The following is a 71,411-nucleotide window of genomic DNA, read 5'->3' as shown; positions in this document are numbered from 1 at the left end:
GCCAGGCTAAGCATGAGGCGTGTTGGGGAGAGGTGCTCTCTCCATAGGGCACATGGGTAGGGCTAGGCTTACCATGGCACGTATGAGAAGGGGGGCACTACAGGATACATGGGAGAGGTTAGGCTAAGCATGACACGGGTTGAGGAATAGTACTCCACAGGGGGGAGGTCTTGGCTGGAAACATGGGGAAGATATTCTGTTGGACGTACATGAGGTAGAGCTCAGTATGTCAAACGGGGATGAGGGGTTTGATGTGACACAGGGTGGAGGAGCCTTTTCTCTGTGGCACACAGGAAGGCAGTGTTTCATGTGATAAATGGATGGAAGAGGGGCGTGATACCTGGATCTAAATGCAGGGGAGGAATTGGTGTGAAACCCTGCTGGAAGGGGGGTGGGGGGCTGTGTAGTTCACAGGCACGAGGTCAGCATGGGCCATGGACAGAAGAAGGCCTCAGGACAGGGTGTGGACTGTGCTTTGGGTAACACGTACAGGATGGGATTCAGCATGTGTAGAAGAACAAGAAAGAAGCTCAATGTGAACACTGGGGACTCAGTGTGACAGGGGACGGGGGGAAGGACCTGGCATAGTACATGGGTTGAGAAGGAGCTCCATGCAACTGAGTCCACAACTCGGTGGGTGTGTAACTGAGGAGAGGGGACTCCAGCTAACACAGGTGGAGGCAGGATTCATGTCACGTAAGAGTGGGGGCTGTGGAATGATACATCACAGGCGTGGGAGTTTGATTTGACACACAGGGGGCTTGTGTGACACATGGATGGAGGAATTTGACGTGACGCATGTTCCTTGCTGATAGGGAGGTGGGATGCAGTCTGTGCATAGCCTGTCAGGAGTTTGCATTAGAAGCGCAGATAGAAGGGCTACCGGGAACTTGGGAGAGGGTGCGACAAGAGTCAAGGGGGAGGTGTGTGTGCCACGTCAGTGGAAAGACTGTGACCACAGCAATGGAGGCAGGGAGTCTGATTGGCATGAGATGGGGAGGAGCCCAGATGGGGAGGGCCGCATGAGCCTAGGTGGGACACTTTGGAGGGGAGGGGGTCTTGGTATGACATCAGCAGGCTCAGCGTGAACCACTAATAAAAACAGAAGTTGCAGAAGACAGAGCTTTTACTGGGTCACTTACGTGATTGGAGTGGGGGAGAGAGCTCTGTGTGACCTATGGATGCAGGAGGATCTCTATGTGACATTCAAGTGGGGAGCAACTTGGGGTGACATGGGGGTGACAGCAGGACTCAATGTAACACATTGACAGGAGGGGAGGGAGGAGCTCGAGGTGCTATCAGGAGGGGGGGTGGGCCCATGTCACACACAGTGGGGCAAACCTTTGTGATACGTGACTAGGGAGAGCCTCACAGGTGACCAGATGGCTCTGTGGAATATTCGAAGAGGGATATAGTCAGTGTGACACAAGAATGAGGGTAGGGAACCCAAATGGTAATGCAATGGAAGAGGGGCGTAGTAGGACATAAAGGGGGAGGGTTACTATGACGTAACTAGAAGAGGACCTCAGGAAGGACTTAGTTTGACATACAGGTGTAAGATTAGAGTGGCCATATGGTAACTGGAGGGGACTCCATGACACACCCCAGTGGAGGAGGGGCTCAGTCTAACACCCACAGCTGACACAGTAGTTAGTAGAGATGGTGTGGCATGAATGAGAGGCCCAGGAGAGACAGTCAGCACATGAAGTGGGCGTGCTATGAGACACAGAGGCATGTAGTGTAGTGAGTGGGTGTGGAAGGATTCATTGTGGTAAGAGGAGGCAGGTGATGTGGGATGAGCTACTGGACCTAGTGTAACATGGAGGTGACGAAGGCTAAGTGTGACACAGAGAGGTGAGCATCACACATGGGTAGAAGGAGGGACTGAATGTGACCCACGCATGGGAAAACTTTTCAGGGGACAATTGTGGGACAATTAAGCAGGTGAGGAGGTCAGTGAGACACATGGGTGGGAAATGGGGATGTGGGACACATGAGGAGAGGTGGGGGCTTAGATTGGCACACTGGTGGGGTTCCATATGACTTATGAGCTGAAGAGTGGGTTCCCTTTCATGAGCACCTAGATATTGCCCTCCCCAGAGTAACTATAAGTGTCCTGGGTTGAAGGGGGCCTCAGAAACCACCTCAGCCCCCCTAGGTCCCAAGGCATCAACATATCCAACCCAATTCCAGTTCAGAGTCTAAGGAAACATTCAAGGGAACAATCTGCAAAGTATACACAAGTTCACCCCCAGCAGTACAATCCTGGGAAAGCTGGAACAGGCCCTGAAGACCACCCCAGTACCCCAATGATAAGCACATGCCAAACCTTACAGAAAATTTTAAGACATGTAAGCCCACCCTCTTAAGAAAATCAACAGGTTTCTCAGACCTATGAACTTCCAAAATAGATGTTTAACAACATGTGACCAAGTTTAAAAAAAAATTCATAGCAACAGAGCAATTCCTATCCCCCCCCCAACATTTTGGAGCCCCAAAGTGCATAGAAAATAGCCAAGAGCCCAACCACCAACCAAGCAAACACCCAGCGCTGCTGACTCAAAGACAAAGGTGTAGACTAGAAGGAAATAAGGCTGCTAGGGGACAGGAACCTGGGAGTGAGCCATCTGGGAGGGTCTCAGCACTAATGGCCTGAGCACCTGGTACCACTTCTGGGACAGGCCACCCACAGCAAGCAAAGAAGGGACATATGGCCTCTCTTTGCAGATTTTTTTTCGGCAATACCTGAGTAGAGCCTGCACCCACAACCCCTCTCTGCACCCACGTCCCCAAGCAGCCATGACACAGGCTCTCCTGCCATCCAGCGGCTTGCGTGTGTCTCCCCGGAGGTGTGGACTCCCAAGGGCAACGTCCATCTACACGATACCTGGCACAGGGCCTGGCACACAGTAGACCTTCACCGAATGTGCAAACGAATGAATGAAAGCCTACCATGTACAAGGCCCTGGCGGCCAGAATGAGCCCAGAAGCGAGGATGACGGAGATGAGGTAGGTGATGGAGGCCAGGCTGGCCAGAGATGAGATGCTGTGCCCAGGATGATGACAGAGGCCAGGTAGAGGTGATGAAAGTCATGATGATGAAGTCCGTGGTGATAGACATGCATGAGATGGACCCCCAAAACAAAGCATGCAGGAGGAAAAAAGCCAAGACCCAAGGCTGAGCTCAGAGACCCTCCCGGAAGGTCAGTGTGTGCCATCTGTCCAGCTCCATCCCACACCCTGCCCAGTTAAAACAGCAGATCATTAACCCTCCATGATGGTCGGAGACTTTCTGAGCCTGGGAATCATACCAGGTAGGAACAGCAGATGCCCTGAGCAGGGCCTGGTAAACAGATTCTGTTTACAGGTCCCCATGTGGAATTCCAGAGAGCCACATCTCTCCTCCCCCCCACCCCAAGTCCATTTTAAAAATTATTATTGTGTATGGGAGAATGGGTACCCAGTATGGAGGTCAGAAGGCCTTCTCTTTCCTTCTCCAGTGGGTTCTGGGGATGGAACTCAGGTCAGCAAACTTGCACAGCAAGCCCTTTTGCTTGCCGAGCCTTCTCATTAATCTAATCGATCTTATTTACTTTTCTTTTAAAAGTTTCCACTTCTAAATTGGCCACCAAACTTTCATGGCAAGTTGAAAAGTGAGCAAGAATGTAGCCTCCAGAATATTGTCCAATAAACTTGTGACTGGTTTGCCAGAACTTTCCAGCTACATCTGAGTTTGTTTGTCCATGCCAAACCTTACTGGCATATCACCCAGCAAAATGCTTTCTCAGAAAATCTCCGATGTCATCAGTGACCTTCAGTTCAAATTACTGTGTTCACAGTCATCAGGAAAACAAGCATGTTGCCCTGTGGATTCTGAATCTCATTACCTACACCATGAAGGGTGCAGGGAACTTACCTGGAGCCCAGTTGATGATGTCACATCTTGGTGGACCTTCAGGGTAAGGCTGCAGGTGGCCGAGACTCTGTTGAAGATGTGGTGCCAGCAGTGCAATCGGGATGCCCCATCTGGTCCTGAGGTTCCCAGGCCAGCACCACAGGGTGACAGATACCCTGGGAAGTGGCTGGGGAGGCTGGTGTAAGGAGGCCCATTCTTGTCCAGCCAGCTATCCCAGAAACTGGAGAGTGGGGGTCAGGGGCTGTGGGGGCTGATTAAAACCCCGAGCAAGGGGGCAGGAGTTTGAGGGTGAATAACTTGGCCCCCTCTACGTAGGGAAGAGAAAACAATGGAAGGGGCCTTTGGAGTTCATGGGAGAAGTACCCCACTCATGCGTGCAGTAAAGGGCTGTCTCAGGCATGTGGTCAGGAAGAATGGGGGAGTGGGAGCAGGGAGGTGGTAGGAACGGGCCACCACTCTTACCCCTGGAGTGGCACTAGCCACAGATTGGCTGGTGGGCAAAACGAGGAGGTGGGGTGGGGGTACTGGGGCCAAAGTATAATTGGAGTCTTCACCTAGGGCATCTGGGATTTGGGAGAGATCCACTCAGTCTTGTCTCACTTCCAGCCACTCACCACCATCCACTGCACGCACACTCACATACACAGGCACACACTCAGGCAGGCACACAAGCTAACATGCACACCCACACACCATCTTTACAACCCACACAGACTGAGGTCCTTGATGGGAGTCCAGTGCCCACCCGAACCTAACACAAAGACTACTGGGCATGGGAGCTTATTTATGCCTTGCCAATCAGGCACTACTCACGGCTGTGGCTGCCCAAGAATGGAGTAAAGGGGTGTTAGGGATAGCCCCCAGCCAAGGCTCCTAAGTACCAAAACCCTCCAGAAGAGGCTCCTTGAGCACGGGGCTATGTGAACCAGAAGGCCCAGCCTTTTGGAGGGATCACAGTGGATTCTAAGTAGAGGGAAGCTACTTAACGGCATTATTCTGAAGTCTCAGATCAGCAGAAAGTTTGTCTCTAGCTCTTGGTGAAAAGATTCTGCTTTTACTAGAGCCATCTGGGAATGTATGGTTTTTCCCTGACATCCTCTCAGAGCCTAGGGTCTCTGTCTACGACACACACACACACACACACACACACACACACACACACGCACACTGTCTGCGATACACACACTCTGTCTACGACACACACACACACACACACACACACACACACACACACGCACCCACGCATGCACGCACGCACGCACACACACGCACGCATGCACGCGCACACACACACACAGACACGCACGCACGTGTGCACACACACAGACACGCACACATGCATACACACACACACACACACACACACACACACACACACACACCTCCATTCACACTTTCTGCCATCAGCCAGCACCATGCAAACAATAAAGTGCTTTGTAAAGTGCAGGTATATAGACAATGATCTGGAATACCATCAACTCCCTCCCCCTCCCACCAAAGCCCCTCCATGCCCAGGACCCCTGATCAGGCTTGCTAACTTCTTCCTACCCAATGGGCCCATGTTACTACCTAGCCACCCTCCAGAATGTCACCTGAACACAGACTCTGTACACAGTAGGAGTTAACTACCTGCCAGGCTGAACTAAGCTAACATCAAATTCCTACCCCCTTGCCCGGGATGAATTATGGTCTTAGGTGATCTGGGCAGTGAGAGAGTCAGCTTGGGGTATCTAAGACACTACCACCAGCACATGATCCTAACCAGTGTCTCTATGGGGCAGTCAGGGGCCTCCTTCCTTGTTGAATTCAACCTGCCTTTTACTGACTGTCCTCCCCATCCACCTGGGCAGCCTCTGTAAAGGGCTTTCTAGAAGTCTCCATCAGACTCCCACGTCACCAAACTGGACACTGTGTGGGAGAGGTGGGTGTGGAATCTGGGGCTGAGTCCAAGTACCTTGCAAGAATGGGAGGAGAGACAATTAGAAGCATCTACGGTGAGAGAAGGCATAGGAAAACTTAAGAGTACTGGGAAAGCTTTTCACAGCCTGCCTGCCCTGCTGGGCTCCAGCTCAGCCTCTGTAATGGCAGCTGCCAGAGAGGACAAGAGGAAAATTACAGTCATCTGGAGAAAATTGTGGCCCAAGCATCTCTGAGCCACAAGCCTTCCAACGGCTGAGCTGGGAGTATCGGAGAAGTTGGGACCCAGCTCAGCTCCTCCTAAGAAGGACAAAGACTATGATTTTCCACTCCTGGAGTCATCATCCGCTTCCCTGCCTCTGTCTCTTTGGTCCAGTGGCTATCATTCACGAAGCTCAGCATGCCTTGGGGCGAGGCATCTGGACCATACCACCTGACTCGAAATACTATGGGTTATAGAACCAGGTGGATGGAGAGGACACGGACAGGTGACCCTTCTGCAGCCTGGAAAAAAAAAAATGAGTAATGGGTAAACTGAGGCTAGAGGGAGTCAGAGATGAACTGGGCCTCAGCAAATAGACAGTAGTACCTAGACAGGAAGAAAAGGCACTAGTCTCTGATAGTCTCTCTCTTTCTCTGTCACCCTTTCTCTCTCATTTTGGGGATCAGAAATGGTGATGGAACCCAGAACCTCACACATGCTAGGCAAAGCCCTATCGCTGAAGCTATTCCCCTGCCCCGGCTTCTACCTCGCGTCAGAAGCTGTGCCCGGCGGTCTCGAAGTCCCCGCTGTTCTCGGCGCCACCACAGTTCCACCTGAGTCTTGCTCGCGCAGCTGAGGAGCCGCATCTCTGCAGACGCACACATTCTTCATCTCACGCGCTGGATTCCCAAGTCTTTCATTTAGCCTTCAGGTCTGTTGTAGAGACGTCTAGGAACTCAGCAGCAACCCGAAAAATCACCTCTTCTTGGAAGTCTTCTGAAATAACTTGGCCAGATGAGAGCAGGGATAGGAGACAGTCCTCGACGATGGCATTGTCCTTTCACTCCATCCCTGGTCTAGAGTTCGAGTTACTCAGTTCTTTTGTGCACAGTCCAAATTCAACTGGATGTCCAGGAAATATCATCAAATGGTGGTGGTATCATAAAGGTGCTTCTCAGGAATTCTTGATACCTGCCTCCTTTTCTCCACACTCCAGCTGAGCAAAGTGTCATGTTGGGAGATAAACTGATGGAACCATAGCCTGATGAGATCAAGTCCTCAGAAGCCCCCAGTGTATGGGCTGTACAGTTGGCCTATCCAGAAAGGCATTCAAGGCTCTCTCCCCCAAGTGGCTGTATTCTTTATCAGAGTCTAGAGCCCTCCATGATGCTCTTGCAGTGTCTGAATATCACTATTTTGTCCCTTATTTATCATCTTTCAAGCTCAGTGGTCAGCCATGTTGCTAGAGGACAAGAGATGCTACCAAGAAGCACAAAGCAAGCTTCAGCTCCAACCATAGCCTCATCTGGAAGTCAGTGTCCATGCCTCCAAGTATTTGGGGTCTCCTTTGTGAATGCTGCAGTCTTTACAGTCTTTATAGTCATCACAGTGGTTTTAACCTGTCCCCAGCCTCAGACTCAGTGAACTTCCATTGTTGGAAGGATCCAGCCCTTTTTAAACAGCCTTGAGGTCACAGCTTGATGCCAAGTTGGTGAGTGGGCGTTTAGCACCTTGCATTGGGAAAGGAGTTAAGCCGCAGAAACTAGCCTGGGTCACATTCCAGGGTCCAGCCAACTTGGCATTCCTGTGGGGATCAAGGCTGGTGTATGTCCAGCCATGAGTCCAGAACAACTAGAAGGCATAAAATGGTGCTTTGCTGTGCAATTAGATACTGTTGAGTAGGCATCATTGAAAGTTCCTTAAGATGTCAGCTGTCATGTTTAAGACACATGGTTCTGCTACTAGAGTCCCCTTTTCCTATCTCTTCTTCTGCAAACTTGGAACCATCTTTTATGCTAGAGTCACTGGTCATGAATGATCCAGACCACAGGGAAAGCACTGCCATCTGCCCTCTCCAGTCTCAAGTCAAAATTTGAACACACTCAGCCCTGTCCCAGGAAAACTCATAGTCTCCAAGTTTTCTATCCAATTCTGGTTATCTGGATTTTTCTCCAAAATTGGAACTCGATGATCAGCTCTAGAACACTGAAGAGGTCCCTCCTTCTGGACATCTAAGTTTCACTGGAGGTTGAAGCTAGCTCCTCCACTCTAGAACATCAAAAAGGTCTCTCTTTTTGGACATTTGAACTTCACCAGAGGCTAAAGATGGACTCTCCACTCTAGAAGATTATCAAAGAGGTTTCTTGGTGGACATATCTGAGCTTCATTAGAGTTCTATCTTTAGAACAATATGGAAGTCTCTCTTTCTAGACACATGAGCTCCATTAGATATTGAAAATGAAATTCTAGATCTAGAAAATCAAGTCTCTATTTCCAGATATTTATGCTTCACTGAAAATGGTCTGGATTTTTTGTTTTGGCACATGAAAAAGATCCATAGCTCTGAACCTCTGACAGTCACTGGAGTTATGTACACCTTTTTGTAGAAAACTAAGGTGGCCTCCTTCTGGATGTCGAAGTTTCAGGACCTTGAGCTGTGATTTTACCTCTAGACTGTTAAGGAGGACCCTCTTTCTAGACTTCTGGACTTCAAAGAATGGAAGTACAGTCTTTGTTTTAGAACATCATGAAGATTCTTTTTTCTGGACTATTGGACATCTTCAAAGGCTAGAGGTGGAGCCGGAACTCTGGAACATAGTGGAGGTCCCCTTTCTGGACACATCTGGGCATCATCAAAGGCTGAAAATGGAGTTCTGCTTCTGGAACATCATGTTCTCTTTTTCTGGACATCTGGGCATCATCAAAGGCTAAAGGTGGAGCCCTGGTTCTAGCACATTATGGAGGTCCCTCTTTCTGGACATCTGAACATCAAAGGCTAGAAATAGAGTCTTTGTTTAGAAAATCATGGAGGTCCCTCTTTCTGGACATCTGAACATCATTGAAGGCTAGAGGTGGAGTCGTGCTTCTAGAACATCATAGAAGACCCTCTTTCTGGACATCTAGACATCAAAGGATGGAGGTGGAGCCCTGGTTCTAGCACATCACGGAGGTCCCTCTTTCTGGACATCTGGACATCAAAAGCTGGAAATAGAGTCTTTGTTTTAGAAAATTTTGGAGGTCCCTCTTTCTGGACATCTGGACATCATTGAAGGCTAGAGGTGGAGTCATGGTTCTAGAACATCAAAAAGACTGTCTTTCTGAACATTCAAGCTTGAATGGAGACTGAGGACTGGAGTCACAAAAGGCTGGAGGTAAAGACTTGGTTCTAGAGCATCATGGAAGAACCTCTTTCTGGATATCTAGACATCATCAAAGGATGGAGGTGGAGCCCTGGTTCTAGCACATCATGGAGTTCCCTCTTTCTAGACATCTAAACATCAAAGGCTGGAAATAGAGTCTTTGTTTTAGGAAATCATGGAGGTCCCTCTTTCTGGACATCTGAATATCATTGAAGGCTAGAGGTAGAGTCATAATTCTAGAACATCATGGAAGACTCTCTTTCTGGACATTGAAGCTTGACTGGAGACTGGAGACTGGAGCCACAAAAGGCTGGAAGTGAAGACTTGGTTCTAGAGCATCATGGAAGACCCTCTTTCTGGACATCTAGACATCATCAGAGGCTGGGGGTGGAGTCCTACTTCTAGGACATCATGGAGCTTCCCCCTTTCTGAACATCTGAGTCTCAAAGACGAAAGATGAAGTTCTTCCTCTAAAAAATTAAGAGTGTCCATCTTTCTGGATACCTGTGCATCACTCAAGACTGGAGCCAGAGTCTGAGCTCCAGAGTGTCAAAAGAGTCAGTCTTTCTGGACACCTGAATTTCTTCAGAGGAGAGAGATGGAGTCTTGACTCCATAAAACCAAGGAGGCCCCTCTTTATTCACATATAAGCTTCATTGGAGACTTGAGCCAGAGTCCTAGATCTAGAATATCAATAGCTGAGCTTCTTCAAAAATTAGTTTGAGTTTTGGCTCTATATTGTCAATTATGTTCATTTCTCTGGGACATTTGGGCTTTATGAGAAACTGGAGACGGATTCCCAGCTCTAGAACATCATATCAGTCTCACTTCCAGATGTTTGTGCTTCACTGGAAGCTAGAGCAGGGCTTTAGCTCTAGAATACAAAGGAGGGCCTTTAGATATCTGAGTTTCATTAGCAGTTATAGCTGGAGCGTGGCACTAGAATGTCGAGGAAGACCTTCTTTATGGACTTCTGAGCTCTACTGAACACAAGAGCTAGAATTAGAGTCCCACCTCTAGAACATCAAGGAAGTCCCTCCGGCTGGGTCTTTGAAGTCCATCAGAGGTTAAAGCTGGGCTCCCTCCTTCTGGGTCTTTGAAGTCCATCAGAGGATAAAGCTGGGCTCTCATCTCTGAGGTACCAATCATTCTGGATGTCCAAAATCTGCCAGAGACTGGAGTTGGGGTCCTGGGACAGGGACATCAGTAGACTCCCAATTCTGGGTGTCTAAACTTGATCAGAGGCTAGAGATCAGGGCTGGCTTATCAACACGGGCTCCCACCTGGAGACTGACCAAACTTGACTGTGCCAAAATCTGGAGCTGAGGCATTTTCTCTGAAATATTAAGGAAAAGCTTTTTTTCTGGACATCTGTGTTCCATCAGAGGCTAAAGTGGAGGTTCTTTCTATGGAGCATCTTCAGGGCACTCACTCTGGAAGCCTGAGCTTCATGAGAAGGCTCTGATCACCCAGGAAGGGCTCTTCTGGACTCTTAGACTCTTTTGACTGGGAACAACTTTTGAAGGCACGTCTTCTTACTGTTGTCTGCACTGGACATCTAGATATCATCAAAGGATGGAGGTAGAGTCCTGGGTCTAGAACATCATGGAAGACTGTCTTTCTGGACAATGAAGCTTTAGTGGAGGCTGGAGCTATAAAAGGCTGGAGGTAAAGTCTTGGTTCTAGAACATCATGGAAGGCCCTTTTTCTGGACATCTGAACATCAAAGGATAGAGTCCTGAACTCATCAGCCATGCATGCCACAGTCCAGTTCTTCAGGGTTGTGCTATCAGTAAAGGGTCCATGCTCAGTCCTGGGTATTGCAGCTGCATTTGCCTGAAGAGATCAACATTCTTCTCTGAGAGAATGAGGAAGTAGAGAAAGGAGGGAAGACAAAAAGGGGAGGAAGAAAAGGAAAAGGAGCTAAAGAACAGAAGAAAAAATGGAAAGATATAGATAGGTAGATAGATAGATAGATAGATAGATAGATAGATAGATAGATAGATAGATAGATAGATAGATATAGATAGATAGATAGATAGATAGATAGATAGATAGATAGATAGATAGATAGAGAAAGAGAGAAAGAGATAGAGAGATAAATAGATGATTGAGAGAGAGAGAGAGAGAGAGATAAAAATCTATGAGACAGAGGAAGAAAAGAAGAAGTACGAATAGGAAAGGAAAAGAAAGGATTGGAAGAGGGAAGAGGAAGGGAAGATGTTGGCAGCAGTGGCAGCAGCAATGGCAGCAGTGATCATAGGAGATGTTGGTCGTGTGGCAACTGTGGTGGTGGTGGCCCTGGTGGCAACTCTGGTGGTGGTAGTCATGTGGCAGCTGTGGTGGTAATGGCCAGCTTCTTCCTCTTAGTTGGGATGATGTTCAAGTCATCTGCTCTAGAAGAGCCAGGATCTACCAGCATTCAGCTCCATCCCCCTCCCTCCCCCTTGCTCCTAACTCCCTCCTCTCAGTCCCAGACTACTCAGGCAGCCTGACAGTCCCCCCCATCCCACCCCCAAAAGGTGAGTAGGGCTCACCTCCCCAAGCTCAACCAGCATACCTGATGCCAGGCAGGGGACTGTCTGAGCACACAGAGACCCACTCAGGAAGCAGTTTTGTAGAAGCCGTGTTGGCCCAAGTCCCAGTTGGACCAATCCATCTTAGGTCATGATGACTTCTCAGCTAGGGCCCTGGCATGGCCCCGGGGAATGTGGAGGGCAAGGGGGGTGCACAGAACTCAGCCCCGGAGCAGCATTCTCTCAGGAGCTCCAAGGACCGGAGCTGTGAGCCCCTCAGGCTCCAAAGCCAGACCTCCCACACCTCCTGCTTGGCCTCCTTTCCGGAAGGAAGCTGACATCTTGAGCACACGAGAAGGGTTCTTCTAAACCCACCAAGCACAGACCCTTCATCAGGCCTGAGTGCATCCATTTCTTGAGTACACGCTGGGTGGGCAAAGGCGACTTTACAGCGTTTGAGGCAGTTCCCCTCCCCCATTACATGGCAAAAGGAAGCCCCAGCAAGACACCCACCCTCCTTGTATTAGTAGCACATCCATCACTGCTTTAGTTAAAACAAGAAACATTTATTGAAAGCACCATGAGCCACCAGGCCCCATGCTTCTAAGCACATTGCAGCTGCCTCACAACAGCCCTGTGAGGTAGGAGTCTGAGCCCATTTCACAGCTGTGGACTCAACAGTGAAGGCTCAACCGCTCCCCCCAAGTTTCAGGGTCCATAGACAGGGATCAAGTCCACATGCCTGACCCCAGGTCAGCGCAGTTCATCAGTCAGTAGGTGAGTCTCTCTACTCAAGGGGAGGCCTGGGTCCAGAGTCTTGGGTCCAGCATGTCCCACAGGAAATGTGCAAGGCGTCCCCGTGGCTGTGGAAGCTGAGAGAGACACAGCTGCAGATGAAAACCATCTGCTACCCATCCCCGTGGCTGACAAGAGTTCTCATGCACCAGGCAAGCGAGGGACTGGAGGGGACAAGCCAGTCCTGTGCTCAGAAAGCCTGAGCTATGTAGAAGACCCAACTTCTGGGCAGCCATGGGGGCGGGGCAACACCTAGCCACCAGCTCCTGCCCTCACTATTCCATTCTAGGATTTTCCATCTCGCTCACCCCACCCCAACCCACTATCTACTAAACTTGGGTGGTTTTCCAAAGACTTAGGCCTTGCCCTCTTGGAAGGTCTTCTGAATATCCTGCCTAGGCTCTCCCACTTATACCTCGATGTCCCCCAACAAAACTACTGAATCTTAAAATTCCTTCCATCTATGTCTCTCTAGAGCTGGGTAGATGCTACCCTCCAAACCTCCACTCTGCTGGAGTTTTACATGGACCCGAAGTTTTAGAAACCAGGGTACATCTGTACCCAATGCCCATGGCCACCCCACACCACCCAGTGTAGGGTGGCAGACCTGAGCACCTGCATGCCAAGCAACAAAGCACTCAGGGCTTCTGTAGACTTTGTAAAGGAGGCCCCTTGCAGAAGACCTCCCAGGCATCCACTCATCCACATCCACTGAGCCTCCCCTACTTCCTCCATCGTGGAGCAACTATTAGGCACCCACTAGTGCAAGAAGCAGGATGACATTGAGTTGGAGCATGCCCAGAGCTTGGAGTTCAAATACAGCTTAGCCAAAATTTAACCCTGTTTGACAGACCCCTGGTTTCTCTTTTGTTACCTCCAAGGGACACAAGCGACCTAAGAGAGTCACCCATAAACCTGGCCTGCAAGGATCTCAAGGCCCATCCGAGACCAGGCACCTAGACACAGACTCAAAATTACCCAAGCAAAGGTCCCTACCTACCTGTCCCTATTATGGGACCCCAGAGTGCAGAAGCAAAGTTTCCAACAAGTCGTCAAGGATGGAAATGGACAGCAATGGCCAAACTGCAGGGCCCTGAACACAGCCAAAGTGGAGCAGAATCAGGATCTTGGCAGACGGTATGATGGGGCAAAGGCATGGCAGCCAGAGGGAACAATGAAAACATGGGTCCCTGCACCCAGAGGACACAGTGGCAACACCAAGGGTATACTGGAAGCCAAGGCTAAGACTCCAGGGCTGGGAAAACCAGAAGCAAAAAGAAACTAAGAGAGGATGGGGATTCTGTGGAGTGGGGAGGAAGAGAGAATGGGAGACTAGAATACTGCTCCCCCACATTCAAAGGCCAAGGTCTGGAGGTGGAATTCAGGGGCGTGGAAAGACCCTGGTAGGAAGCGAGTCAAGATCCCAGGCCCCCGAGGAACTGTGAGATCTGGAGGGATGCGGCCTCCTCACTCCTCCCTTCAAGCCTCATCCTACATGGGATACAAGTGGAAGGGAGGCCATTGTGCGTGCATGCCAGGGTTAGGGAGGGGAGAGCCTGAGAAACTAGGTGAAGCTTTGCTTGGTGAGGTGGAAAGAGTTATTTACACAGGACTGTGTGAATATTGCCCCTGCCTCTCAGTCTGCCCATCTACAGAATGGGACCATTTTGGGAACAGCAGTGAAGGGTGTGAGGGACCTAAACTAGGCCAAAAGCAAGGCTGGATATGGTGAAAACTTTTTCCATCTCCTGGCTAGGAAAGAAAGGGGGGGTGAAGAGAAGAGACATCCAGGCCTACCAGATAAAAGTGGAGGGAGGCCATAAAAAAGAGCTCAAAGATGCCATTATTCGGGAGCCCCTCTATTGGCTCTTGGTTCTTGCCACTGGTCCAGGGGTATATACGCACACAGAGAAACACAAGCTTGCAGAAGCATCTCCCAGCAGACACCACATCTCATAGCTCCCCAAAGCACTACAGCCCAGCCAGCTTTGGCCTGCGTATACCAGCAACATCAGCCACCATGATGGAAAGGGAAGGGCGGAGGACCACAGAGGAATGTAGAAGCCCACATGCATTAACCATACAAACATGTAGCCTGGACCACACAGTCAGCCACTCACAGCCGGCTTCACACACTGGACTGATTGTTGGAAATACTCTTTCACACTGACTCTTTATTCAGTGACTACTAAAGAAGCCACCCCATCAGGCCACCATTCCTGGGGACAGCCAGCATGTACATCACACTGTTACAGCGGTTCAGCCCTGGACCCTCAACAACCCTATGAGATAGGCCTTCCAGTGACACACACCTGAGAGAAAAGAAGACTGTGGGTCAGAGGGGCAGGGAGACTCCTACAGTGCAAGGTGTCACCAGGTGACACCTGGGTGAATTCTAAAAGAACCAGACTCTCACCAGAAAGCTAAAGTTCCTTTACTTAACATGTAAAACAAACGCCCACTACAATGCAACGGTGGTTAGTTAACAAGATGGGAAGAGAGAAACACAGCAAGATGATTAGATATGGATTCCAATACATTCTTCGTTCACTCCAAACCTCTCTATGAGACCATAAACATCTGCCCTGAGATGGGTTACAGCTTGGTTAGCTGCCCATCTATCTACACAGACCAAGTAGAAGAAGAGAGGTGAGCCCCTACCCCTGGCCAGGCACTGTGGTGGGCACCAGATTTCAGGCACTTTGGCCTGTTGTTGTTGTTGTTGTTGTTGTTGTTGTTATTGGGAGAGAAGACTTTGGGAAGAGGAGAATGGTGTCTACCAGACCATGCCAAATACTCTCTTGGTAAGAGACGTTAGGAAAGGGATGAAATTAAGTGCCATATACAGGCCTGACTCAGAGGCATGGTTCTCAGTCAGAGAGCTACAAGGCACTCCCAACCATTCGAAGAGGTGGGTATGGATGTGTCCACGGGGGAAGCAAGAGCAGAGGCACCACCTGAAGAGTCCCTCAAACCATGTTGTCAAAGTCCCTAGTTTATATGAAAATAACACATAAATTTAGCATATACCCTTTGATCAGGTAAAAAAGAAAACAAAACTATTTCCCACTATACCAGACCAAGGCCACCCCACCCCCAGGGGCTAGAGCTCCCAATGCCCTGGCACACCCCCAGGGACACATACAATGCCTTCTAGAGTCATACTCAGAAGTCCAGTTACACCAATGCTCACAACAGCCCTGAGAGGTGGGCGCCACAGTCCCTAGCACAGAAGACACCCAAGCTCTCAGATAAATCGGGCCACCACACAATTTGTCCAGCTCCAGGTCCTGGCTTTGCCAACTCCCTACTCCTTCCAGGACGAAGCACAGAAGTCAGAAGTGACCTGTGCCTCTTCCCCTCCCCCGCAGAAAGCTGGAGAAAGGTTCCCCCTGGCCTGGAACCCACTCAAATGCACAGGGCTGCGATCAGGGCTTGTAAAGTGCCATGTGCCTTGCCCACCTGGGTCTGCGAATGGATTGCTCAGAAAGAGCCCCTGCCTAGGGCACAATCCTTGTCACCTGTATAAGCAATCACCTCCTGCAATTTTCTCTGAAAAGAGCCTCGCATTAGCTGAGCTCCAAAGTGGCCGGAATGACTCTCAGATCATCCCTGCAAAAGACTAAGGTGCCTCACAGTCTTGAGAGACTGCTCGCAGCCAGGACCAGCTGCCTAGTGCAGATGTCCACTCCCCATTGGGCCTCTTAAGGATATGGGCTATGATTTCTGAGCACCCAGGGAACACAGTTTGCTGATTACTAATCAACCTAGTTTTGTGAGGAACAAAGTTGAAGAACGCAATCAAGCTTGCAACAAAACGCAGACCTAAAGTTTGAATTGAAATCAAGGAGCTCACTTTATTGGACACACAAACATGGCTTCCTTGCAAATGCCCCTATCTTCTCTTGCAAAGGGCAATAGTGGAGTGAGTTCTTGTGAGCCGGCTCTAGTATAGCACTAGCTAATTTTTTAAGATGCTTGCTGACTATACGAGAATGAATGAAGGAGTGAAGAAATGCGCACATGAGTTACAACCACTGCCATCTGCTGGAGGAAGCTGCAAGGCTGAAGGCAAAGCTCATGACAGGGACCATGCACCAGGCAGGGGAAGCCTGGGGGAGCCAGCTCTGCTAATGGTGGGAAGGGTCGGCCCCAGGCCAAGCTGGGAGCCTGACCCTCCTGGATCACAGTAGAGGTGTGTAATGTGTGAGAAGCATCATGGACAAAAAGCTGTGGCAATGGGATCCAGCTGGGACGTGCTCAGAGCAGTGACCTAGTAGTTGGAGGCTACAGAATGGGGGGTTGCTTCATGACCACAGCCCATGGTGCTACACAGCTTGCTCAAGGTAAAAAGGGTTTGCTTTCAGGAGAGGGAGAGGCTCAAAGCACCAGGTCATGAAATGGAGGCCCAATGCGTGGATGGATGGATGGATGGATGGATGGATGGATGGATGGATGGATGGATGGATTGACAGATGGATGGATGGATGGATGGATGGATGGATGGATGGATGGATGGTGGCAGCTAGATGATGGATTAAAGTCATGTTGAAAATCACCACTGGCTTCTCAAGCTTTATGTCTAAGTAAGCATGGGGTGAGAGGACTGAACACAGGCAGACATGCTAAGTGCTATAATAGAGGGGTGGGAGAGTGTTCCAGAAGGCAGGGATGAGCTCTCCTTGATTGATGCCCCCTACCAAAATGGCAGAAACTGCCCTGTGAGGAAGTCATGAGGAGAAGAGCAGAGACCACAGGATGGCCTTGCTCCCAGGACTAAGCCTGAGGCAGTTCACATCAGCCCTGAACCACGTTTCCCATTCATTCCGGAAAGTTCACAACTGCCATGGAGGCACAAGTGTAGGCCAAAGCTAAAGGAAGTGTGCACACATCACAGAACACTGAGAACCCAGTTCCCAGAAGAACCGGTTCCAGGATAGGAGGCTAGGTGGGAAGGCAGTCCATCACCCGGAGGGACAAGACAGAGGACTGCTAAACTGCAAGAGGTATTCAGGACCAATCAGAGCTCCTAAGCTGGAAAGGCAAGGCATGGTGTACCCAGTTGCAAACCTAAATATGTCCCCTCCCTGATGGTGGAAGATATAAACATCCCTATCTCCCAAAGTAAATTCTAAAGTCAAACTGACCTGAAAGGTCAGCTGGGCCTCCTCACACCACTCTGTAGGTGTCTACAGAAGACCCCCTCCCAACAGGATTGCCTCCAGTGAGAAAGGCCCTCACCTAACCTAAGGATACCCCTGATGGATCTCCTTAAGAAGCCATGAACCACTGGACTTGGACAAACAGTTCACAGAAGATTAAGATACAATATGTTAACAAACATGGGTGAAAAGTATTCAGTCTTCATTAGAAATTAGAACAAGATTTAAAACACACGCGAAAGCATTTTTTAACAGAGAAAAAATTAGCAGATTTTAAATATTAATACATCACCTTAAATACTAATACATCATTGGACATGATAAAATACTATAGGCCTTCTGAAATCAATCAACACCCATACAACCACCTGTAACCTTTCATTCAGGAAGCTCAGTCACAGAGAATCCATTCACTCACTCACTCACTCACTCACTCACTCACTCACTCACTCACTCACTCATTCTCTCATTCACTCATGCATTCATCTATCCTCTCATCTGCCTGCCAACCCCTCAATCACTCTGTCACTCATACCTATCTACCCTTACACACACACCCAGCCAACATTCATACACATCCTACAAGAGATACAGAGGTCAGCTCCTCAAGATCCTTGCCCTGAGTGGGCTCACAGTCTAGCAGAAAGAAGGATGCAACAAGAAAAGATGGAAGCCATGGGAAGAGCTAGATGTAGGAAAGTACTTGAAAGGGCTGGAGAAGCTGGTCGTGCAAAGCCATTAGTTGTGATGTCATTTGTGATATAAAAAAAGAGATGATCATGCACCAGCAACAGTCAGATGGGTAGACGACCATGATGTCATAGCCATTCAGTGGACCCCCAAGCAGGGAGGTGAGAGAGACTATGGAGCAAAGAAAACATGGACAACACGATGTTCACTGCAACAGACAGGAGACAACAGCATAAAGTGAACAATGCCAATGAGGCTTTAAAAAAAATGGATGTTCATTAAATGGAAAAAAATGTTCATAAGAGAAGAATTTGGAAAGCAGAAAGAAAGATGGAGGACATGAAGGGCAGAATTTGGGGTGTGCTTCCCCCTGCTCTGAGTCACACATCTTTACAGTGACACTTTTAACTCAGAAAACACCAGGGGCTTTAGCCCATCTGCCCCAAGGATGGGCTGGAAGTTGCGGGGGAGCCGAGGAGAGTTGTAGGTCCCCATATCATCAGTGAAAGGACTCTGGGTAGTGCACATGAGCATCAATCAGAAGACAAAATTTGCCTTGTTTTATCCCATTGTAAGAAAGAAATATGTCTAAGGTAGCCCTGAACAGGCAAAGGTGCTAGGACCTCATCTTGGGAGCACATGCAGACCACCCTCCTCACTCTTATACTGTATCCTGGGGAGCTCTCAGAACCCAGAACTAGAGACACTCGGAATTCCAAATCTGATTAAGAGTCAAAGACTCCAAACAGCAGGACCCCGCCCCCTTCGTTAGTCCCAAGGTGACACAGCAGAGTCACCTACCCAAGCCCTCAGGCCCTCTAAGGCAGCAGTGGGTCCAACTGGCCTAAAGTAATCCAGGATGCCCCCTCCAAGCTCCTGGCATGAACGTTGAGGGAAGGCCCACCTAGGGACACAGCCCCATGCGGCCCCACTGTCTTCCCACCTGTAGCCTCTACATGGTCATACCCTTCTCCTCCTCCCCCCAACCCTCATGGACGCCATCTTGCACCCTTGCCTGGCTCTCTAGCGTCTACATAGGAGTCCCATGCAAAGACCCTCCCAGTCTTCTTGAGCATCTCCACCCACCCCTCTCTTCTCAAAGGGTCACTTGGGCTTGTCTGGACAATCTTCAGGAAGCCGGGTCAGCAGGTGCTCCCAGGGATGATAAACGCCGAGGCAGAGCCTGGAACCCCAGATTCGGAAAGAGGAGGCCAGCAGACCCCTGCGGCCCCAGCTCCACGTCAGGCCCACGTGGCGTTGCTCACGTGGCCCAGACACGTGGTGCTGGGGGCACAGAAGGTGCCTTCTGACACGTGAAGTGCGTGTCTTCCGCGATCGGAGGCTGTTGCCATCTATCCAGGGCCTACACTGAAAAGCTTGAAGCTAGAAGCGTAGGGAATGGCCATCTTCCTTCTTCAGCCAGCTTTCTCCAGCATACCCTGCCTGCAATCCTAAAGACCTGAGGGAAACTCTTCGCTCAGGGGCCCCTCTTCCTTGCTGGCATTTCAGACCTCCGGCAACTCAGGTGTAGCAGCCCCACCCACCCTGCCTGTCACGCCTTCTTTCTGTTGGGCCCGGACATGGCTCTCACCAGAGCCCCCTCGCCATAACCCACCAGCCCACCCTGTACCCAGGTCTGCACATGCTCCCTGGATCCAGCCAAGCTATTCTATTCCTACTTGGGCACTTGGTACGAATCAAAAAAAAAAAAAAATTTTTTTATTTAATGTCCCCAACAGAAATTGAGAAGCCAAGAGGGACTGTGACTCCTTTTTAATGGATGGACACAGGCACACTATACACAGCTGTACAAATCTTGTCCATAACAGAGAAAGAAAAATGGACAGAAGCAGAATCCCGGGGGGGATACCAGAATAAACAACTCTCCATGTCTCCCCACGCAGCCCGCCCATGGGGGCGAGTGAAAAGACAGTTTCAACACACAGTACAAACGCGCTTTTTACTGGTTACAGAACACATCTTTAAACACTCTAGAAGACAGGCCTTGAAACGGGCTCCAGGGGTGGCATGTCTAGGGGCTGGGACCCAGGATCATGTCTGAAAGCCCAGGCTGAGGTACACCTGCCTAGAACCCCGAGCTGAAATAGGCTAGTGCCCACTTGGGCACACCTCAAAGAGCTGCAAGAACATGCAGGCGTCCTAGGGCTTCTTGGGACTCAGGGCTTCCAGGTCACCTTCACTTTCCCTGCACCTCACACCCAAGATGGTATGCAACAGGCAAGGCCTCCTGCCCCCTGACCTCCTCTTGCGCCTCGGTTGGCAAAGCCCCGTCCTGGAAGGCTCACAAGAGATCCTGGCCCAGGGAGGGGTCAAGATCCCCATTGGATTTATCGTTCAATCATCTACCCAGGCCTAAAGCCTTCTCACCTACCCATGTCTGTGGATAGGGCACTGTGCAAGGATCTGTCTTTGGACTGAGGATGTGACAGACAATGAAATGACCCACACAACCAGGAAATGGCAATGGTACTCCAAGGCTAGGGTCTTCCTCAGTTAGGGGCTGCCAGCCAGTTAGGCTGCCATCCATTACCAATCTCAGTGAAGAGCACATGCACCTCCTCCCGCTCGCCCTGCCTCTCCCCTTCCCTTCTTTTCTGTCTATATTTTTATCATCTTCTCCTCATTCACAAGAGCATCCGTTAAAATGTGATTCCTTTGGGGACATCAATGTCACAGCTTTAAATGAACCATAACCATCAGATCTTGGAAACCCTTTCATTGCAAATCACTCTTCTTTTTTTTTTTTCCAGGTTGTTTTCCTTCCTTTCCTATTTTTTCCCCAGCTTTCTGCTCTTTTACTGTTCCTGGTGTTCTCACGTTTCTAAACCCGGGTGTGCAGAATGGAACAAGGCATGCCAAGCACGCCCTGAGTCCTCGCCCTGTCTCTCATAATCTCTCTTCCTTTCCTTCTCCTTCCTGCGTCTTGGATTGAAATGTTTTTTAACCTATTAATTTCCTGTGAACATAATTGCATTATTCAAAATCCCACGTGCAAAACAAACATTGGCTCCCTCATGTATCTGTGCTTGCAATCTTCTTCCCGGTGTCTGCTCACCTTTTACATTTAAGTATTTACTGTTATTTATGGCCCTCCACTGCATGTATTTTATTACAATGGAAGGTGCTTCCTTGTTTGGGGGCCATGGTGTTCCTCGATTTTTCATGCATTCTTTGAAAGGTATAATGTATTTATCTATTTAAGGACTATGCATGGGAACTCATTACTATTTCTGTTCAGACAGCCTCTCTTAATTACCCATTTATCATGTTGCTTGTTTTATTATCTTTCTCTCCTTTTTGCGTCTTTTTTTTTTTTAATTCTCTCCATTCTCCCTCCCCGTAAGATCCTGGATCTGGATTACCTCATCGATCTTTAGGATTAATGAGGCCCTCATCACTAATCCTCACGGATTTTTCTCTTATGAGGCACCCACATATTGCTTCCTCTCTTACCAGCTTCTCATTTCCTCCTCTTTGCATTTCTCCCATTGTGCTTTCTCCCTTCTCTCTTCTCCCTTGCATCTTTTTACTAAGGGACCTCAGGTGCCCAGAATAAGATGAGCAAAACTCCCATGGGCAACTCCTTCCTGGCTGCTCTAGCCATTTCCATTTCTAATTCAGTCATTCGCGTATCCATTCATTCTTTCTGCCACTCTTTTATTCCAATATTTATTCTTTTATTTATGGACCTCAGGTGCACAGATTTAGATTAAGCATGATCTGAGTGTCCCGGGCCTTCTCCACATGGGTCTGCCTGCAGCTCTTTTGTTCTGTAATTCCTTGTGCTGGCGCTTTGGTTCAGGAGACATTTAGCTATCTCAAGAGCCCCGTTTTGAATTAATCATAATTCTTGCTGCTCTCTCTCTCTCTCATCCCTGTATGGCCCTCTCAGGCACATGCCTCCATGTATATTCATTTATGTCCTCAACCTTTTTATTGTGTCTGTCTGTCCTGTCCCCTTTCTTTATCCCTTTGCACAGTCTTAGCCCTCACACAGCTTGAGTGCTGCAGTGATTAACTAAAGTCATCATGCCTCGCTCAGGTTTTCATGGTCACTCCTCAACTTGTTTCTTTTTCTTTTTTTTTTTTTTTTTGGTTTTTCGAGATATTTGTTCTTTTACGAATAAGTGTCCACCCCTATTAAACACACTCAACAGATAATATGTATTCATCATATTTAAACACTTATCTAAGCACTGCCTTTTCTCCTAAATGTCCGTCCATCTAAATTTTTTTCAGCATTTTTCCTTTTCTGCATCCTCTGATTTATCTAGCTTTTTGTTCTTTCTCCATCATCATCATCATCATCATCATCATCATTTACAACCTCTGGGCCATAATTTTGCTCTTTGTTTTGTTTTGCAGAGCTGAGATGGAACCCAGAGCTCGGCACATGCTAGGCAACAGCTCCATCCCGGAGCTCCACCCCAGCCCAGGGCCTCAATTTTGAATTAATATGGATGACTTGTGTTAAACAAGCCCTCTCTCCTAGACTTAATTGTCCCACTTATTATCTTCTGTGCGTCTTTTCATTTTTTTCCCCATCTTATTGTTACTTTCTCCACTCTTTCACCCTTTTATTCTCCGGGAGATCAGATGACCCTTGGGCCCTGCAGCACCCTCCCCCTTAGAGTGAATGCAAATCTTTTCTCCTCATTCATTCATTCACGCACTCAGGCATCCATTCAGTCTTTCTTTCTATTTCAATACTGGTTTCTGCACTTCCAGAGGGCAGGTGCACCTAATTGGATACATCATAATCTGCTATTAATGGGCCTCCCCTCCACTGCCCCATTGAAGCCCTCCCTGACATATTGTTGCCTGAAAGGTCTCTTGGTCGGGTGGGTCATTGTCCACCTCAGAAACACAGATGGGAATTAAACAGTCTGCTAGCCCAGCCTTTCATCCTATCCCTAACAGGGCTCTGTCTTCTGTCTGTATTCATCTACCTATCTGTGAGCACATTATTACCTTTCTTCTTTCTGAGATTGAATTTACATTTCTTTCCTCCTCTCCCCAGCCCCCCACATTGTCCGGCTCAGCTGCATAGGCTGGTGGACAAGAGAGTCACCTGGAAACATTCTTCTGCGGCCCATGCAGCTCCCTGCCGCTCCCTGCCTCTTTCTCTCATTCACGCATTCACATCTACCACCCTTTCTTTCTTTTTAGTATTTAAGCCTCTGTTACTAATTAAGTGTTCAGATTTTGAATCCTAGCTTTACCCTCCTGTGAAGCTACTTGTCTGTCTGCTTAATAGATTTTTTTTCCTTCTTTTTCTTTCTGTACTGCCTCTCCATCGTGCTCCAGCTTTCCGTGTGTCCTTGCTGTCTCTCATCCCCACAGAGCCAGGGCACCCAGATGAGATGAACTCACCAGCACCCTGACACTACCCCAGCTGGGCTCTCCTTGCATTGTCTCACGGCCCCTCGCTTTGTTGTGGTAGTTTATCATTTTGTTTGTTTGTTTGTTTTCTTTCTTTCCTGCTTCTTTCTCCTTTTAATCACATCATCATCCATCTGTTCACATTAAGGGGCCTCGGAAGCTCAGGGCTGGTTTAGACAGCTCCCCTCCCCCCTACTTTCTTTTATTTAGGATTCCTTCTTTAATTAAAAATTTCTTAGGTCCATGATGATCCAATACCAGTTTGCACGGGGCCCTATATACCTATTGACTTGGCAGTTTATTGATTTATATATTGATTGCCTGGGCACAAAACAGACAGAGTGATGGCTGAATGCTCCCATCCTGACTTGCCCCCTTCACTTCTATGCCTGTTTGTTTCTTTATTCCTTCCTGCTTCATTCTCTCGTCCATCTAAACATGTATTATGTGATGTAACACACACCAGTGAAACAGCTTCCAGACAAGAAAACCCGAGCGTCCGCGCCCTCCTGGCCCTTCCTACTTCTCCCACCGAGTCACCCACCCGAGTATGCAAACCCGCAGCCCAGAAACAAACACAAATGGAAGATGTGGAGCAAACACAGCATATGTTCTTTCACCACCAGATTCTCCCAGGGCTCACCCCTAGACATACCAGGGGCAGATCCAAGATTAGCCCCCCCCCTTCCCCAGACCCTCTTGGCAGGGCAGACTGCCCCTCTGGGCCCCAGTGAATGGCCATCCCCATGAGAAACCTGTTTCAAGACCCCAGAATACATAGAGACACAAACATGGTACAGTCTTCCCAGTGGGAAACGACAGAACAGAGTTCATTTGTAAATAGGTGGCTTTGTCTACAGCAATATAAAAATATTTTGGCCTTTCAAGACAGATACAAAAGAAAGTCCCCATTACCGTCCCCAAGTGTCTCAGTCCCAAACAATAAAGAACTTGAAGAGGTTTAGATGGAAACTTTGAAGACAGAAAACCTGCCCATTATGTTTTCCAGACATTTCCAGGGGGTGAGCTCAGGTCATGGAGGCTTGAAGCCTATTTGAGAAGCTGGTCCCTCCGTCTGCATTTTCTCCTCAGCCCTTTGAAGGCCCCAACTCACAAGGGCGCTTCCATCCTAGTCAGTACAAGAGCCAGAGGGAGATGCCGCAATGAAAGGCCCATTCATTTGAAAGAGTGAAAAAGAAGAAATTCTTTTGGGGTCCCACACTTGAAGCTGCCTATAGAATTCTTTTGAGACAGACAGAACACAAGGCGGATGGAGGCTCCCATCTTACAACACAAGCGCCAGGTCAGCCCTCGACTTGGCTCACTGGGCAACCCCCCCACCCCCATCTGCACGGGCTGCAGCTTGCCTGACAGGGTACTTCGGGTGGAACCCCCACCCCAACAGCCACAAGTATGCTCGCTGTACTCTAGCGACTTACGATTTACAGTTGGAGGGTCCCAGGGGCATGTGTCCGTGTCCGTGTGTCCAGGGTCCCACGCAGGATTCTGGGTGATGACTTTGGCTAGAATCAGAAAGCTTGTAGTCACAGGATAGAACCCCACTCAGGTCAGGAAGTACGAGAAGGTGGGTAGCAGAGGGGGACACCTCTGCGGGACACAAGGATAGCTGGAGGCCAGGCCTCTCCCGGTTTCTACAAATTTGAAGTCTATGGCAGCAAACCTCTCTCTGTTCAACCCCCTCCTTCCACGCTTACCCTCTACCAGTTACCTGTGTGCAGATGGGGCAGGTACCAAGAGCCTGGTACTAGATGACATGGTGGGCTAAGGGCTGCTATTTGGAGAGCAAAGCTTTAGGTCACTGTACCCATAAGATGCAAACTGATGCCTAAGTGCAGCAGCCTACGCCCTGGTAGGCAGAACACTGAAAACAACCTAAAGGTCGGGCACAGCTTGTGTCCTGGGAAAAGCCAGTGGGCCAGCAAGACCCATTATGGGCCACGCTGGCTTCTAAGAGGGCCCTGGTGACCAGGCAAGGGAGGAGGCTGCCAGGAATCCAGCATGGTTTTCAGTGGTTTCAAGCAGTGTCTTAAAAAACCGTGGCACACACATCATAGGGTGGCAGGTGACCTCTGTGGTAACTGGGCAGCCACCTGCACACTAACCATGCCACGGGAGTGCAACAAACCCTGTGGAATGCCAGCACACCAAGTCTACAAGCCCGGGATTTGCCTCGGACTCAAGGTAAAACTGTGAGATACACAATGAAAACTCACGTCGCTAGACAACTACCAAAACCCATAGAAAGTCCTTGGTAAAGTCAGCCTCATGACAGGGACTTGGTCTACTACTCCCATGTCAGTATTGCCACATAGCTGATAACAAATGCATCGTGTGAACACAAGATGCTAATGAAATGGGAAGGGTGATTGTGTGTATTTTCCCTCTGTATTATTTTATTTTAATTTTATTTTTGAGATAGATTCTCACATAGCCCAGCCTAGCCTCAAACTTGCTATTTTACTTAAGAAAAAATGACCTTGAATTTCTGACCACCCCCCACCCCACCCGCCACCCCCGCTGCCTCTACTTTCCAAGTGCTGAGATTACAGGCATGCACCATCACATGTGACTTTATACTGTGCTCGGGACTGAACCCTGGAGCTTCTTAAATACTGGTCAAGCATTCTACAAATGGAGCTACACCCCACCCCCATATTCGCTGCCTTGATTTCCTACAAACTCAAAACTGCTTAAGGGGGAAAAAAATGACTTGTTAAAAAAAACATGTTTTAAACAAGTTAATTTTTAAAATGTGTTACTAGATTCTGGTGAAGATAAAAATCATGTGACCACAGGGGGCAGGGGGTCTGCCATGGCTGGAAGTGGGGGTCAGGACAGGAGTGGGAGAGAGAATGGATCTTCTCCAAACCTCTTTGGGGACTGTCTTTAAATGAGATACACAGAAGCAGGTGCTAGAGAGGGATGAAGGGGGTGAGCTGGGGGCTCCTGGGAGCTAGAAGGACAATGAGTGTGGCGGGGGCTCTGGGACATCCCAGACATCCCAGAGGTTACACAGAACCACAGGACCTGGGAAACACCTAGTGCCACACACCTGCCCTGCTGACCCTCCAAGGACTTGAGAAAAGAGGAAACACTTCCTACCCTACCCTTTATTCAGCCTCCATAGACAGGTTCTTCCTACCCTTACCCTCCATTTCCAGACAGGTCTCTGGCTGAGGCACCCCAAATCCTGCCAGGGCATAGCAAGGACACCCCTCTTATTTCAAAGCCTCCTGCAAACTACTTCTCTGGCCTGTGCTCCCCACACACAACCTTCCCATAACTGCTTGATTCTGTGACTTAAAAACAAGTGTTCACAAGGCAACCACAAGATTTGGGTGACCCTGGGATTATCTGGCTACCCAAGAGCTCCGGACCACTTACTACATACTGAACACCCCTCTCCCCACGAGCCCTGCGTGGCTGGGGTGGTCATTCATCATAATCACGGTCCCTAGGTGACAGTGAGACTCCAGACCAAGAACACACAGCAAGACCAAAGACTCTGCAGTTTCCTTGCAAGAACATGAACCAGGGCCTTTGCCCTGCTCTTTCTGTTTTAGTCTATTTTGTTTTTAATGGCAGTGGAGTAATCAGAAGCAGCCCAGGGCATCTGGGTTTTTTCCCGCCTCTCCTCCAGGCCCCTGTGGACCCTCGGCGCGCCTGGCTGTCCTTAATGAACTCGGTATGCAGACCCCAGGCTGCTGTGCTAGCACATAACCCTGGCAAAGTCGTGCCTTGGTTTCAAAGCTGCGTGTACCAGCTCCAGGTCTGCCGTGATGTATTAATAACGCAGTGCGGGGCTGGAATCTTAACAAATGTCAGAAAAGCTGCAGAGATGAGTCACTGTCTGGAGCCAAAGGGAAAAACAAGACCTTATAGAGTCCACAGGAACCACTGTCACAAGCACTTGATAGAAAAACCTTTTAAGCGCTTGCACTGAGCTCAACACACATAGAAAGTGGTGGTAGGCGCACTAAGTGTAGCCCCCACGGCTTAATAGGATTAGAACATTCTAGCTCTGCATCTTGAGATGCTTTTTTTTTTTTTTTGAAAGTTTCTTTCTTCCAGAGGAACACATGACCTAATTGATCTAGCTTGTCTTTGGTACAAATATGTTACTGATGTTTCAAACAGAGAAAAACGTCAAAGGACTATTTTTACTAAAATGTTGATTTCAAGAAATAAGAGTCTGCAGTTACGCAAATGATCAGCCTTCCCTGCTCCCTACCTGTTGAGAAAAATACTACCCTCTTACAAGTTTCCCTGACAAATGCAAGCCCTTTGCAAAGCTCATTTCCTGTACCTTTGTTGAGACCCAGGCCCTGGACATTACGGGCCCATTTATGAAAATGGGAGAGGTAATTGGGACATCTTTTGAAACCATGTCCCCTTCTTCTCTGAGCTGGGGCCCCATCAGCCCTCTAATTTTCGTTGGTCGGGTTACAGAGGATGTTTATATATGCCTCTTCCTGGAATTTCACCTCTTTGCTTCAGGAGTGGGCAATTAGAGAGAATTAGGATCTATTTGGTACATGTTTACCTTTAATGGATAGAGAGTCTGAGGCAGCCTTGGGAACACGGTCTGCCAGTCTAATTGAAGCTGGCAATTTTTTGATTCCTTATTTCAGCTCGCAGGTATTGTAGCAACCAAGGTCACAAAACAAAAGCTGCAGTCCACCATGGTAATAACGGGTACAGACTGCCAGAGGTCTGTGAGCTGCTGATTACCATGCCAAGGCCCAGGGACAGACAGAGACGAATGTGCATGGGGGTGGAGGCCGGTGGGTAACACTCACTTTCACAATTTGCTACCTCAGTGGCTTCTGCAAGAAGTTCTTCCCTGAGTGGGTCAGGATGCCAACAAGGGTGATGCCAAGTGCCTCTTGACCAAAGGGTGCACAATGAACTACTTGGGACAGTGCCACTGGGGCACACCCTCCTGGCAGGGAAGCCATGGACGTAATCTCACGACACAAGGGATGCTTTCTGGCCCCAAACAAGGGTTTCCCAGCCTGGCCTGTGGCATGCTTGCTTGACTAATTCCCTGCAGCAAGGAATCCCTTCACCACAGTATGTGGGGCAGTCCCAGGGACCTTCCTCCAGCCCAAGCAATGGCCTCCACCAAGATCTATGATCTCCAATAGCTGTCAGTGTGGAACTAGCTAGGGTCTGAGACCCTCTGACCACACCACTCACTCAGGAACCCACCAGTCAGCAGCCCTGAACCCAGGGCCAGTTGGAGTGAGACTCGACCCTCTGTAATCTCCAGCCCCTTCATCTCAGAAGCAGGGGACAGTTAGTGTGCTGAAGACCCAGCACTCATGCACTTAACTCCAAAGGCCTCAGATGACTACAGGCCTGCACCCCCCGTGGAGAAGTGATGACCCCAAGGGCTGAAGGCAGAGGCTGAGGTCAGTCACATCAATAGGCAGAGCTGACAAGGGACTGAATTCAGCCATCCATTCCGAACTCCGTCCCTTGACTATCTGACAGTTCCTACCAGGAAGCTAACGGAGACCCAAGGTGGCCAGTCATGGACCTCTGCATTCCCTTCTCTGATAAACAAGCACTGTGTCTGCCTACTCCTAACATACTTGTTGATTACATAATGGGTACACTTGGGTTCTGGTCTCATTTTACACAGAAAAACTGAGGCTTAGAAGCCAGGAGTCACAAAGACACTGGCCATGACGGAGAACCAAGACTCCTAGTAGTGGGACAGCCCCTTGCAGGTGAGAATGCTCTGATTTCTTCCTCTCCTTGTCCCTAACCATACACACCCACCAAGCCCTAACTCAGTTTCAGACCCCTAACCCCAGTTTCCTAGCCTTGGAGGGATGGCTGTTCACTCACATACAGGATAACCCAGAGACCGTGCTGGAGGACAAAAAAATAAAAAAAAACCCACACAGCTGTGGTCCCTGGGGGCCAATGAAGACATGTGCTCAGTCTTTGGCCCTTCCTCTGTCCTCTTTCCCCAACTTTCCGTTCTGGAGTTCTATCCCTTGGCCCCATTCTGTCTCTAAAGCATCTTTCGGGCACTGGGCCCAGTGTGATCAAATTCTTGTCTGTAGTGATCCTATCCTTCTATCCCAAGAAACTTAGACAAACCTAGCCCTGGGATGGACAAGCTCAAGGGTCCCCAGGGTCAGGGAGTGGGTGGCTGGCTACATGGGTCATTATGCAGAAGGGGTCTGCTCTCTGGTCCAACATGCACGCGCACACACGCACACACACACAGCCAAGGGCCCCACACAGCCCCCCCACCTCCCCCGGAACACACACACACACTCCATGTCGGGTAGGTAATTGAGGTTTTCTTCTTTTCATCTGAAGAAAGGGCACCTTCCATTGACAGGAGGCATTCACAGGACCTGGGAAACTCCTCGGAGCTCACTCTCCCAATTATCCCCAGGTGGCTGTGCTCCACAGGGCTCCCCCACATTCCTTTCTGCCTGAGCTTTTGTTGCCAGCTGCAGCAGCCTGGGAGCTCCCAGGCTAAGAGTCTCCTCCTTAAGCCCTAGCCAAAGACCCTATTCACTGCGAGAAGAGAAGGCCAACTCAAGGTGGTGGGGAGCCAGGCTCCGGCCCCACTCCCAGCCTAGGGGAGGGAAGACCTCACCATCTGCAATTTTCTCTTAAGCCCAAAGAAACTAGAGAGCAATTAAGAAAGTCAAGAACTGTACCCTCCACCCCTGTTCTTGCCTTAATTAATTTCTCTCCCACACACATCCTGCTTGAGTGGGGGGGGGGGGCGTCCACTGGCCTCTGTCACCTGACACCTGCCCTACACACACACACACACACACACACACACACACACACACACACACACACACACACACTGGACTTAGGGATGAAGAGAGTTGAGAAAACAACTGTGGACAATGCCTGAGACGCCTGACTAAAGCGACCAGACTCCCAGAGAAAGAAGCGGGCACTAAACATTAGCCTCAGGGCCAGAGAATCCCAGAAAACACTGGACAACCTCATCAAAGATGGAAGCCCGGGGCCCCTCTCCTGCTGCTTTTCTACCCTGCAGCCCTGTTGCTGTGTGTCTACCTAGAAACCATCAGAGGTTCCTCATGGCCCTCCCACAAGGTATCCCTAACTCCCACCTGATTTTTCTATGCCACAGTGGCCATCACACCCTGCAACACCCCTTTTCTCAGCCTAGAGAGCCTGAGGTGTCCGTGAGCGGCCAGGGTTTACTCAAAGCTCCCCGCACCCAGCCACCCAGCCACCCAGCCACCCAGCCACCCACTGTCTCTCTCTTTCAGAGACCCTGTGCTTGAAGAGTCCCACTCAGAAAGACCCAATTAATTCTCCTAGAATTTTCCATTTTCTCTAACCAGCAATGGGGACCCGAGCCCTACTTCCTTCTTCTTTTGTCTGAGAGGGACGGGGGGGGGGGGGGGGGGGGGGGGGGAGTCCACAAAGCAGAAGAGGAGGGGCTGGCTCTTGGGACTCATTCACAGCCCGTTCAATGCCAGTCTCTTGAGAAGAAAATGCTCCCAGTACAGCCGCCCCCACCCCAGCATTTGCAGCTTGGCTTCTTCATTGTTCTTCATGTCCACTGCCCTTTAACTCTTGAGGACCCTAATTTGTCTCCCTCCCTTTGTGTGGTACGCCTTTCCTCTTCATTAGCCAGCTCATTAAGAGATGGGTAGATTGGTTTGGGTGTTTTGGGTTTTTTTTTTTTGTTGAGGGGGGGAGCTTTGGGGGCTTTTTTTTTTTCAGCCTTTCTAAGAAGTCAGATTGCTCATAAAAAAACACATTTAAGTTACTTCATGTAAATGAATGAATAAGAAACACATGTGTCCTGTTGCCCTTAAGTCTTGCCAGGTTTTGAGATCATCTAGAGAAATGTACTAGGGAATACATTTGGGCTTTGAATCACACGTATCGGGGGCCCGGAAAAGTACATCGAGCGAGCAGCTTGCAGGTGGGAATGCAGAGGCCAGGGCAGCCCCTCCGCAAGCGGTCTCGGCTCAACTCTGGCCTCCCTTCCCTGCACATCCCAGGGGTACATGGAGAGGCATTCCCACAAGAAACCGCTGTCTTTTCCCACACTCTGCCCGTGTGGAACACTGAGTTAGAGAGGACTCTGGGGAGATAACTGCCTATTACCACGAAGATCAACCAGAGACCACCTCCCATCTTTCCACCATATGACAAGGGCTGCTCTCTTGGCAACCAGGGCCTCATTCCCACCCCTTATTGCTCAGGAATTACCCAAAGCCTCAAAAAAGAATGTTCCTGATAAAAGCCCTTTCGATTCTCATAGTTCCAACATCTCAGCAGTTCCTAAGATTCTAATCTGGGAGATTGGTGGAGTACATTAATTGAGAACTTGGTATATACTCTTTTACTTTTTATTTTTTAACCCAATGACCCACAAAATCTCCAAAAGCTGCATCTGCCTGAGATCTCGTTCCCACAGTCTCTGAAACATCAGTCAGTCATAATGTACCTTCACATTGCTCTTGATGAAATGGTTTATTCCAGACTCCTGGGAGGGTAGGTAGGTAAGGCTAGCTGCAGGGTCTGTTCTGCAGTCTGCTGGGATAAGGGGCCATATTGGTCTCGTGGTTGGGTCTGTTTGACGTCACCTTCACCTAGCCTAACCCCTTGGCTCAGCCACCTCCGAAGTTCTGGGCTGTCCCTAATGAACAAGCCCAGAGCCTCAAGCCCTGGACTAAGCTCAGACTAGCTACCCACCGGCTTTGTCTAAGCTCAGGATTTGACGCCCCTGGGAGCCGGGCTCCTGCCCTGAGCAAAGCTCCCTCCCCTTCCAGCCCTCTTCGCTAGCCACGTCACCGTGTCTGCAGGTCGCTCAGTAAATGCCAGCTACGGAGTAAATGTCACAAGATAGAGCCTTCCTGGTGCCCTAGGCACACACTCCCTCCTCCCTACAGCCTGCTGGGCTCTCCTGAGAGGGAAGGCAGTCAGGCAAAGGCCACCTGGGTGCTGGGTGCTGGGCCCCCTCGCAAACTGCCAGCTTCTGTTTAGTCATAAGATCCCATCCCATTTCCTCTTCAGGGGGAGAAAGGCGGAACTGGAGAGGAGCCATCTTTGAATCTTATTTAATGAGAGAATATCATGGAAGCTGCCTTGGAAAGCAGGGATTCCATGCAGAAGGAAGGCAAGGTCCCCAAGCAGGCTGATCTATGGGGAGGAGTCTTGAGGCAGGGACAAGGAGTTCTTTTCAAGGCATCAAGAGGATAGCAACAAGGCCAGGTCAGACCTGGACCCAGTCAATGCTCCCCAATGTCCCACACTGCCCCATGTGAGGCAAAGCAGGATGACCCTCCTCTCTGAGCCACCTTGATGGCTGCCCTACTCACCTGACCCTCCAGCCTTTTGTGTAAAATATGGTCCTACCCCCCCCCACACACACACACATAAGCCTGCAACAGGTCTACTAATACATCTTGAGTAAGACACCTACAAGGAAAAAAAAATAATGAAGCCTTCTGAATTTTCTCCATCGTTACGGATTTTGTTTAAACAAACACAAACATTCTCATTTCATTGCAGTGTCAGAGGTGAGGAAAAGAAAGAAAATTTTGCTCAAAGCCAACATTTCATTAGAGGGCATTGTCAAAGACCCATGTGCACGGCAGCAATTCTCCCAGGAAACAGCGTTGCCATGGCTGGGGTGGAGAGAGGATGTCTCCCCTCTCAAGGTTGATAGCTACCTGTGTCCACATCTCTGAATGGGACAAAGGTTAGAGGCGGTGGTGGGACAGGGCCAAAGGAAGGCCTGTGGATTCATATCACGAACATGGTCAATTGGTTTGACTGTGTGCCTACTGTGTGTCTTGTTCTGCCTGGCCATTCCCAGGAGTGTAGACTATTGGTAGCCTGCCCCCACTTACCGTCTCTGGTCCCTGCTAGACAGTGGCCAGGATGGACTCCCATACGTGTAACTCGTGGCAACAGTCTCGGCTCCAGGCTCCAGGTATCCAGGCATCCAGGTATCCAGGTTAAGGTGCCCCCTCCACGGATTAAATGTACTCCCTCTTAAGTGAATATGTGATGTCAGTGAATTCTAACAAAGTTGTGCTTGTCGGCGCAAGAGACTCACCCAAATCCAGATGGGTGGCACAATGCACGGGGATGGGTCCTCGCGCCGGGCGTCGTGGGGTCCTCGCGCTGGGCATCCTGAGGTCCTCGCGCTGGGCATCCTGGGGTCCTCGCTGGGCGTCCTGAGGTCCTCGCGCTGGGCATCCTGGGGTCCTCGCGGGGTGTCCTGGGGTCCTCGCGCTGGGCGTCGTGGGATCCTCCGTGGCTTGCTCTTCAGCCAGCATGGCTGGTGGGCGATGCCAGCTTTGGGGAAAGGCAAAGAATTAGAATTCCTACAAAGTGGACAACCTGAAAAAAAAGAAAAACTACCTGTACTCACACGCATGAAGACACGCAGCGGCCTCACCTGCTCTTCTGTGAAGATGGGCGGCTTGTAGAACCTGAGCACAACAGGAAATGGCACAGGAAGACGCGACAGGCCTGGACAGTAGCCCCCAAAACAACACCAGGTCAGCAAGGGGCCTAGGAGGGTGGAGCCATGGACTCTGAGGGACACAGTGGTGGTACAAGTGGGCAACACCCACCAGGGAACGACGATGATGATGAGGGGTCTCCAGGGCCAGCAGGCTGAGTCATAAGTGGGGCTTAAGCCCCTGGTCACTCAGACCCTGGAAATCAGTCCCACCGGAGATGAAGAACCAGCCAGGGATTGTCCAATAGGCACCAGGAGGCTGCTGGCAACTGAGGTAACACTGAATTGGGGGGCAAATGGGATTGGGGGTCTGGTGGCAAGGCTAAGGGCAGCAGGTGGATCAGGTTAGCCACAGGTGTGGGCTTAGCAAGGGAAGACAGCCTGTAAAGCAGAGGTACCAATGGCTGAGACCCAAGGGAGAGGGTGGAATAGGATGAGCCCAGGGACTGAGGCACAGGTTGGTGTTAGGGAGACATCATGGGGAAAGGCTATGCAAGCAGAATGCTGAGTGGGAGATGAACCCGGACGCTGTCAAAGCAGGGGCCAGCCAGCAGGTAAAGAAGAGCAGGTGGACAGCCAGGCAGAGGCGGGGCCTGCACATGCTCTCTGGAGGCTCCTGGCGGCTGGGACACAGTCCTCAGCCTGATGGTTGGGGACGGAAAGGCTGGACTGCATCCCAGGGGAAGGAACAAACTGTGGGAAGGATCCAAAAGCCTCAGACCCCCATCAGCTTCAAAAGGGAGGGAGACCTGTGTGGCCAGGACCGATGGCACATCACAGCTGTTCCTGTAAGCTTGGCTCAGCCCTAAGCTGCAGGGCCAGTATACTCAGCCATGAATGTGGAGGGAGGCAGAGAGGGGGGCAAGGCCCTGGGGGTGGGCAGGTCTGCGTGAAGGCAGGGCAGGCAAACCAGGCCCACCCCATGCCCTCTGTATGCCCTCTATGGAGCCAGAGACCACTGCTCTGGCTCCCAGACAACCCCCCAGCTTGCCCTCCCTGGGAAGCAGAGGCCATCAAGGGACAAGCTAGGTGGCAGGTGCCAAGCCCAGGGCCAGGACCATGGGCACGCTCAGTTAGGATCAACTGTTGGATGCCAGGGTGACGCGCGGAAGAATGCAGGGCGCAACATCAGGACCCCTTCAAAGGGGTCCCAGACTAGGGCAGGCAGCTGCTGCTCCCAAGTCCCTTGAGCCCCCACCCCCAACTCTACACCTTCTGAACCCCTAGCCGCCCTGGTGTGACAGTTGAGCCCATCCATTCGTCCACCTGTCCCGCCATACATCCCACATACTCTTACTGAGCCCCACTATTTACCGGGTTGGTGCTGGGACACCCAGAGGAGGAGGGGGTGGCCTAGGGGCACCCCAAAAGGGCCAGATCCAAATGGGAGGGGGGGAGACAAACAGAGGGAGGCTGAGACAGAGAATGGAGGGGAATGGGCAGTAAAGGCAGAAAAATAGTTCTCAGAAGAATTGAGGGCCAGGGCGTTTCCTGCCACCTCCCTCCCTTCCTTGGCCTCATCTCCATAGCTTCCTGCTCTATCCTGACTGATTCTATCGTTGTTAAGTACCCAGGATGCTCTAGGTCTCTGGGCCATCTCTGAAACCAGTCTGGATGCCTGGGCTGGAAGCAAGGGGGCTGGGGGCTGGGGGTTGGGGGCTGGGGGGCTGGGGGGCTGGGGCCTGGGGAGTGGGGGTGGGGGTGGGGGCTTATACAGAAGCACCCTTGAGGGTCCCAGGAAGTGGAGTGGGGGTGAAAACCATGCTACACTCAAGGAAGCAGTTAGCTTGATTCCTCCTTTACAGGGAGCCTTCCTTCTAGAACATTAAGAGCTGGTGAGCTGGGGGAGAGTTGCTCATGCTTGAGTTGTTCAAGGTTGCTAAGTTTGGAGGTTCCTTACACAAAACCCCAATGACCTAGGACTGTCAGATACTGAGCAAAGGCCCTTAGCATGTTCCCTTGCTTCTGAAATACTCCTAGAATATCAGAAGTGCCTTCAGGGACCTCTTGTTTTACTAACTGATAGATATTTGAGACAGGGGGACCCTGGAGACAGTGGCCACAGTACCAACTGACTCCCTGCTGTGAGGAAGGAGGCTTGTGCTTGGCTCTCTTTCAGAGGCCTCAGCCTTCATGCTAGTCCCTAGCTTCAACTCCTTCCTATACAAGGTGAAGACCTAATTTGGACCCATGGTGCTACAGAACCTTTTGCCGGGGGACCCACTGAGGGACGGTGGGAGGGAGTCTCCTTCATGGGGCCTGAGACAGGTCTGAAGATTCCTGGGGTGGGAGTGGGAAACTTTGCAGGAGGCCGGGTGAGAAGGAATGAGTGTGATCAGTGTGGACTTTGCATAGCTCTTTCACTCAGATATCTTCAGCCTGCAAACTCATTCAGTGGGTCTTGCCCTGGGACGGAGGCTTGGACTCCCATGAGGAGGGAAATCTTCGACACCGCCATTAAAGCATGGCTTAAGAACCCAAGGCCTCCTACCCCGAAGCCACCAGCTCAGCTCATTATGGTAATCAGTGTGTTTTTCCTTTGCAGACAAAGAGGGCTTCTTACTAATATTGGAGTCCAGTAGCTACCTCATTACTCTGCAGGCCAAAATTAACCCTGTGTTCATTAAGGAGAAAGGGCAAAAGGTAGAATAAAACTGAAAAAAAAAAAAAAAACAGCTGGGGGCAGGGGCGGCTCAGCACTGTGGGCTAGTCATTCCCTGAGACCCTTCTTGTACCTTCAGGACTTAATCACCAGTCCAGGGAGGCGGCGGGTAGAGGGCAGGGGGTAGAGGTTAAACCTCAGAGGAGGAACTCAAAACCCTTGAATGGGGCCATGTGATATGGAAGTTTCCTGGGATTTGTCACTGGGTAATCAACTTAAAAGCTTCCTTCTGGTTTTTTTCTTCTATGCCCAGGCTAACCTAGGAGGAAAAGCTTTTGCTAGATGAGGTTTGGGTAGGGTCTCTAATGCCTCCCCCACCCCTCCTCTCTTCTGTGGTCTTCTCTGTGGGAACTCAACTTCAAGACAACTTAATTGTGACCCAAATTGCATTTGCTCAGGAATACCTAATTGATTTTACCTCCAGTCCCTTGGCTAGGGCATCTGGAGCTTACCTGGTGGAGCTCACCTGGCCTTCCTGCTGAAGACCATTAACCCTATTTTAGCCAATATAGCCTGGAAGAGCTGTCTGACACCGTGGTCCCAGTATGGAGTGGTTTACCTAAGGCCTGAGCCCAGATCAGCCAACCCCAGAGTGCTCTAGGCAGCCCTGCCAACTGGGTGGCACGAGGCAGGTTTGGGAAACTGTGTTCCCAGGGCAGGTGAGAGTAGCTGTGTCCATGAAGCCAGTAGTGTGGAAATAGAAGGGAACCAGAGCCATGAAGCCATGGAACAGGAGGCATGGAGATGCATGTGTCCTTGTGTCCAGCCAGGCTGGAGTCGTGCCAAGGGTCAAGCTACAGAAAAGTCTTTACCTGAGCGAGAGCCGTTTCGATGGAGAAGAGCGAGTCAGGAAGCAGTGGGTTGGAGGGGAAATTGGAGGTGAGGAAGGAAAGCAGCGAGTGTAGACAGGCCTCGAGAAGCCGGGCTGTGAAGGAAAGACAGACACTGGAGTGGCGAGGAAGGAGGACAGGAGGAGGTGGGGCTCCAGGTGGGGACAGCAGAGTCAGGAGTCCAGAGGGGAACTGAAGTGGAGGTGCAGGCTTGAGACAGGTACATGTCGGCGGCTAAAACTGAAGAGGTCATGAAGACAATGGTATGGGGGTGGGGGGCCCCATTCGGAGAAACCACTTGGCAACCTCTGCTTCCCTGGGAGATGGCAGGCCGGCCCCGGATCAGGACAGGGAGTTGTGAGCATCAAATGAATGGACAGTGGCAAGAGAGGGACCAGGGCAGCTCCAGCATCCATGTGTGCTGAACATTAGGGACGGAACGGGAGATGGTGAACGCCACTGGCCACTCTGGAAGATGGAAAGGGTCCCTCCTAATAGCCTGGATTAACGGAGGGCGGGTCTCCGCCCACTGCGTTAGTCACCTTCTAAGCCCTCCTTCCGCTTCCATTTGCCTCAGAATCCAATCAGCCCCTTTCAGAGGCCTGGACACTATTGTCCACTCCAAGCTGGGCTTCCCTAAAGCAATCCAGTTGTGGTTTTTTTGTTCTTGTTGTTGTTTTTTGTCTTGTCTGGACAAAACTGGTTGGTTTAAAAGGCGACCAAAGAAAGTGCTGGTGAAATGAGGACCCCAATTAGCCTCGAAAAGAGGCTATTCTCATTATCTTTGTACCTCAGCCATAGCCTGGTGCGTCGGGCACATGGTCAGCATCTCAGAAAATGTTTGTTGAATCAATTCTATGGTTTTTTTTTTTAATTCTGGAATTTATTTATTGAATACAAATACACCCAGCACCTACTGGGTGTTCACTATTGTGAGAGACAATAAGACTGGACAGTGGGAAATAGGGCCAGCCTCATTGGTTAGTTAGTAAGTATTTTGCAATTTCACGGCAATTTACAAAGCACTTTCTTGTGAGTTACATTGTTTGGTCTTCAAAAGCACCCTGTTGAGTAGATAAACTGGTTTCCTTTTTTGTTTCCTCTCCCCCCCCCCCATTTTTTTCTTTTTCTTTACTTTTTTCTTTTTCTTTCTTTTTCTTTTTCTTTACTTTTTTTCTTTTTTTAATCCCTATTTAGGTGTGAAAGGAACTGAAACTTGGAAGTTGAATGACTGGTTTAAGGTCATACCATTGCTAAGAGATGAAGTCAACCCTTGCTACCAGACTTGAGCCAACACCCCCCTCCCCCAGCAGCTCCCAAGACCACCCTTGGGAAGCTAGGATTTCAGATAGACTTTCCCGCATTGTGAAATGTCTGATATGAAATAAAGGAACTCTCAGAAGAACTTTAGGCTGAGGACAGAGGAGGGGACCGTCAGGGGCAGCCACAATGGTACCCAGGTCCAGCTCTGACCCCCCTTCTCTTGCCAGCAATGTGGCAAAAATACTTCACTGTCCTTGGTATAAATTTCAGTCCAACCCACGAGCGAGGCTGGATTCTCCCAGTTCTCTTTCCCACCTACCTCTTTAAAATCATGAAACATCAACGCCAATTTGTCCCTCTCTGGACACCACGCCTCCCCCCCTTTGCATACACGGATTACGTAGGAACAACATGAACACGTTACATAGAAAGTGCTCTGGAAATGGCCACACACGTTCCGGCCTGCTGACTTTAAGAGCCCCTACCTGGTGCAAGGAGGGCCCTGTGCACAGGGCGGCAGGGGGCTGCAGGAGAATAGATGAGACAAGTGAGTGGGTGGGAACAGATCCACCTGCAAACCTTTCAACAAACATGTGCTGAGGGCTTTGCCCAGCCCTGCCTCAGGCTATTCGAACTCATTTAATTCTCACAACAACCCTAGGAGGTTGCTCCTAATGTCCCATTAACCCAAAAGGAAGGGACATCTCCAAAAAGGTGGGTGGAGGGGGGGGGAGCATGCCTTTGGGGGTCAGCCACATGCTCATTCCAGAAGCACCCCACCCCAACCCACAGAGTTGCCAGCACAATGGTGGCCCCTGGCCCAGGTCCCCCTCCTGAGAGGCTCCCAAAGGGATCCTTCTGCTCAGGACATTGTTAGAATAACATGGTCAGTCACAAGGGACGACCCCCCTTGGGGAGGGAAGCACTCCAGTTCACTGGCAGATGAACACAAGCAGAGACATACAGGGAAGGGCTCAGAATCAAGGCACAAGCAGAAAAAAGGTCGAAGGTCATGACCAATGCCCCCTCACTAGGGCACTGGTTCAAGGCTTGAACCCAAAAAGAGGCTAGCTGGACACTACTGATCCTCTTTGTCCCTTGTCCCTCGATGTCATGGTCTTGGGGATCCACAAGGGGGCTGCTCTGTATGCTGGTGGGTTCCAGAAATCCATGCTCCTTGGCTCTACAAATAACCAAAGGTTAGAGAATTCACTAAATGCCCAGGTATAGGTGTTAATTACAATTTAAACTAATTAATTATAATTACAGCTAATTATTTAACATTTAAAATTGTCTTCAAAGGCTAATGGGTCTGGGGGTGTTGAAGGAAAAATGGGCACAGGGAGTCCACTGGATATATATATATAAAACGTGCAAGCAACTTGAAGGAGTGGCTGTGGTACCAGAAGGTAGAGATGTTCAGCAGGTATCCCCACAGGCACTTGAGCAAAAGCTTGGCGTCCAAAGAAGGTGGTCCTTGAAGACTGCGGTGAGCCGATGATGTCATCCCTGAAGAGAGAGCTTATGGCATGGGGGTACCGTTAGAAACCATCTTGAGGACCTCTATCGGCCAGCACAAGAACAGCACAGAGAGGGAGGGGGCAAGAGAAGAGAAAGGGAAGGGAGGGGAAGGCTGAGGAGGAGAGAGGGAGGGGTGTGAAGGGATCAGGGAAGAGGAGCGGGGATAGGAGGGAGAGAAGTAAGGGAGGGGTAAGAGGAATGAGGAAAATGGGTAGGGGAGGGGGAGAAGGGAGGAGGGAGGGAGGAGGGAGGAGAAATGGGAGGAGGGGTAGGAGGGAGAGGAGAAATGGGAGGGGGGAGAGAGGGGAGAAATGGGAGGGGAAAGAGGGAGAGATGAAATGGGAGGGGGAGGAGGGAGGAGGAATGGGAGGGGGGAAGAGGGAGAGATGAAATGGGAGGGGGAGGAGGGAAAGGAGAAATGGGAGGGTGAGGAGGAGGGGAAATGGGAGGAGAGGACAGAAATGGGAGGGGTACAGATGAGTTGATTGACAGGTCACAAGTGTTAGCTGAGTGCGCATGCGCAACTCTAGCGCCCAGCTAACCGGCCAAGAACCATTTACACATAGAGACCGCTAGGGGGCGCGCGGCCCGCACCAAGAGTCCAATAGCGCAACCACCTGCGGCGCCCCCACTGGCGCCAGGGCGCAGCTGCTAGAGCTAGACTTGACGCAGAAGGAAGGGGGGCGCTGCCCAACAGGTTTCAGCCTGCAAGGGGGGCATAGCCCACACCAGCCATCTTTCAGGGTCGCTCTGCACCCCCATCGCCTCCAAGCTACCACTAGCTACAGCCATTTTGCAGACATGACGCAGCACTCACACGCACCTAAGAGCCAATTCGCACCAGAGCCATGGCAATAAAGAGACCCTGCAGTAAGGGGCTCCCCCAGACCACAATTCTACATCTGATAAGTAAAAACAGAATGCTGCTTCCCACCATCAGTAAATCCAATTAAGCATAATTAAAATTTAAAGACCCGGTTCTCAATACACAGCACGCCCATTTTTGAGGTCTTCAGCTATGACATAAAATGAAGGCAGACCCTTCTGCGTCCCCCCAACATCAACACCCTTCTCCCCCAAACTTGCCCCCATTTACCACGTCAAATCTCAAGACCCCTCATTAACGTTTATTTTTTTGCAATCCTTCCTCCTCAAAAAGCCACACCTTTCGGGAGAAAAAATTACTGATAATAAATTAATCTGCGTATGTGACACCCTAAATCACGCAGCCACTGCAGATGACGCCATCTCTGGCCTATGTAAGTCCTGGAGGCGCTCCTCAGTGAACCCATGAATCCCCTTACATTTCCCCTTGGGTAAATGAACCCACAGTCCTGCAGCCAATATCGCGCACGACCCCCTCCTGCAGGAGAACAAAGGCCACCTCCCCTCCCCTCCCCACCCCGCCCCCCAAAATTCCGCAGTGCCGCCAGCGCCCTCTTGCGGCTATCAAAGAACCTTCTAGAAACCTGCCACGTAGCAGCCCTCTGGCGCCCCCCCCCTCCAGCTAGCAAGCCCAAGATGGGGAGGGGGCGGCCTGGGGGGGCTTGACAGGGACAAAGAAAACGGTAAAAGGTGATTTACCAAAAGTCTAAAGCCTTCAACATGTCAGAATCTTGCATCGACCATCACGCGCAAATTCCCAATTTCCAGCACTCAGATCACCCCCCCACACTTCCACACACCCCCTTTTCTGCATTTCTCTCTTCCTTCTTCTTAGATACAAGGACATGGGTTTCTTTCTACCCCAGCCCACCTCCTGCCTCTATTCTACCTGCGCAAGCCCGATTCCTTGACCTTAGCACCAACTGCCGCCTTCCCTATGCGATCTGGGGGTCTCCAGGCGGGTTTGCCTTTGACGCCGTCTCTCTCCACCGTTAAAGTGGCTCCATCAGGGAGAAGCAAATTATAACGGAAATGTTTTTTTTTTCTCTGTATTTTGCCTGAGGTCAGGTCTACGCTAAACCTGAGTATCTGGATTTGGAATCGCTGGTGAACACGAACCCCTAAACCTCACGCCCACGATCCACCGAGAACCTGGCTGAAGGCTATAAGAAAAAAATGGCTCAAGACCCTTCTCTTCAGGTACCTTCTCTCCCTAATTCATGGGGCTTGCAGAATGCGTCGCCGCCATGTCTCCCACCATTAACGCAATTCTAAAGGTGGCTCTGAACCCCCCAAATCAGGTTTTTAGACCCCAGAAACCGCAATACACTGGATTTGAAGGGGTGAAATCTCTGATTACTGCTGTTATTCTTAATCGGGGGTCTCTGCCGCACACTCCACCCTCCAAGACTAAGTGAGAAAAGAACCTTGCCCCCGCCCGAGGAAAATGTGCCTCAGGATTCCCTTCCTGACAGAATTTCGTGTGGGATGCTGGGGACCAGGCTTACTAAGGGGCTGCCTTTGGGAAAAGGTCCCCAGCTTCGGCCTTTCGGCATGTCCAGGAGGACAGAGCCTGAGCCAGAAGGGAATGTGGTCTTCATTTTTGCACATCCTTTCGGGTAAAGGATGGCCAACCACTCACCAGGTAAGGGATTCTCCTTTGGGTGCCCCGCTCTCTGGGAGAGCTGCAGCCAAGGCCAGCAGAGCCAAGGCGAGCTCCATCCCAGCTCTTCGCCGTCTGCGCTAGGGGCTGGCTGGGTGGGGTTTATATAAAGGCGCAGAGGGGGTGGTCTTTGACGTCAGCGCATTCTGCTGCAATGCGCTCATTTCTCTAAAAGTGATTGGCCGGAAAAATGAGCCCCCCAGATTCTATGACAAATTGCTGTAGCCGCACCCAGACTGCAGCAAAGAACGCAGGAAAAAAAATCTGCCGCAGTGCTCCTGGCCGCCATGACCAACACCCTGTGGTCGCAGATGCTTTTTCCCTACATGAGCCCTGATCATGGATGGAAGGGCGATTTGTAGACACAGTCTGGGGGGAAATCACCCCAAATTATGATTGTACTCAGGGGGCTAAGGATAAAGGTGGGGTACCCGGGTTCTGGGGATCCGCGGCTTGGTTGCGTAGGTTTTTCAGAACATCAATCGGAGGCTCCGGGCTTAGGAAAAGAGAAGGCTTTTTTTTTTTTTTAATGATGATGATGATTATTATTATTGCTCCGGAAAATAAAAAGCCCGGATAAAATAATTGATTCCCAGATGTCAGCCTGAAGCTGTCACCCTCACCTAGCACACCCCGTTTTTGATGGGCTATCTCAATGCGGGAGACTTAGCATCTCGGAATCAAAGGACCTTGATTTTTGAGTCCTGGGCTTAAACACTAGCAACCTGTGCACTTGGAAAGCTCACGATCGATATCCCTTCCCCTTCCAGGGGTTCATTTCTGCCCTTCAGGGGGGGTACCCTGCAAACCGAAGCGTACCTATGAACATAGCCGCAAACCGTGCCCCCCTAAGAAAAGTACTTCGTGAGTGAAAACGGGGTCCTATGTGGTAATGCTTAGAGTACACCCCCAAATCGAGCTGATTCCCCACACTTTGAAATGCGCACCCCCCCCCTCCCCTCTCTCTCGCAGCCCAAGCAGACAGACAGTGACACATGTTGCTATGGCGCATAGCTGCCTGGCTGCGTACTCTCTGCGACTTGGCACAGGAGAGCTAATCCTTAACAGGTGGTACCTCCGGCTGCTCTGCCCTGCCCTAAGTGGCAAAGTGGGCAGCACGTCAATCAAATGTCCTCTCGAAAAGGTCAAAATGCTGTTGAAAGGGACGAAGGATCTATCTTAGGGTGACAGGTGGGTGGCAACTGGGAGGCCAGGGAAGAAATGTCTGATGACAGAGATGGGGCGAGAAAGAAAGACCCTAAAAGGAGAATCGGAGGCTCCATGGAGGACATGAGGTTGAAAAAGAGCCCCCTGTCCTTATTTGGGGCTCTGCAGCTGCTTCCGCATAAGCCCCTTATGGCCAGCCGTCCTAGGACACCACTGTGACACAGGACCGGGGCTGAGAGGCACGGAGAAGGGCCACCGCTGAGCCCCGGGTTATCGACCATCCGCTCTCAGATGACTCAGGCCTTTCCTGGGCGGGCGGATTGTTAATGTAGGAACCGAGGCATTATTTAGGGAGGGGGGAGATGAAGATTTAGGGCTTTGTGAGCATCACAAAGAGCTATCTGAATGTGTCAGATACTGAGAGACAAAGAAAACACCCAATTTTCAGCCTGTTGAATATTGAGAGAGCCCCCCAAAAGAGGGCCCCTGAGAAGCCAGAAAGGCCTCCACCAGCAACAGACGTCACGGAAGCTGCAAAAAAACATGGCTCCCAACACCCCAGTCAACAGGAGACATTTATTAGCCCACAGTATTAATAGCTAGGAAACAGCCAGAGCTGGCTGGGGCCAATCATCAGCAAGAAGACCCTGTCGTCAAGCCCCTGTGGCCAATCAGACACCAGAAGGCCCAGTTGCTAGCCTCTGGGGGAAGAGGAAGGGGTGCGCATTGTCATGGGGGCTCATGTTCGCGGCCCACGCGTGGGATCACAACGGCCGCTAGAGAGCATCAGCAGCCATGTACTTGGGGTCCCTGGAGGCTGTCAGCCTTGCAACCCCAAAAGAACGTGAGTTGGTGCCTGGTAACAGGCGCCGGTGAGCACTATCAGGACTCTCAGACACCAGACACCGAGCGGCCATTCTCTGTCCTCCAGGCCCTGTGCCCTTGAGGGAAGGAGGGCCCCCGCAGCAAAAGTCAGCCTCTGCATTCTTTCCTGGGCCCCTCGCTCCTAAGCCTGTTCCTGGCAGCAAACCCCATCCCTCTGCTTCAAAGCTTTTACTGACAAGCCAAGGTAACAGACCCTGGAAGCTATGTGTTTCTGACGAATGCACAGTGGTTGGAATCTCAGCTCCACTCCCTCCCAGCTGGGAGGCCAAGGTCCAGGCCCTTCCCCTCTCTGGGCCCCTATTTCCTCATCTGGAAAAAGGAAAGAGTTGGACAAGAGGGTCCCCAAGGAGCCTTCCAGTCCTGTTTTGCTTGATTTGAATGTATACATCAGGCGAGTCAAATGTCTTCCAGAACATTCTTCATGACAGTAATTAGTATCAGGTGTATCCTGCTGTCCATGTGGTTACTTCATCACACGGCTTTTCTTTCCATTGTATTTTATTTTAAACAGAACTCCATGGCAACATGTTTATCCTTCTGGCTTCCTAAAAGAAAGAAAGAAAAAGAAAAGGGGGGCGCGGGGGGGGGGGGAGGGAGGCTGCTGTAAACGAATCTCTACTGAGCACAGTTTAACCACAATTTTTTAAAAAAAAAAATCCATATGCTTAAATGTTTTTGTTGGCTTTTCTGGAGCTCGGAACCTAACTTTTTAAATATTTATTGGTCCAAAGCAATGGGAGAATTCTGGAAGAAGCCAAACCTATGGTAATGTTTGGATGGGAACTGTTCCTCCGTCTGGGCAATGCTAGCACGTTCCCCTGCTCAAAAAAAGATATATGAAGGCTCAGATTGGTCTCTGCGGAGGAAAGCAGGGGCCAGATCCACATTTGAAAAACAGCACTTTCTCTCTCTGCTACAACGTGGCTCTCCTGCAGGCTGGACGACAGCCAGCGTCCAGACCCGAGGCTAAGCTAGCCTCTGCTTCTTCCTCCTCCTCCTCTTCCCTGTAGATACTTTTTTCTTCTTTTTAAAATGCTTTTCTTAAGACAGAGGAACCCAGGCTGACCTCAAATTCATTAAGTACAGGCTAGCTTCAAACTTACAGCAATTCCTCCACCTTGGCTTTTGAGATTTCAAGTAGTTTTTGTTTGTTGTTTATCTGTTTAAATTTCATATTTGGGGGGGGGGGGCTGGAGAGATGGCTCAGCAGGTAAGAGCACTGGCTGCTCTTCCAGAGAACCCGAGTTCAATTCCCAGCAACCACATACTGCCTGTAACTCCAGTTCCAGGGAATCTGACACCCTCACACAGATATACGTGCAGGCAAAACACCAATGCACATAAAATAAATAAATCTTCTTTAAAAAATTCATATTTGGGAACTCTCAAAAGCTATGTGAGACAGGCGTGGTAGCTTGCATCTTTAATCCCAGTGGAGACAGATAAATCTGAGAATTCAAGGCAGCCAAGGCACAGTCAGACCTTGTCTAAAAACAATAAAATAAAATAAAGCTACGTGAGCAGTCTCCTATCCACATGTACATATTTGTGCTCAAGTACACAGATATCCTCAGATTCAGTGAGGCAGTGAACACAAGGTCTCATTTGTCCTCTGCCAAGCTTAGGTTAATAATGCACACTTTTGGAACCATGCAGAGGACTAATGTGAGGCGGCATATAAGTGCCGCCTGCTCAGAAGAGCCCTTCCAGATTACCCCTAAATGTCACTGCCCTCCAGATATCCAAATATCTCTGGGTCACATGCTTCTGAACCTCCTCCTATCACACATAGACCTCAGCCAAAGCCAGAGACTCTATAGAGCACTTCGGAGGGTCTTTGCAGAGGCTGGGGTTCTTCGGGAGTTGGGGGACATGTGTTTCTCCTACTGTGCTAGGAACCACCAGGAAGTGAAGGACTCAGAAAATATTAATCAGAAGAAGCTCGATCTTCCAGCAGTCTGGAACTCTCTTCTAGCCCCAAATCTCCAACATCAGAAGTACTCTGCTTCCCCGAAATCTAGATCCGAGGTGCAGCCTTAGCTCCCTGCAAAGAGGAGTTGGCCAGATTGTAGATGCAGGAAAAAAAAAAAAAAAATCAGTCCCTTGCTTTCTACAGAAGGACAAGAGTAAAGTTTACTTCCTGACAAGCTGCTGGGCCTCACGGCAGGGCTTGTGTACGTGTCCTGTTTGAGCTATATCAGCTTGAGCCATGGCCAAGGCCAGCAGTGACCCTGGGGTAATCGTTTACTGGGGAGGATAACTCTCTTGTTTTATCTGACTGGGTACACAATGGGGGAGAGAAAGAGGGGGGCTTTGCTCTTCTTTTCCTAAGCGGGGCCACAGAGAGAAAGTTAGAGAGCAATATTACCCAGATGGTGAGGGGGACCAACAGTCGTTCTGGTAAATGGATTTGGGGTGGTTTTTTCCCCTCTTAGGTTTTTTTCAACTCACATGGGTTGCATTTATAAAATGCTTTTAGAAAAAGAGGAGGAGGAAGCTAGAGAGATGGCTCAGTGGTCACAGGCACTTTCTCTGGCAGAAGATCTGGGTTTGGTTCCTGGAACGTACACAGTGGCTCCCCGCAACCTATCACTCCAATTCCACGCAGTCTTACACCTACTTTCGGCCTTGGCAGACATCAGGCAGCCATGAGACGCAATACGTACATGCAGGGAAGCATTCATACACATAAAATAAAAACAAATAAATCTAGAAAGAAAGTTGGAGAGAGAAAAAAAAAAAGAAAAGAAAAAGCAGCAGTGGGAGGAAAAGTGGCAAGGTGGATACAACACTTGCAGCCAAGTGTTGAGCCGAACCCGAGACTCTGAGTTTGGATCCCCAGTGCTCATGTAGAAACCAAGGCAATGAAGCCAATGCCTGTATCTCCGTTTTGTGGAGGACGCTGGGACTTGTTGGCTAGCCAGTCAGGACAGATAGGTGAGCTCTGGGTTCAGTAAGAGACCCTGTCTCCAAAAAAAAAGGGGGGGGGTAGGGAATTATTCACGATGACACAGAATATCAGCCTCTAGCCTCCACAAGCATGTACACACATGTGCACACATACTCATGCACATGTCCAACACATATGATCCTACATAAATACATGCAGCAGTTCAAGAAGTCTGATGAACATTTTTAGCTTCTTTCATAGAAAGGAACCTAGCCTACTATTTCTAGTAAGTAAAATGTATTTCTAATAAGTAAATCGAAATCTAAGGTCCCAGGGTTCACTGCCACATAGTCTAGGGCCCTTTCTGTGAGGAACACTCCCCGTGAGCAGTGGACATAGGGTATTCAGAAAGCACACAGCTGCACCCCACTTCTGAAAGGACTCTCTTCAGCAAAGGAATTCTTAGTGGCTAGGAGCTCTGAAGTTTCCTTTCTTCTGGAAGAACCTAGAAAACCCAGGAATAGAGACCAGGCAGGCCACTGATATGGGGTGGGTTTTAGAATTCACATCTTGACACGTGGAAGAGACAGCCACGTCGCCAGCTCTTCCCCCACCCCTCTGGCTTTGGGCAGGGGCCAGCCCCGGATTCAGGCAAGGGGTTTTTTTGGCCCAGCTCCATGGAAATATTTCCTTCGGTGGAGTAAAGAACTGCCTCATTCAGCTGCCTGCGGCTAGGGAGGGGGTGGCTCTCTGTGTTGACAGAGGGCAGCCAGGCCAGGGGAGCACCCCTACCCCCACCCCCAGGAGAAAGTGTATCCTAGGTAGAACAGGACTGGAAAGATCGCCTCTTTTTTTTTTTTTCTCTCTCTCTTTAAACAAAAAGATTGATGACAGTTGAAAAACTGCCACCCCACTCCAGAGGCTGCAGAAGTCACCGGTACTAGATTACCATGAGGCCTGGAAGGTTGTCTCACTAACATGAGGGGTCGTGTAGAGCTTGCTTGCCTTCTAAACAGGGTCTGGGTCATTCCAGAACCCATAGGCAGCTGCTTGGAGTGCTGATCTCGCCTCTCAGTCTGGACGTGAGTCACCAGCTCCCTGAAGGAGAGTCCAGAAGGCAGATGAGAAGCCCAGGGCACTCAACAGATGTGAGAAAAGAGGACAGTACAGGGTGTGAGCAGGGGGGACACTTTGGGCAGCCGACATGCTGCTAGATTGGAGAGTAAAAGTCACATAACCTGATTCAAGGGGTGATAAACAAAGAGTCACCCCTGACTACAGTCCTGAACACAGGCAGAGCAGTCTTGCAGTCTTGGCCAAAGGTTTGGTTCCTAAGGTCTTGAGAACATGACACAGAGGAAAAGACACCCCCTACCTCTATGGTTGTGGACCAGTTGCTGAACTTTTCTGAGCCTCTGACTCATGATAACTATGCTTTGAGTGAAATGCGCCATTGGTGAAGACAGATAGAGGAGGAATGTATACTCACCAAACATACTCAGGGAGCTGTGTTCCCATGTCCCCAGCTGTGGGACATGGAGAAGGTTGGTGAAGAGGAAACCTTGATATTGATTGATGCTCTTGTTTATTTTATAAGCATACATTTTAACTTATTCATGTAGACATGTATATAAACACATATATGGTCTCTATGTAGCAGCTGGCTCCGAACTCTACCTAACTCTCACCTCAACCTCATAAGTCAGCTGTGGAGGCATATGTACCAGCAGCCTGGCTTTGAATGCGTCCCTTTCCATCTCTCCATACCTCAGTTTCCCCATGTAAAAACTGAGGATAATCACAACACCCATTTCCCAGAGTTATACACAAGGTTGATTAGGGCAATGTATGAAAATCCCTCAGAATACCTGACTAACTGAGCAGACAGCTCAAGCTCTCCCCAGGGAGGGCACCTGGTAACACCACCTTGTCCCCAAGTGTGCAGAACCTGAAATCATTACCAAAGTCCCCTATGTGGCATATCAGCTCTGGGTCTAGCAGCTGTAGACTATGAATCTCTGGTTCTTCTATCAGCCCTAAGAATCCCGGAACCAGGGCAGTGGCGAAGATCTGAAGCTATCCCGCTTACCCTCCAGGCCTGAACCTTATTGAATGTACATTTTGCAGCTCTCTTGAGGTTATTTTGCAGCCTATCCCAAAATTTCATTTTCTCTTCTTTAGGGTAATCTTGCCACCCTGCATTGCTAGATAAGACCAAAGGTCACTGTGGCGCTCTGTGCTCTTCCCCCATCTAACAAGTTGCTCAGGCTTTGCTGTACAAACGTGACGCCCTCAGAGACCTAGGCTCAAATGTTCAACATAGCCTTTAGGTGTTTGTGCAGAGGATGAGCTTAAAGGCAGCTGCCATTAGGTAAACGGGGCTGCCCTTGTGCATTTGATGATAAAGAAAAGCAAACAGAGGCCTCTTTCCAAAGGCTGGCCTTGCTCCCACCAGCTCCCAATAGGTTGTCCTTGGCTTTGTGAACTTTGGGGAGCAGACAGCCTGGGGTGGGTGGGGAAAAGGTGGTTTTGAGGACCCGTCCACTGAGGGACATCTGGTCATTTCTCCTGGGTCTGCAAAAATATGAAAATCAACACCCATGTCGCAGTTTCGCTGGGAACACAGAATAAGACAGACTAGATTTGAAAAACCTCCCCTATTACCTAATTGAAAGGGGACTCTGTCCCTTGCTGGGGGCTGGGAGTACCTCAGACCCAATCACAAGGTAGGTGACACATGGGTAGGGAAGCCAGGCTGACCACACTCAGGCCTGCTTGCTTCTGAGAGACACCAGAAGTTTTCAGATGGTTACCCTGAATTCTGTAGACTTTGCGAGGAAAGCCGGGGAGCCGTGTGTACAGGCTCATTCGCTCTGTTCAAGGCACACAGGAGCACGTACTAAGCGCGCAAGGCACTGAGGCTGGTACCACTGTAGGTGCCAGGGACAAAATGACAAGCACCAGGCAAAGTGACTCTCCTCATATGCTCAGAGCCAGAAGGAGAGCTGACTGTGCCCCTACTGTGCGTGGGCTATGCTCTAGGTGACTCTGCCTAGATCTCAAGTAGACAGCTGGCACAGCCTAGCTGCTGGGGGTGGGTGGGAGCCCCCTGCTTCTCTGGAAGGATGAATCAACAAGTGGGAAATTGTCAGCTAGCTGACAGGGAGAGCTGAGTTGGGGGCTGGGATGACCATGAAGAGCTGGCACCCTTGCCTGGGTGGGAGCTTCAGGAATGTGGGCCACGTCCTTTCCTGACAGTCTGGTCTTCTGTATGTTTCCCAGAAACTCATACTGTTTACACGGAGGGGCCTCTCCAGAGCGGGGGGCCGTTCAGATCCTGTTTGCAGCCCTAACTCACTCTGTCTGGCTCCAGAAACAGCATCGTGGAGTGCTGAATGTACGGCCACGTGGCCAGCACAGAAATCCAAGCAAAACCCTCTGCCTTCCCGGCTAGGGCTGTGCCTGAAAGGCTACAGTGTATAACCTGGCCCCTGCTCTGGGGGTTCCTACAGGGCCTCACACACACTCCACCCAGCAGGCACAGACCCAGGCCCACTTCTGGCTGTTTCCACAGCTGGAGCCAGGGCTCTCCTTTGGAGAAGCCTGGGTAGATCTGCATGGAGGAGCCCCTCTGGGGAACTCAGGAAGTGACCAAGGGGTCTTATACAAACTCTTTTCTCCCACCTACTAAAAGAAAGCAACAGAAGAGTGGCGTGGGTAGAGGAAGGGAGAGGAAGATGGCGGGAGAGGCAGAGAGACCAGGGTGACAGAGAAGGCTGCCTGGTGAGACTAGACTGTCCTCTTACCCTGTTTCTTGGGAGGGAGAGAGGGTTCCCACAGACATCCCAGGGGTTGTGTAACTCATGAGAGGATATCTTGGCCTCCTTGGGGCTCTGCCTGAGACTGGTCATGTCCAGCCCACAGCCCATGAGCTCCATGCAGTGAGGATAGTTTTGAATGTGGCCCAATACAAAAAACTGTGAACTTCCTTCAAAACACGATGATACATTTCTTTTCACAATTTTGTCTTCGTTTGATTGCACAGTTGAGTGTGTGCTTTGGCTATGGCCGTGCCGTGCTACGGTGTCTTTCTGCTCAGCACTGGGAAAGAATCCTGAATCCTGTGCAGGAAGAGCAGCGAAGGTGACAGTGGACCCAAGAAGCCCTTGAAATAAACGTCTGCCTTGCTAGGATGTTCTCGAAATGGTGGCGTCTCCCTGGGGACGGGGGGTGGTGGGGGGTGGGTGCTGGGGGTGTTAGCTTGATAAATTCCCTGCTCTCCTTACTTGATAATCTTTCTTTGGACTCATGATTGTCTAGTTTGAGACAATGATTCTTTAAGACAGTGGTTCTTAAAACCAGGAGAGGGCTACTGAGTGCTTAGAATCCAGTGGTTTCTAACCATTCCTTTTTGATCTTTAACTTCTGAACTTTGCCAAGAGAGATGGTGCAGGATGTTACACCATAGGGTCCAACCTCTTCCAGACTCCCCAAGCCTCAGTGCTGGCCTTCTTGTCCCCATTTCCTTCTGAAGTTAGTGTTCTCCCTGGGAGAACCCCAGCAAAAAGGCCTAGCTGGCTGCACGCTGGGACTCATCTTAGCGTCATCTAGAGCTGGGGACTGGGATCAAGTCTTGGGATTCCTTAATCTCCACAGACATGTCTGTAAAGGGAAATTGTAAGATGAGTTCTCTGTGGCTCCCTGGGATCCTGGAGGATCCAGGCTGTGGTCTAGATGTGATGTAGCTTCTAAGGCTATCTATAGTGGTCTCCTGTAAGCTAGAGCTAGATTAGTAGAGACTCAACTGTGAGGCTTAGGATAACATGGGTCTTGAAAGCAAATGTGAATCCAATATAAAATTTAAATCCAGGCTATGAGGGAGGAAGTGCCCAGGATGGAAGCTTATGTGCTTTTTTTTCTTTTTTCTTTTCTTTTCTTTTTCTTTTTTTTTCTTTTTGTGTGTGTGTCTATACACGTGTGTGTGTGAATGTCCACACACATATACGTGACTGTGTGCAGAGGGATGAAGACAGCATGTTTGCAGGATGGTATCTGTACCTAAGCAGTAACAAGAACCCTAGCATCCCACCCCCACCCCTCTGCTCTGTTTGCACTGTGGAGACCTCAGGTCTGCCTGAGCAGGAAGGGAGGCCAAAGCTTCCTTTTTCAAACTGCACCATCCCCCAACCAAGGGCTGCACCATCCCCCACCACTGGCTGCCAGCAGGGATTTCCTGGGCTTAGGATCAGCCCATTCACTAGGAACCAAGAACCTTGGGGGAGGGTTAACCAGTCATCAAGATGCCATTTCTCATGAAAGGAAGGTTTTGTGGGGGGAGGGGAGGCCAAAGGCTCCTGGCCTGTGGTAGTTAAACATCGGGCTTTCACTAAATAAAGACGTACGCAAAGTTGCCGGAGGATAGTAGATAACCTGTTGTCTCAGAACACAGACCCGTGAAATCACAAACCAGGACAAATTTCGGCGAATCCCAGGAAACTATTGCGAAGAATCAGAGTGGGACAGTCGGAGAGTGGAGGGGACAGACCCTTTACTACGGCTAGTTACACCACCAGGGAACGGCAGTTATGGCGGACAGAGATATGTCCACAAACTGCGGCAGCTGACAGACCTCAGGTAATCAACAACCACAAGCCCACCACGGGTAATTGGCAACCATAGGCAGCTGACAGGCTTCAGTAAGTGGCATGTGGGAGACTGGCAAACCCCAATTCAGCAAGAAAAGTCACTCATACAGACCCACCATCCTCAACAATTTTGCATTTGAGCATTGGGCATGAGAACATTAATTGCCTTGGCTCTCAAGCTATTTGGGATAATTAGCAGTTCTGGGGGTGAAACTATGGTCAGCAAACTTCCCCTATAACCCCCAAACCTAGTAATTTAGGTTCCAGACCTTAAAAAAGACCAAAGGTCTTATTCTGGGTGTCAGCCATGACAGCTGCAAGAGACGGAAGCCTTGGCCCAGTGAGAGTCATTTGCAAAACAAGCAGGTGCTGGTTGGGGGGCTATCGCATTCCTAAAGCTTGGGGGTTTCTTCACCTCTAGTGTATTTTTCTGCCCTGATTTAGGGAGAAGTCAGCATGGTCACCCTAATCCATCCTGTCAATTAGCAATTTCAATGCATGTTTTTGTTTGCTTGTTTTGTTTTTTTTCTGAATTGTGCCTCAATATGACGCGAGGACATGAGTCTTCTAGTCTCCAGTTTTGTACAGTACTAACTGGCATCTTTCACTCACCATGTGGACCAGGTCCACAATACCCACCCTGGATATGAGTTAGGGTTGCGGGAAGGCTCCTGGCAGAAGTGAGCACCCTAGGGCTCTGAAATAGCTCCTTGCAATAGAATGAAAGTCTGAAACAATCTGACCACAGATTTTTTTAGTACATATTCAAGAGTATTCAACATTCCATGATTTTGTCACCTATGATGATAATCCACAGACCTGAGACTCTCTGAGACCCAAAGAGCTGCAAAGCTTGGTGAGCTGTGGTCAAAAAAAAAAAAAAAAATGTTTCTAGACAAGGGAGAACCAGGATGCCAAGGGTTATAGTTAACAAGAGCATATTTGTGCACCACAGAAAAATTGGCAAGTTGCAGACACCATACCGCGAGCAACTGGAAACCCACTGACATCCATGTTTGACCACGGGCAGCTGGAAAAACCCAGCTCGGAGGCATGGGTTTGCTCTTCATCTTAGCTTATAACTAATATTTTGAGCTGAAGTTCCAGGTTTCAAACCCCAAACTCAATTCCTTGAACCCCAGAACTGAGCTAAGGAGAAGTAACTGTGAGGTACTTTCCCAGAGCCCGCAGGGCTTGTTTTGGAGGCAGCTTTGTTAACCAGTGGCTCTGGTCTATTTGCAAAACAATGAGAATGTATGCATCTCTTCTGGGATCTCTGTAGCTTTTTAGTCTTCCCTTTCTTAAAGAAACAGGGCTTCCCCAGCAGGCTTCCAGGAGGTGTTTGAAGATTGGAATTTACTAAGGACAACCTGGAGAGTAGTCATTGATATTATTCTTACCCTTGGCCCAGTGAGAGATGCTCGCAGAGACAGTGGGGGGAAATCACTGTCCTGAAAAACAACTTCTTAGAGCTAGGATCCCATGTAACACCCTAGAATCCTAGAGATTTCAGCACAGTCCACAGTCTGGCAGGCATGCAGCAGGGAGGTAAGAACCCAAAGAACACATTGTGTGTGCACACAGGAACACGATGCCCAAACCAAGGGCTGCCAGGGAACCGTGGCCGAAGGAAATCAGCTCACAAACTGTCGTCCTCTATTTAGAATTTGAGATGTGAAAGTCCTCTTTATTTCCCAGCTAACCTGAGCTCCATGCTATTGGAGGTCGTGGGATTCCACTAGGAATTCCAAAGCTCAATTCTAGCCTGTATGGCTACAACATAGGAGAAAATAGCCTTGGAATTGTGCAAGCCTGTTCCCATTCTGTGAAAATGCTTTGGCGGTTTCCAGTGCTTAGGCATTCGCCATTGCCAAAATAACCCAACCTTCCCCTTCCCTTCCCCAGAAATTGAAAAAGAAGTAAAGATATCATAGCTGCTAGAATGTTGATGTGAAAACTATAGTACAGTTTGAAACAGACAATATGACCAGCAAACTCTGCCAGTGAACCGCGGCACTAGTCCACCACGGTACAGGTCCGTGGCGAACCGCGGTAACATGGAGCGGGTCCAAGACGAACCACGGCATGGGTCCAAAGTGAACTGTGGCACGGATCCACAGTGCACCATGATAGAGGTTCATAATAAACCTTGGTAGAGACTCACAATTTTTTACAATACCAGCATAATGTACCATGGCACAGATATAGCACAATGCATGGTTAAAGATGTGCCATGGCACAACTATACGGTGCACTACAGTGTAGGCCTGTTGTCTTGAACACATGTACATGACTTGAAGCCTTGGCACAAAATATTATAGCACGGATACAAGATATAGCACAGCACAGGCACAAAGTTCCGATAGCGTACTACACCACACATCTGTGCCACTAGAAATTCCACCTATACCATATTATACCAATGCATCTGTGCCATGAGGCACCCAGGCAATGCCATAGCATATCACGTATTTGTGCGACAAAACATCTGGCCTATATCATAGTGTGCCGAGACACTGGACCCATACCGTAGTACACAACGTATCTGTGCCGCAAGGAATCCAGCCTATATACCGTAATACACCATGTATCTGTGCCGCAAGGTATTCAGCCTATACCTTAGGATACCATGTATTTGTGCTGCGAGGCATCTGGCTTACACCATAGTACACCCATGTATCTTTGCCACGAGACATCTGGCCTATACCATAGTACACCGACGTATCTGTGCCGCGAGACACCGGGCCTATACCGTGGTGCGCCATGTATCTGTGCCCCAAGGAGTCCAGTCTATACCATAGGATACCATGTATTTGTGCCACGAGGCATCTGACCTATACCATAGTGCACCCACGTATCTGTGCCACGAGGCATCTGGCCTATACCGTAGTGCACCCACGTATCTGTGCCGCGCGAAACACTGGGCCCATACCGTAGTACATCGCGTATCTGTGCCGCAAGGAATCTAGCCTATACCGTGGTACACCATGTATCTGTGCCCCAAGGAGTCCAGTGTATAGGATATCATGTATTTGTGCCACGAGGCATCTGGCCTATACCATTGTACACCTATGTATCTTTGCCACGAGGCATCTGGACTATGCTATATAGTACACCCACGTATCTTTGTCGCGAGACCTGGGGCCCATGCCATAGTGCACCGCGTATCTGTGCCACGAGACACCAGGCCTATACCGTAGTACACCATGTATCTGTGCCGTAAGGAATCCAGCCTATACCATAGGATACCATGTATTTGTGCCAAGAGGCATCTGACCTATATCATAGCGCACCCACGTATCTGTGCCGCGAGGAATCTGGCCTATACCACAGTGCACCCACGTATCTGTGCCGCGCAAAACACTGGGCCCATACCGTAGTACACCGCGTATCTGTGCCGCAAGGAATCCAGCCTATACCGTAGTACACCATGTATCTATGCCACAAGGAATTCAGCCGATACGTAGGATACCATGTATTTGTGCCGCGAGGCATCTGGCCTATATCATAGTACACTCATGTATCTTTGCCGCGAGGCATCTGGCCTATAGCATAGCGCACCCACGTATCTTTGCCACGAGACACCGGGCCCATACCGTGGTATACCGTGTATCTGTGCCGCGAGACACCAGGCCTCTACCGTAGTACACCATGTATCTGTGCCACAAGGAATCCAGCCATAGGATAACATGCATTTGTGCCACAAGGCATCTGATCTATACCATAGTACATCCACGTATTTTTCCCACGAGACACGTGGCGCATACTGTAGTATACCACGTATCTGTACCGCAAGACACCAGCCCTATACCATAATACACCATGTATCTGTGCTGCAAGGAATCCAGCCTATACCATAGGATACCTTATATCTGTGCCTTGAGGCATCTGGCCTACACCATAGTACACCCACGTATCTATGCCACGAGACACCTAGCCCATACCTTAGTATACCACGTATCTGTGCCACAGGAATCCAGCCTATGCCCTAGGATACTATGTATTTGTGCCAAGAGGCATCTGGCCTATACCATAGTGCATCCACATATCTGTGTCGTGAGGCATCGGCCTATACCATTGTGCGCCCACGTATCTGTGCCACGAGACATCTGGCCTATACCATAGTGCACCCACGTATCTGTGCTGCGAGACATCTGGCCTATACCATAGTACACCCACGTATCTTTGCCCAGAGACACCCGGCCCATACCGTAGTACACCATGTATCCGTGCCTCAGGGAATCCAGTCTACACCAAAGGATACCATGTATTTGTGCCACGAGGCATCTGATCTACACCATAGTACATCCATGTATCTTTCCCCCAAGATACCTGGCCCATACCGTAGTACAGCACATATCTGTACCGCAAGACACCTGGCCTATACCATAGTACACCATGCATCTGTGCTACAAGGAGTCCAGCCTATACCATAGGATACTATGTATTTGTGCCAAGAGGCATCTGACCTATACCATAGTGCACCCACGTATCTGTGCCACGAGGCATCTGGCCTGTACCGTAGTGCACCCACGTAAATGTGCCGCGCGAAACACTGGGACCATACCGTAGTACACCGCGTATCTGTGCCGCAAGGAATCCAGCCTATACCGTAGTACACCATGTATCTATGCCGCAAGGAATTCAACCTAAATGTAGGATACCATGTATTTGTGCCATGAGGCATCTGGCCTATACCATGGTACACTCATGTATCTTTGCCACGAGGCCTATACCGTAGCGCACCCACTTATCTTTGCCGCGAGGCATCTGGCCCATACCATAGTGCAACACTTACCAGTGCTGCGAGACACCAGGCCTCTACCGTAGTACACCATGTATCTGTGCCACAAGGAATCCAGCCTATACCATGTATTTGTGCCAAGAGGCATCTGGCCTATACCAGAGTGCACCCACGTATCTGTGCTGCGAGGCATCTGGCCTAAACCACAGTGCGCCCACGTATCTTTGCCCAGAGACACCTGGCCCATACCGTAGTACACCATGTATCTGTGCCTCAGGGAATCCAGTCTACACCAGAGGATACCATGTATTTGTGCCACAAGGCATCTGATGTATACCATAGTACATCCACGTATCTTCCCCACACACACACCTGGCCCATACCATAGTGCACTTTGCATCTGTGCCACAGTAAACCTGAACTTGCACCATGTCTATGCTGCGGTGCTTTGTGCAAGCGAGGTGGCACACGGCTGGTCTGGGCTGTGAGGCACGAGGCCGATACTGTAGTGTACTACTTAGCTGTGGTACACATGTGCCATGATGCACTACAGGCCAACATGGTGGTACATACTCTGTCTGTGCCATGGTACATCATGCTGGTTTTTTGAAGAATTGTGAATCTCTATCCATATGTATACCATGTATAGCTTACCATGGGACAGCCACACGGTGTACCCAGAGCATGGTATAGAATGCATGATCTACTATGGTACAGGCTGAGTGCCTTGCAGCACAGAGACAGGGTGTATTATTTGTGGGTTCCTTGTGGCACAGATACATGGTGTACTATGGTATGGGCCAGGTGTTCCGTGGCAAAGATACATGTGTGTACTGTGATATAGGCCAGTTGCCTCGTGGCACAAATAGATAGTATCTTATGCCATAGACTGGATTTCTTAAAGCACAGATATGTGGTGTACTACAGTATGGGCCATGTGTCTCGTGGCAAAGATACATGGGTGTACTATCGAATAGACCAGATGCCTCGTGGCACAAATACATGAGTGTGCTATGGTATAGGCCAGATGCCTCAAGTCACAAACACATGGTATCCTACATTATAGGCTGGATTCCTGCGGCACAGATACACAGTGTACTATGGTATGGGCTAGGTGTCTCGTGGCACAGATACGTGGGTGCACAATGGCATAGGCCAGATGCCTCTTGACACAAATACATGGTATCCTATGGTATAGGCTGGATTCCTTGTGGCACAGATTTATGGTGTACTGTGGTATAGGCCTAGTGTCTTGCGGTACAGATATGTGGTCTACTATGGCACAGATACGTGGGTGCACTACGGTAGAGGCCAGATGCCTCGTGGCACAGATACGTGGGTGTGCTATGGTACATCATGCTGGTTTTTTGAAGAATTGTGAATCTCTATCCATATGTATACCATGTATAGCTTACCATGGGACAGCCACAAGGTGTACCCAGAGCATGGTACAGAATGCACTACGGCGCAGTTACAAGGTACACTGTGATGTAGGCTTGTTGCCCTGTGGCACAGATATGTGGTGTACTATGATATAGGCCTGGTGTATTGTGGCCATGGTACAGATACAAGGGAGTATTGCAGTATACACCAGGTGCCCATATAGATTGCATACTATAGTATAGACCTGTGTCTATATGGCACAAATACTCGAGTGTTCTATGGTATAGACCTATAGACCTGTGTCCCACAGCACAGACAGATGGTGTACTATGGTATAAGCCAGGTGTCTCGTGGCATAGACAGATAGACGGTGTACTACGGCATAGTCCTGTTGCCTTGTATAACTTCACAGAACAGAAGGGTAGAGGACTACCACACCTGCACACGGCCCAGAGGCACACACACAGGGCAGGATACATCATGGCAAGAATTCAAGTGCACTTTGGCACAACTACGTGGTGCCATTATGGCACATTATGGCACATTATGGCACAGGCCTGATGCTGTACAGCACAGATGTGTAGGTACACCACAGCCCAGCTGCAGGGCACCGTGTAGAAAAGGCATGGTGTACTTCAGAACTACAGGAGATGCTCCTTGGCATGGGGCCTCTGTGTACCTCAGTAAAGGTCCCCAGGGAGCCACGGTACTGCCAGGTGGAGTCATCACTGACAGTTTGTAATCACTGACGTGGGTTTCCATGCATCTCATTCCCAGTGCCACTAGGCAACCAGCCCCACACTTGTTCCTTGTTAGTCAAACCTCCCCCTGGTTGTTCAAAGGTGTACAAAGCATCCAGGCAAATACAGAGTTGTCTTAAGGTGGCACCAATAGGTCCCGAGCATGCCCCCCAAACCTGACTTCCACAACCCTCAGGCTCCTGCATGTGAAGAGGATATTGCAGGACTCACATGCTCGCATTTCCACAACCCCTACCTGCCTCTCGGCTGTACTTGCCTCAGACACACCCAGGTGAACATCAGCAGGTGGGTGGAAAGCTTGATTGTCTGCTGCTCCACCTAGAGAGGGGGAGCTTTTATCTTTTCAAAGAACAGACAGCAAGGAGCGGCAGTTCCGCCCAAAGACTCTCTTCCCTCACTTCCCTACTTAGCAAGCACTTCCCTATTTTTCCAGCTCTACCCTTGTCCAAGGCTTCAGGAAAGCTTGCAAATCACACAAACTCCCTAGCTGGACAAATATTGCAGTGGGTGGTTTGCAGAAGGGCTCCATTCTATGCCATGGAGGGCTGGACTCTTGGGGGGACTTTTGGGGGACCCAGTGTCTGGATGATGACTGTTCATTGGTTTACTGTTACCTCCGGGTTCTGACGTCATTTATCCCACAATGTTTCATGGTGTTTTGTGTTTTCCCTTTGTATAGTAGTAGGATTCAAAACTAGAATCTTGCTGTGTGCTCAGTAGGCGCTCCACCATAAAGCCTTATGTCACCGGATCTCGACCTCATTTCCTAGAGGTAGTTTTCAGTCTCCAATACCACAGGTGCCTAAACCAGGACAGCCAGGGGGGGCACCTTGACTTCCTCTGTTGCCAGCTCTAAGGTTGGCTTACAGTCCTGTGACTATTCCTAGCCTCTGTGTGGTCAAGAAGACAAAGTTTCAGGGTGAGAGTGGGGGCAGATCCCCTCAACACAGAGTCTAGACTGGAGGGACAGACAACCTGGAGCAGGGGAATGGCAGATCCCAAGATTTTTCTAAGAATCATGCTTCTAGAATCCTTTCTGATGAAAACCCTAGGCTCAAGATCGCCATGAGAAGGCAAGCCGGGTCTCCCCCGGAGGGCTGGTGCGATTCTGGTATGTGCTAAATACCAACAGCTAGCATCTGATGCATGACAAGCTGAAGGAACGAAGTAAACCCCCGTGGACAACTGAGGCAGAGGAACATGGTGACAGAAGGGATGTTCTTCTTGTCACACCGTCATCAGAAAGATCTGGAATGCCTCCCTGATGTTCCCTGGAGCCTGTCTCATTTAATTCTCCCAATAGCCCAATATGGAAACTGTCACAAAATTATAACCTTTAAGACAATTATAGGAAAAATTCTTGTCTTTTTTGGTGGGGGCGTGAAAACAATATGAACAAAAACCAAAGAAACCAATGGTATGTGATTGAAGAAGGCCATTGTTTCTCAATTCCCTCCTCATCCTGCTCTCTTGTGCAGCCTGGTGAGGCACATGGTGTGTGTGTGTGTGTGTGTGTGTGTGTGTGTGTGTGTGTGTGTGTGTGTGTGTGTCTGAGTCTGTGTGTATGGGTGTGTGTGTCTGGGTCTGTGTGTATGTGTGTGTCTGGGTGTGTCTGTGTGTGTGTGTGTGTTTGTGTCTGGGTGTGTGTATGTGTGTGTGTCTGGGTCTATATGTATGTACATGTGTGTGTGTGTGTGTGTGTGTGTGTGTGTGTGTGTCTGGGTCTGTGTGTATGTGTGTGTCTGAGTGTGTGTGTGTGTGTGTGTGTGTGTGTGTGTGGGTCTGTGTCTGTGTGTATGTGTGTGTCTGAGTGTGTGTGTGTGGGGGGGGGTCTGGGTCTGTGTGTATGTGTCCATGTTCTGGATGTGGTGGGAGTGAGAAGGCTTTGTGAAGGAAAGACCTTATTTGTGGGGCACAGTGTCACACCACCAGGGTCTGGGCACTCTGAGTTTGCAGGGTCCCCTTCTCTCTCTCACTAAGTTGGGTTTTGTTTGTCTGGTTGTTTGTTTGTTTGTTTGTCTGGTTAGTTAGTTTTGGCCTGGTGGGGGGACCACAGAGGGGGCTGGCAGAGTCCTCCTTTTGTGTGTTGTGAAAACAGCTGCCTGAAAGGGCTCCCTGGGAGTTCAGAGACCCTGGCGTGAAAGTTGAAACTGTGGAGGGGCTGGGTGGGCTTTCATGGGATTTCATCTTCTTCTGAAAACAAGTTCACACACAAACTCCCCTTTCCCCTGCCACCCAGACACTTCTCTCTCTTGAAATGTAAAGACATGGGAGGAATACTTGATGGGCCCCTCCAGGGGCCGGAACAGCTCTGGGGGAGCGTCCCCCAAAGTAAGGGCTGAGATTCACAAATTCCTGGGGGGCAGTCATGCGTATTTCCTTTCAGTCCTCAGGAAATCAAAGTGCAGGTGCTAAGGGAAAACCACTGTGCTGAACAAAGATAACCCTGGCCCATGGGGCCCACTCCCAGCAACTCTCTCTCTTGATCACATGTTAGGGGTTGGACCAAGCCAGGGAGACGGGGGAGGCATGGGGGTGATGCCATCTTTTCCCTTCTCAGCTTCTTTTTTCTCTTCCCTCCCCACAGACCCCCCCTCCTCTTATGGATCCAGGGAGCCCATTAGTGGGAGGCTGGCGAAACGGTGCTCCCAAGAACAGGCAAGCTTTACCTTCCTAGGAGAACCATTTGTCCTGAGCCCTAGCTAGGCTGCACAACTTTCCTTGAGTGTCTGGAACAAAGCTGGCCAGGACAGAGGTAGCAGGCACTGGAATACAACCCAGGAATGATCCAGAACCATTCAAGCACAAATGAACCCACAAGGGCCATGAGTGAAGGCTGTCAGGCATTTACTGTAGACTCACCCGCTTACCCAGCACAGAAGATATCAGGCCCTCCCTCACCTTTCCATCCTCAGGTGCACCCAATCTTAGCTGTGTTCTTTTCTCTCTGGCAAGGCAGGACAAGAAGGCGCCCTGTGTCCCAGGTTACAAGAGGAGGGTCTAAAAGATCTTTCTAAGAGTCATGGTCCAGATGTTTCTTCTGGGCATGGAGGTTCACATCAGCACTTGGGAGGCAAAGGTGGAGGGTTGACTCCTGTCCACCTTAGCAGCAACATTTGCTGGTCTTATCCTTTGTATTTAGCGTGCCTTTGGTTCTTCTAAGTGTTTTGTATTTCTGTATACATTTTAGAATTCACTTAGAATGAGTTTGCCAGTTCTTATATTTAAAAAACAAATCCTTCTTGAACTTTAATTGATATTATGTTCACTCATAATTTGGGGAAATGTCCTTCTTGCTTTTGCTTTGAGACGGGGTCTTGCTATGTAGTCCAGGCTGGCCTCTAACTCATCCCCCTCCTCACTTTTCCTCATGAAGGCTGGGGGTGCAGGCCTATGCCTCTACAGCCATCTAAAAATGATGCTATTCTCATTTGTGTGTGTGTGTGTGTGTGTGTGTGTGTGTGTGTGTGTGTGTGTGTGTGTGTATGTGTGTTGGGGGGGGATGCTGGGAATTGAACCCGAATCCTCTGGAAAAGCAGCCAGGACTCTTAACTGCTGAGCCATCTCTCCAGGCCCCTCTCTGTCTCTTCTCTTCCATGCTTTCTCTCCACAAGGCTTCACGGTTTCAGTGTGCCAACCTTTGACCAGTGTTTCCCCTGCTGTTTCATGTCTTTTTTTTTTTTTTAGTTTTTCAAGACAGGGTTTCTCTGTGTAGCGTTGCGCCTTTCCTGGAACTCACTTGGTAGCCCGGGCTGGCCTCGAACTCACAGAGATCCGCCTGCCTCTGCCTCTCGAGTGCTGGGATTAAAGGTGTGAGCCACCACCGCCTGGCTTCATGTCTTTTGATATTACAGTAGGTGGCATTTTTATTTCACCTTCTGATTATTTGTAGCAAATACATAGAAAGACAATTGGCTTTTTCATGTGGATCTTGCATCTTTCAATTTTGCTAAACTCACTTGTGGGGTCTCCATAGCTTTGTTATATTAGATTTTCATGAAACTGTAGACTAGAATGCAATAGGCATAGAATTTATAATCATCCCTATTATGCTCCTATCATCTGTAGATAAGTAACACGATTCCTTTCTCATTCCCAGTATCAATGAAGTGTGCTCTTCCCTCTTTCCTCTCTGCAGTCTCCCTGCCTGCAGATGTATCCATTCAATTAAATAATTTATTTATTAAGGTATCAGGGATTGAACATTGAATCTCTGGCTTTTTAGGGCTTTACAGTCTGCAACAAACCTATACTCAGCTCTCTTTGTACATTTTGTTTTGAGACAAAGTCTCACTAAGTTGCCCAGGCAGGCCTTGAATTTACTCTGTAGTCCAGGCAGGCCTTGAACTTTCGATTCCCCTGCCTCAGCCTCCGGAACAGCTAGGATCACAGGCCTAACCGCCAGACCCAGCCCGCCATCTTATTGATCTTTTACACTATCAGCTTCTGGTTTCATTGATTTTTCTCTGTCACATTTACTTTATGATTTGTGGCTCTCTGTTTTGATCTCAGCTATTTCCTCTCTTCTGCTGGCTTGGGGTTAAATTTGTTGTTCTTTTCCCGGGTTATCAGTTCGGAGGTGAGGGCCAGAGACCTAAACTAAACATTTGACTCTTGCTTCAGCGGTGGTCAAAGCCCTCATACCCTGGCTACATTTTATTTTGTAAGATATGTTTATGTCTAACTCAGTGCAAGACACGTTCTGGCCAGCATGGTGGTGCATGCTTGCAAGGCTAGCATGAGGCAGAAGGATTGCCACAACTGTAAAGCTAGCTGGGCCCGTATAGCCAGACACTGTCTCAAAAAACTGAAAGGAAAAAAAAAATCCTGTCTGCCTTCCCCTTTTATTTGTCCCTCTATTCTTTGTCTTGAAGGGTGTTCGGAAATGTGCCATGGCCTGTACTTTTTTAAACACACTACTTGTTTTGTGGCCCAAACTATGGTCTATCTTTATAAATGTTCCATGTGCACTTCAAAGAAATATCTTGTGTCTGGGTGGGGTGTTCCATAAATTTCTGCTATGTCCAGTTGGCGGCTCAGCCAGTCTAAGCCCCACATATCCTTGCTGGCTTCCAGCCTACTTGCTCCGTCAAGTTTTGAAAAAAAAAAAAAAAGAAAAAAAATTCTAGAAATGCCCACCTAGAGTGGCAGAGTCTGCTGTTTCTCTGTAGTTCTTTGTGTGTTTGGAAGCTGTGCAGGGTCGTTGTGTCCAATGGATTAATGACCCCGTTATCATTATAAAATGAACCTTTTTAGCACTGGTCTTGGGCTGGCTCTGAAACCCACTGGTCTGGCATTAATGCGGCCTTTATTTGCAGTGCTGGAGATGGAACCCAGCGTCCCCCTCCTGTGAGCCCAGCACTCTGCCGTGGAGCCACACACACAGTCTTCGACTTTCTTTTGGTCAGGGTTCACAGGTCCATCTTTTCTCATCCTTCGTGTTTTCACATCCTTGCAGGCGGCGTTGTCTTGCTCGTCTGTTAATGGGGGTGTTTATCAATGTATTGTGATCATGGATTTCACTTACGTTTAAGCCTGTCATCTATGTGGTTTCTCTGTCTCCCCCAGCTCTCCTTCCTCCTTCCCTTCGGTCTTTGAGGCTAATTGTTATTTTGTATCCTATGGGTTTATCTCCCTGCAGGCTGGTTAACCATGTTCTTGGCTCTGCTGCCTCTGTGGTCGCCTTAAGGTCTGTAGCACACACCACTAAGGGGCCACTTGCTTCCTTCGGGGAACTGTCTGCTTCACACAGAGTGTGGGGACCTCACCCAAACTCCCATTTCTCTACTGTGCAAGCTTTACTTTCTGTGTATTATAAACCCTACAATACATCTCCAGTATTTTAAACTGTCAATTAACCTCTAAGGAAATCTAAAGAATCGGGCTGGAGAGATGGTTCAATGATTCCCAGCACTCACAACTGCCTGAAACTCATGCTCCAAGGGAACCCGATGCTTGTGCCCACACACATATACATAATTAAAAGTAATAAAATATTTCATTTTGAGACAGAGCCTTACTATGTAGCCCTGGCTAGCTGGCACTATGTTCACCAGGCTGGACTCTTAACTCAGAGATCTACACGCCACTGCCTTGGACTGGGCTTAAAGGCATGCCCTACCACACACAGTGTATGAAATATTTTTTTTTTAAAAAAAAGGAATTTAAAGAATTTTTTTTTAAACCCAGTCTTGAATATTTACCTACATAGCTGTGATGTTTGGTGTTCTTTATTTGACGGGTTTCCTTGACATTTCCCGAGGTGTGGGTCTGTTGGCGATACACCCTTTCAGCTCCAGTATGTCTGTGAAAGGCTTCATTTCGCCTTTGTTCTTGCGAGTTATTTGCAGTGAGGGTGGAATTCGGGAGTGACAGCTCTTTCCTTAAAGAGGCTTCAAAGATTGCTTCTCCCATCTTCTTGTTTGTGTGTTGTTTCTAGCCAGAAATCTCCATTAATCCTTGGCTTTGTTCTCCAAATCCCCGCCTTTCCCCCTGGCCTGCCTAGAAGGCTTTTTCCCTCCCAGCCATGGTTACTAATTTGAAGAGATTGTGGGGTGTCTGGGTGTCATTTTTTCCTCCTGTGTTCTTCACTTGGGGTTCATTGAGTTGCTCTGGTCATTGCTGAATTTGACCATGTACCGGTTATTACCGCCTCGAATGCCTCATGCAAACCCTCTCTCCCTTGTGTCCAGGCCCCCTTATTTCTATACTAAGATGCATGGCCTCATCCAACAACTCTCTGGTGCTGCTATGGTTCTTCAGAGGTTTTTCGTTTTTTTTTGTTTTTTTCCTCTAGTGATTCATTTGAGGGGGTCCCTGTTCCTCCATCCTCAGTTTTGTGGTCCTCTCTCCCTGCCATGCCCAATCTGCTAATGCTCTCCTGTTCACCTCAGCAGTCACCGAAAGTTCAATTGGTTTCCTTCCTTTCCTAATCTCCTGCCTGGCTATGTGTCTTTTGAAAGCACGAGATATAATTGCAATCAGTGTTTCTAAGTCCTCTTCTGCTCATTTGAACGTCTGAGGAGTCCCAGGTCAGCTGTAATTAACCAGTCTCCACATTGTGGGTGGCATTCTTACCTCTTTGAACGTCTGGTAAACTTTTTAACTGGCTGCCAGACCTTGGAAATTTCACCTCTGCTGTGTGCTGCGTATCTCTGCATTCCTGTAAATATTCTTGAGCTCCGTCCAGGGGTGCAGTTGAATTACCTGGGAATGGTTTCATCCTTTTGGATCTGGTTTATATCACATAAGAGGTGGGTTGGAAACACATTTAATCTCAGGCTAATTATTTCCCTCTGCTGGGGCACCACCTTCTGAGAATTCCACCGGCACCCTGAGAATGTGAGGTTTTCCAGACTGACGGGGGGATAAGAGATGTGATCCACAGCCCTCGTGGATGCTGGCCATTCTCCCCTCTAATCTCTTTGGATGGCTTAAGCTGTTGTGTGGGGCTAGGGATAAAACCCAGGGCCTGTAACGTATTAGGCAAGCATTTTACCTCTGAGGGGCACCCCCAGTTCCTAACATTTTTTCTCTTCAGTATTGGAGTTGAGAAACCGTCCATACTGCCCTTGCTCTTTATAGCAGACACGTAGGCACCATTCTCTGCTAGCTGCCTGAGGGGGGGGGGGGGTCCTGCAGGCCCCCAAGGTTTCCTTTCTCTCTGGCCTTCTCCTTGTGCTTGACCCGAGAGTTCTGGCACCCGTGGACGCTCCCTGCTCAACTCTGTCTCCTCAGCTAGGGCCTCCTGCAGAACTGTCTGACTTTCCCCTCCTGGAAGCACAATCAGCCAAGGACAAAAGCTAGGGTAATCATTCTTTCGTGTTTTCCATCTTTCAAGTCATGTTCCTCATGGTAAACTCCAGTTTCATATATTTGTCAGTGTTCTTGTGGTGATGGTGGCCGTGTGTGTGTGTGTGTGTGTGTATGTGTGTGTGTGTGTGTGTGTGTGTGTACAGTGTGTACATACACACCTTTAGCCTGGGTCCCTCTGATTAGCCAGTCATGGACCCCCAGGGATCCCTTCCTAAACTCTGAGATTACGAGTACATAACCACCATGTCTAGCTTTTTTTTTTTTTTTTTTTTGTACGTGATTCCTGGGGACTGAACTCTGTCGCCTCTTGTTTGCACAACCCGCACTTAATCAACAGGACTATCTCCCCAGCCTGCTTTTGTGAATTTACCCGCGACTCAATCTGTTCTCTGTGACACCAGCTGCAAACACGGCAGTTTAGCAGCCATGTTTCCTGGGGTGACTACCCGTGTCCCCACAGCTTCAATTAGGCATCTGTTTAAATGTATATCCTAGTCTGCCTGAAGGAAGGAGGCAGCCGCCATGTGGGCATCTCCTAGTGTTTAAGTATAAAGAGCATCCCCCCGGCTTTGCTTTCTCTAGGAAGCCAAGAATGTGTTCGGGCAAGCCATGGGATCTGAACTCGAAAAGGGTCTCGAGGGGTCAAAAGCACACAGCTCAGCCAGACTATCTGGAAGCCAGAACTCATGAGAGAATGGAAAGAAGTATCAGAACCTGGCGGTGTTGGGGACGACATGGCATTGAAGGCGGCGCCCTTGGAGGTGGAGACTGCGACAAGTGAAGGCCTCCACCAGCTGTTGTTTCCTCCACAGCCAGGGCGGGGGCTCAGCCCTGGAGAGCCACCCGTGCTCCTTGCCGAAGGCCTCTCTGCTAGCCGGAACCGTCTCTGGACCCGAAGCCCCCTCCTCTCTCCCTCAGGGCCTTTGCCTGTGGGCCAAGATCAAGCCGGCCAGCAGGCCAGCTCAAGGTTGAGGCAGGGCAAGCTGAGGCCTCACGTAGCTGGACTGCCCAAGCCAAGGGGCCGCCAGGGTATCAGCTAATCCCTACAAGAGGCCGGTAAGAGTGGGTTTGGGGGCCCCATTTTCCACTATTGGGAGCCAGAACTCCCGAGGTGCTCAACTGGCGGAAGGGCCGGCTGTGAGTCTTCCTGTGCCGTAGCCATGAGCGGCCCCTTCACTCAAAAACCCCTGTTCCTCAAATTCCAGGGCATCCAGACCCCAGGCTCTAACTTTGGCCCATTGCCTAGGTAGAAATCAGACACCAGAGAACTTCCTGCCCGCTCCAAGGCCTTATAAGTAAAGCAAAGCCACACATGCCCAGTGCCATCTGTGGCGGGTAATGATGGATTGAGAGGGTGTGGGATGAGGGTCTGTCCTAAATAGGACATGCTGGGAATCTGGCAGGAGACAGCTATGCCCTGGACTCAAACATGTGTGGGGCTAAAATTGGAGTTGAGGTAGTCTTAAGTTTTTCCAACCTTGGTTCACCCATCCTTGGCCTTCAGTTGGGAAGGGTGGCCAGGTGGTCCTGGCCCCTGGGACCATGTGCCTGAATTCCTGTGCTCTCAGCAGAAATCCTAAAATAGCCCGGGACGGGAGACTTGATGGCGCTGTACCCCGCCTCCCTGTGAGGAGCCACGGGGTTTCTGTGGACACACACAGGGGCTAGTCCCCCCTGCTCCCCAAGCCTGTGGGGGATCTGGGGAGCTTAGGCACCAAGCAGGCCTGGCCCTGTGTTTCTGCCCAGGTTCTTGTTACCTGTGAGCTTAGGGCAAGTCTCCCGAAGGCCTGCGAGCCTTCCACGTCTCATCTGTTCACATTCTTTGCCCTTCCCTCTGTGGGGCCTGGAGACTCACCATTCTCCAAAGCACCTTAATTGGTCGTTTTTCTCATGGCCAAAGTCCTGCAGCCATTGCCTTATTTCTCCCATGGACCCAGAACACCCAGAATCGGCTATGTGAGGATTCACCTTGCCCTCTGAAGTGTGCAATTTACTTCTGCCTAAAGCCGCCGTCCTCTATTGGTTTCAAGTGTCCCCAGCTGACATACAGAGAGAGCAGCAAGGCTGCTGCTTGAGTTTCCTGGCAGAGAACTGATTTTACCAGGTTCCAACCTGGGGCTCAAGGGCCAAGCAGGTCCTTCGCCTAGTAGGAAGCAGGGTTCATCCTGAACTGATTACCCTCGGGAGGGTTGTGTGCGTGATTCTTACAAGAGTCAGTCAAGACGGCCCCCTGTCCTGGTTTTCAGCTGAGGAAATGGAGGCCCACCAGTAGGAAGTAACATATCCAAGCTCACACAGCCAGCAGTGACCAGCTCTGATCATGACACCCAGTTCTACCCCAACCCGGCGTGCCTGTTTATGTCTAGCATACACACATACACCCAGAGCCATAGAAACTGCTAATACGGGCCCCTTATTCTCGCACGGAAGCCACCGACTGTGGGAAGTCAAACAAGAGCTTTCGGGCACTGTGTCCTTTGTCCGGGGTTTGTTGTCAGGGTCAGCAGTGTGTGTTGAGCTTGTTGGCCAAGACCTCAGGGCCGCTCTGTTGTCCTGCTTGCTCTCTGTAGCCCACCTGAACCCGGTGGGTGGGTGAGTACAGGGGAATGACACATTTTCCTGATAACCCCTGCCCTTGGGATGTTCAGATGGCTTGGTGCCTGGCAGCTGTGGCCGTTCCTGACCTTTTGTTCATGGACTGTAACCTCTGTACCATTCGGAAAGGTCTTTCTGAAGTGGTAGCCTCCGCTCTACTACAGGAGCCGCCAAAGGACTGATCTGGTCTCCAAGGACCTTAACTCTGCCCTCAAGTGACTTTCAGGACAACTATGGTCATGTTGCAGCTTCCTTGTGGACTCTAGCTGTCCCTGAGCTTTGTAGAACTCCAAAGGAGGGTCCCCTTCCCTAGTCTACAGAGCTATGGTTCCAAAGTGGTAAACTTAACCCAGTGTGGGAATGTAGGTCTATATGTGTCTAAAAACCAAAGCTGATCGATCTTTTAGAAGGGTCACAAAGTCTGTCTCTCTGCAGA

General features: G+C 49.7%; 1 protein-coding gene and 1 long non-coding RNA gene across 2 annotated transcripts; both read right to left on the bottom strand.

Moving 5' to 3' along the window:
• Positions 1-12,236: 12,236 nt before the first annotated feature.
• On the bottom strand, positions 12,237-37,987 carry LOC143268492 (uncharacterized). The gene is made up of 5 exons (XM_076551378.1): positions 37,741-37,987; positions 34,201-34,274; positions 33,856-34,097; positions 25,181-25,264; positions 12,237-12,563 (listed from the first exon to the last, which is right to left on the bottom strand). Exons 3-5 carry the CDS (start codon positions 34,076-34,078, stop codon positions 12,445-12,447), a joined length of 426 nt encoding a protein of 141 aa, XP_076407493.1. The 5' UTR covers positions 34,079-34,097; positions 34,201-34,274; positions 37,741-37,987; the 3' UTR covers positions 12,237-12,444.
• Positions 37,988-38,619: 632 nt separating this feature from the next.
• On the bottom strand, positions 38,620-43,182 carry LOC143268493 (uncharacterized). The gene is made up of 3 exons (XR_013044500.1): positions 43,070-43,182; positions 40,425-40,542; positions 38,620-40,204 (listed from the first exon to the last, which is right to left on the bottom strand). It is a non-coding gene; the product is annotated as an uncharacterized LOC143268493 (long non-coding RNA).
• Positions 43,183-71,411: the final 28,229 nt, after the last annotated feature.

The sequence above is a fragment of the Peromyscus maniculatus genome, chromosome 14, assembly GCF_049852395.1.
Source record: "Peromyscus maniculatus bairdii isolate BWxNUB_F1_BW_parent chromosome 14, HU_Pman_BW_mat_3.1, whole genome shotgun sequence".
Taxonomy (NCBI): Eukaryota; Metazoa; Chordata; class Mammalia; order Rodentia; family Cricetidae; genus Peromyscus; species Peromyscus maniculatus.
Note: the sequence above shows the minus strand (reverse complement) of the source record. Positions and strands in the feature narration are given on the sequence as shown.

What these genes read in the sequence shown, in the direction of transcription:
- LOC143268492 (XM_076551378.1), bottom strand. Translation starts at nt 34,078, where the DNA reads ATGCTGGCTGAAGAGCAAGCCACGGAGGATCCCACGACGCCCAGCGCG. An exon ending in TGCCACCCATCTGGATTTGG is followed by an intron (nt 25,265 to 33,855) that starts GTGAGTCTCTTG and finishes TTCTGATTCTAG; the next exon opens with CCAAAGTCATCACCCAGAAT. An exon ending in GGACCCTCCAACTGTAAATC is followed by an intron (nt 12,564 to 25,180) that starts GTAAGTCGCTAG and finishes TGTCTCTCTCAG; the next exon opens with CTTCCACAGCCACGGGGACG.